Below are 71603 nucleotides of genomic sequence, written 5' to 3'. Positions count from 1 at the left end.
GAACTAAGACGCAGTATTTATGGATGTTTATCTCTCCGCTAGTCCTACGGGAAGCTCACATTTTCCACTTGGGAATAGCTGGTTTGCCGACAAGACGTTCCCCCCGTGGGATCTGGAGAGACTGGAGGACAGCTTAGTGACGGAGACACTCACATACATTGGACACAGTCACAAAGACTCACTTCACCGTCAGCATCTGTTTATATGTGATGTCCCTTAATCTAAACCAGAGCTTTTTCCAAGTCTGTGCACTGTATATCATTAATGACCGTTTACCAAGCATATCCAAGTGTCCAGAGAGAGCTTTAAAGGAGCTGACATCAGAGTCTGGTGAAGCTCCAGAGATCTTGTAAATGTCTGAGCAGAGACATATCACTGTGTTTACACATAGTGGCTGTAACTTAAAGCCCAGATTCTTCTTTACTAGAATCCATTTGGCGTCTCCATGATTATGTTGGACCTGTTGTTCAAACACTGGTCACCGGCCACATCTTGTGCTATTGTTTTAAATGATAGTCTCTCTTCATGTCTTGAATTGTAGAGTGCAATACTAAAGGTTGCATAGCAGTAATTGCATATCATATAGGCCTATAAGTAATTGAGTGCAAGCTAATGTAGCAAAACATCTTTTACACTGTACATATTGATTGTTAGCAGTGATGGTGGTAATAACTTTTAAATCATGTCTTATAATTGATGTATTGAACACATTCAGGGATGGGAATAATAATTAGTGTGTGTGTGTTCACCATCAGTAGTAGAATTCACCAAATAATGAAATACAGAAGAGGCTGATGGGAGTGCCATTTACTCTCACAGGTCACTAAAGTACACACATGTAATTTCCGTTTTCTGATAATGACACCAGATGAAAATTTGAAGTCAGTCTGGTGTTTGTACCAGATTTAATGGCACTCCATTCAGAGCTAATAGGATGTTTTATCTGTGGACTGATTGTCCGTCAGGCTGACATTTCCATCTGCCACTCTGCTATAACATGGCTAAAATCACTTGGTGCACTTTGGTGTGTATATACTCAAGATGTTTATTTGAGAGGGTTACATTCACATCACGACCAGACAGCCTGTCAAACAAATGATGAAGTCAACCTCTGTGGTGTCAACATTTGTGCCGTAATGAGTGTCCACTGACTTAGATGATGGTGCTGAATCACAGGTTGGTGACGCATAAACTTTAAGCCGGGTTCATTCAGATCACGTGAACCTGGAACAGTAAGAAAGTGTTGAAACAGTTGATTGTCTTACACCAATTCACCATACAAATGGATAAGAAATACCTTTTGACTGTTTATGGTCTATGATCGACACGACCAGGAAACTTCCCGGTGAGCCAGTAAGCTCATGTGAACCAGCAATGGTTGCTCTGTGACCTGCGCAGCTGTGTGACTTTTACGGCCATCCTCATTGAGTTGAGGCTAATGTAAATCGATTATGTTCTCATGAAAATCTCCAAGGTTTCCTTGGATTACTTAACATCAATGGTCCAACCATTATTTATACCACTTCTTGTCTCTCTACATCTCACTCATGGTTGCGATAGTGACGCAGACTCTCATCAATCCAGCCTACTAAATGATTTTTGTTTAGCCTCCTATCTTTATCTAATTCTTTTTGTTCAGATGTTACAGAACTTTCATGACCACAAATATAAAATAACCAGCAATTTAATTTGTTTGTTTGTTCTTAAATTAATGTAGAATGGCGCAAAGCCTCATGGGAAATGGGAAACGCGCTAGTCTATTACTGATAAAGTTATCATTAAACTAGCGGCTACGGCTAAAAATAGAACGACTCACGGAAGCCAACCAGCAAAGCTTATCTGTCCTGCCCGTGAGTCACGTTATTTACAAGTTATAATTTAAAGCAGAAGTAAGCGATCCGGTGGTTTTGGCTAACTTCCTGTCAGCCGATGGAGTTAGCAGTCCCCGCCCTCGTCCCTACGTCACCACATTCACGCGCATCCCTTGGCTGTACACACAGCCCTTCATGCCGTTCTCTCTCCTCATTGGATTAAGGTTGTAGGATACAAGGAAAGTTTTCTCCTCGGCTTACAGCAGAGCAGAGTGACTGACAGACCCGTGTTTGGGGGAGGGGGGTTGCATATGGTCATTGTCCCCACCACTTTTCAAAGTAATCTGATGCCCTTGCCTAGCCTCGGCTCAATCCAGGGGGCGGGATGAAGGCTGTCTTTCAAACTGCCTCTGCACCAATAGGGTAGCACTACGACCAATCAGAGCAAAGAGCAGGATGACGTTAGCCTGACAAGCCAATTAAAATGTATGTCGTCATCGCGTTAAGCCCGCCCAACGACTCTCTAAACAGATAGAGCGCTGTGATTGGTGAACAAACGGTCTTCGAGACTCAAAAAGTTCCTATGGCTCGTTTCTAGACCCACCTACGGAGCATTTGCTGCTGCTAGGGTGCAGCTAGATTTCTAGGCTAGCCCTTGCCCAGACTAGACAGATTAAAGGATAATTTCCGTTTTTTACAACCTGGACCTTATTTCTAGCATAAAATACGATCATTTACTCACCCAGACAACTTTGGTGTCATTTGGAGTTGTTTTGACTAAATTAGCCCCAGTGGAGTGGTGCATATATCTGTATAATGCGAGAACACGGGGCACGCAGCCTCTAAATATGAACGAGAACGAGTTATCTGCCACAAAACTCGTTCATTTCGCCAATATTTTGTTATGATACACTATCATGTGTTCCACTGGGGCTCGTTCATTTCGCCAATATTTTGTTATGATACACTATCATGTGCTCCACTGGGGCTAATTTCATCAAAACGACTCCAAATGACACCAAAGTTGTCTGGGTGAGTAAATGATCGTATTTTATGCTAGAAATAAGGTCCAGGTTGTAAAAAACGGAAATTATCCTTTAAGTTGTTTCACCCACATTTTTTTTTTGCTTCTGGCACCCATATGGAATGTGACATAAGGCCGTCTTATTGTCCCAGCTCTGTTTGAGCGGTACAGAAATATGTAAATGGTGTGTGTGTGTGCGTGTGCGTGTGCGTGTGCGTGTGTGTGCTTTGGGCTGATGGTGGGCCAGTGCAGTCAGATTTTTCCTGGTAGATTTTGGTGCCCCACTCCGCCACTGACTTTGGCTTTAATGTACCTACTTTTAGTAAGTTGTGTGCATTTGATGGGAATTCCTTCCAATTTTCCAAATCATCTCCAGATAAATTAAAAATCAATTTTAGCCCTCTTCAAAGACACATAGCAACATTTGATCTGTTGCTCTTCTCAGCAGGACACCATGTTTTTTTTTAGTATATTTTTGGGGGGTTTTTTGCCTTTAATGGACAGGAGAATTGAGAGAGACAGGAAATGGGAGGCAGTGGGGGACGGCTAGATGCGGGATTCGAACTGGGGCCGCCTGCAGTAAGGACTATAGCCAACATAACCAACACAAATCAAAATAAGTCAGCTTTACAATTACATACAATTAAGGTTTTGCTGGGTTTAGAAACAAAAGTTCACTTTTGTTGTCAATCATCATAATGAAATAACATGAGGTTTTGGGGCACTCACTGAAACAACCAGTGCTGTTGCTCCTCAGGAAGCCTGTCTCTTTAATCAGGTTTTAAGCAGTGGAGTTTAAAGACTTGAAATGATGCTTGAACATCTGTCAGCACACAGACTCTATAACCCCTTCATCTTTAAAAGGCAATAATGAACAAATACCAAATGCCACTGCCAGAGCTATTACCTTTTTTGGATGTGTTTAGTTATCTGTGCTTGTCAGTTTATTTAAGGGATCATTTCCTCTCTCCTTCTTTAACTTGACCTGCTGTCTCAGACGGCCATAAACCTTTTCTTGGAAAACTGAGGAAAATTTAAGAAAACCTCTTTCATAAAGTGGACAGGAGTCCACTAACAAGATATTTTTGTTACGTAATACTTACTTTCAAGTTGATGATGAATGTACTCGCTTACATTGCACACGTAATGAAATATGTCCTGTGTGGGGGACATAGCTGTTTGTTTATGATATTACGCAAAGGAAATGTTCAATATCACACACACACACACACACACACACATACACACACACACACACAAACAACCACATTTGTAGATTTTATTCCATGTTGTACTTAATAAATCCCACATCAGGAGCAAATAGCCTGTCAAACAAATGAAGTCAAGCTGTGTGATGTCAACTATAATGCTGTAATGAGCTCGTCCTGAAGCAGAGGATGAGGTCAAGATGGGGGCCAATGGCTTGTTTATGCCATGTAAGGTTTTAATTGGGGTTAACTTCAGTTGAAACCTTGATTAAGTTAATCAGGGATATCCTCACAAAACTTGATGCTGTCACTGTTAATTTGCATTTATTTGTATTTTTGGGTCAGATAACAGCCAGTTCTAAAACATGTCTCCTCTCTTTCAGCACGAGAGACTGTCCAGGTAGGCTTCATCTAATTTAATTCACAAGACTAATAAATGATCTGTAACAGAGCTAAACTTAGTTGCCTACCTCTCTCGTACTCTCAGGTTAAACTCCTCTGGCTCGCCTGATGTTTCCAATGACAAAGCAACAAACCACGCTGAGTCCTACTTCTTGCGGAGGGAGAACAGATTGTCTGCAAGGAAAAAAGCAGAAGAAGAGACAGCAAACAATGACTATAAAAAGGCAGGTGATGCAGCTCAAATGTTGATGTCCTTCATATCTACTGACTGTTGTTGATTTCAAGAAAAAAGAAACTTAACAACTTACTGTAAGAGCGTTGACTTTTCAGTGAGGGCCCCTCATCATGGGGCCTTACAGAGTTGATAAAAGGCATACATCACAGGATGGTTAAGTCCAGTGAAAATAAATGTGTGAAAAATATCTGCTAAAGCACTAAGTCCAATAATCAGTTGTTAGTTTCTGTTTTATTCAATAGTGAATTCTGTTTTTATGATTGAATATTTAGTATCTCACTAATGCAGTCATATGAAGCTGCCAGCATAACATTTCCCAGTTCTGTGTTCAGTTCTGAAATTACACAGTGGTAGGCGTAGGCTACTGCATGTTGCATATTTTTTTTAGAAAAATACTTTGATTGACCCTAGATTTACAACACAAGTTCGGAGTTCCACAGATCATCCCAACGGTCTGTACAAAATTTGGTACAAATCGGTCCGATAAACATGAAACAAAAAAGAAAAAAAAAACAGTGTTTTGCTAATCCTAACCAGTGTGTGCATATTTTGTAGATGTATGAGAAGGCACTGGCCACCAATCAAAGGCTCAAGTCCAGGCTGGAAACCAGTAAACAGGAACTGGTCATGATTCAGGACCAGCTGCAGAGAGCCCAGGTACGGTACCACAGTCCTGTGCCCAGTCCAGACTCATGGGTGTTTATGAAGTGAAGGAGAAGTTTTCTAAGCAGGGAAATGAAAAAGTTACTCAAAGTTTCGGCATATCATTCTGTTTTTTCTCATCATTACATGCACAAATGTCTTTCACATAATCGTGTGAAACACCTGGCAATAATGCTATCTGAGAGAAATGTGACATGAAAGATGGCGGTTATACAAGGAAGCTGCAGTGTTATTGCTGTCAGGCCCCAGGTTTTGAATTTGGGGAATCATTTCCCAACTAATAATAGATTCTGTGTGTGTGTGTGTGTGTGTGTGTGTGTGACTGTGGGTATATTGGATGTTTTGTATCAGACACTTGTGAGACCCATATTGACACAGCTTCAACAAATTGTGCTATAGTCTTTTTTATAACAACCTTTCATTGCTGCAGAAGGGGAGGCCAGGAGATTGTGGCTCCAACATGCTCGAGACAGAAAAAAAGGTATGAACCCAACGTTGTAGTGACGCTAAAGATGCACTGTTGCAGTCCTGGTGGCAAAATGATGTCAGTTAAATTGTCTAAATTATCTTTGTTGAATATGTTTCTTCACAGGAAAGCTTGAGTCTCAAAAAGAAGATAACAGATATGGAGGAACAGCTGAAGGTATAGTCAACACTTTTTATACTTTCACCTCAATTAAAAATCGTAATAATCGAATATGTAGCAGGAACAGAGAAAGTTCTGATCATTTGATTTGAAGGGAGAAAAAAACAATAAGATCTAATCAGTCCACAGTGTCTGTGGGACCTGGTGCCACGGTGTTAGCTGCTCTGGTTACAGTGGTTCTGGGTGACATCATTTGTCACCATTATGCTCTGCTGGCTGAGGAATGTGTGAGCACTCTGACGCTGTGGCGAGCGAGCGAGCCATCAGTATTCATCTGCAGTCCAACAACCACAAATGTCTGCTGTGTTATGCCCAAGAGGTCGCAAACAAAAAGCTCTTGTTATCTGTGAACGAGAGGTCTGAGCAAACATGGTCTGAAAATAGACCTTTGAAAACAGAGGAGCTCTGTTGTGCGTGTTTAAATGAGCAAGTCTGATCCAATTGTGTCTGTGTGTCAGTGAATCTGAGTGTAAATAATTGTATGTGTGTGTGTGTGTGTATACTGTAAGCCATTGTATTTATTTTATTATAACAAATTGCCCATCTGGATCAGATTAATCACCTCTCAGGGCCGCAGCAGGAACAGAGCTCAGTACAGTGATTTACTAAAAACAAAAACAAAAAGAAAAGAAAAGATATTAATTAAAAAATAAGAAGAAGATCTTATTACAATATCATGTGGATTTAAATTTGACACCACATTTTCATATGAAAATGTCTCAGGTGTGTCGTTATCTTAGCTGTTCTAAAACAGAGACCTGGCTCAATGATAAACTAAAAACAATATCCATTTATGATTTTCAGACTATCATAGTCATTGTTCTCCTGGAGTGACCACTGTGACTGAGTAGCTGATCATATTGTTTTGTTGTTTACGTGGTGATTTTATATGGCTTGGTCTTGGTCTTGGCCTCTCTTGCAAAAGAGATTTCTAATCTCAATGGGACTTCCTTATAAAGGTAAACAAATAATTACAAAGTAAATTTCCTCCCTGGACGAGTCAGCAGCAGAGACAGAAGTTGTAAAAGTGAAATAGCTCCATTCATTGCTGCCATGGTTCCCTTTGGAAAAGTCTTTGAGATTATCTGGAAGGGGAAGAAAATGTAGCTTTCATTTGTAGATGAGGAAACATGTTCATAACTGGTCTGCAATACTTACAGCAGTAACTGCAGTATGCCCAATTCAAAGTTTTCAAACTGCACTAATCAACTTCACATCTTGATAGATGAAGCAAGTACAGTACATGTAAACTGTCTCCTCTTACTATCTCTCAGTGTATACTACTGTAATATTACCGGTGTTGTTTGTGAAGCAGTAGTGTAACTAACTTATCCTGAGGCAGCAACTTAAAGTTGCTGCTATTGCCAGAAATCAAAATTTCATGCATGAGAAGAAGAAACATTACTCATGAACCCTCAGTACCTGAACCACATCTAAACTATGAATTCACCCAAAATATAAATAATGGAAACATGTTACATTATTTGTCTGGTTATCATATGATAAAAATGATATTATACATGTTCAATATATATACTTGTTCTTCTCAGGACAGCCAACAACTTGGACTGGAAGATAATTTTACTCTGTGTCCACCTCAGTTTTCTCGTGTTCTCTCTCTGCAGGTTAAAACAGATCTTAAGATGGAGAACCAGAGACTGAAGGATGAAAATGGAGCTTTAATCCGTGTCATCACCAAATTATCCAAGTGAGAGAGGACACAGGGCGGAGAAACGGATACCTGAAGCCATATTTTTTATCTCTGTACACTGTGTATGTGTCTTTTTTTATATATATTCATCCTGTCCTGAGGAAAAATGTATGTATATAGTAATCAGTCATTTTTGGAGTTCAACTTGAGTCCATTATTTTGTTTTTGTTTCGTTGTGTTAAGACAGGCTGCTTTTCCACTGTGTGTTGAGTGACTGACATGAGCAGAGCCAAGGACACACTTCACATCAGGTGTCAAATGTAATTTATCTAAAGAAGTGACACATTTCCAGACAGAAAATACAATATATTAAATTTTATACTGTATATTCCTTAAATATTTCAATATATATAGATCAATGCCGGCATGTCCAGTTCTTGTGTTTATTTCATTTATACCCACGGAAGCCATTTATAAAACTGCACAATCATATCAGGAATATCCCTGAATGCACAAATGGATAAAATATTGCAGGTTTGGCCACAGCGACATCGCCATGGAAACTGCAATATTTGGTCTGTTCCATATGCAGACCATGAAACCCGGCTCTGAGCTATGTATCAGAGGTGACGGCGGATGATGGATGAGCTACATTTTACAAAAATGTGGGAGTGTCATTTTTGATTTAAGAGCTTTACCTTGAAGTATGATGTCATAGACGACGAGCCTCTCCTCTTAACCTGCAATATGAAAACAATCAGCTGCATGGAATGTGATCGCAGACATAGAAAATGCCTCATAACTGTCAACACTAGAGCAAAATATAATCGTGTTGCATGTAAAATATCAATCAGTCAATCTGTTATCAGCTCATCATCACTGGCTTTAGTAATGATGAAGAACAATCCCACCTCAGGGGCATTTGTGTGGCTCTTCAGGAGCTTTCAGTCCTATGACGTGATCCTTATCACTGGAATTTGAGGCTCAGCTTTTAAGGTTTAACTGATGTGAATGAGAAGTGCTAGAAGATGAAAAAAGAATGTATTTCCATGACAACTAGGCAAACATCTGCAGATGAAGAGCCACAAATAGAGGCTGAACCTATATGTTCATTCAGCCCAGTGGTACAAGCTTCCCATTGAAATGAAAACATGTTAGTTTCACTATGACAAAGACTGAAGTGTGTTGAAGGTTTTCTGGGACGAATGCTTTAGAAACGCCACTCTGGCTATGATTCATCTTCACATTCAGAGGTAATGAGTCCCATTTATAATGTCCCATTCATGGGACCACAGCCAGACCCAGATATCATTTTCAATTCTGTTCATATTTAATTTAGATTATATTTATAACAAGAATAATGTGAAGCACTGAAATTACTCTCAACTGTGTGTTTGGACATTGCTTTTTTAAAGATGGACTAAATGGATTCATGATGATGAGTTTTGTCACAGGCTGCGTAATGATGCCACCCATTGACCGTAAGTGGAAAAGCATCCTCTGACTCTGTTTACACACCACACAGGACGAGGCTACTTAAAATGCCTTTATTTCCTATGATTACATTTTGACAACACACAAATATGTCCTGACCACATCCCATATTTTAGTTCCCTTGAGCACTTCACTTCTACACAGAGTGATATATGAGTACATGTTTTTTGGTCTTTTTCTTTCCTCTTTTGCTGGAAAACAGGGATTTTTGTGAGGAAATAAATCATGCAGTTCACAAAAGGCACAACTATCGACACACCTCTACAACAAGACAAAAAAACGAGAATCGAGTTCAAGCAGTTCCCTTGTCTATGTTGCTCGGTAAGTGGGTGGATGAACGAGCAGGATGACGATCATCTCTTTGGATGTTCTGTACCATGGCTATGTTCACATAGGAGGACTGTGACTAAAGGGGAGCCATTACTGAAGCAGCAGGTTGGCAGTATTGCATTGCGAATGTTGTTCTGCACTGAATGGGTCTGGTCTGTGCTGGAGACAGCTGGTGAGACCCAGGAAGACAGGGATTTTGTTGCCTGCATTGCAGAGAAAGTGACAAACTGATATAGTTCATGAACTGAACAACATCAAACAAACACAGGCTCAGTTGGTCCTATTGCAAATACACAAAATAGCAAACAGAGACTGTTGATTGTAAGTATATAGATAATACGTGGATGAGAGTGAGGATGTCAGATAACACCAAGTAAAGGATGACGTTGTAGAAAAAGGTGTAAATGAGGTGTGTGTCCTCACAACAACATGAGCTTAAAGTTGACGCCACACGGTGGGAAAAACAAATGGATCTGGTGTCTCCACCTATAAACCACATGAACATAGAGACATAGCTACCTCATACTGTAAAGGGAGGACTGTTGTGGTGAGAGGGATCATTCGTCTTACATACATGTTGTTGTAAATGTTGGTTTGTCTAATAATAAATGACACCGACTCAAAGAAACCAGATGGAGAAAACAAATCCCCACATTAGAGATGTCATGATAGATACAGCATCGATACCTCAAAGCATGCACAGGTGACACATCACCCGCTCATCCCATTGCAATCCATTAGGTAAACTGCATGTTCACTCATTAGGTGATAAGATTATTGATTGCCTCATTCACTAAGACTGGAGCGACATGAGGGAGCTGCATCAATACAGTGCAGTAATGATATTTAACACAAGTCAGTAAAGCAATAAAAAAGTCTACTGTGTAAATTAAATAAAACATTATGAGTTTGGTTCATTTCATATGCAAATTACTGACTTTGCTCACGTCTGATGAGACATGTGAGAGTGAGAGCAGGTTTATTTGAATAGCAATAAGATGAGGAGGTACAGTTTGATAGGAAAATAGGGGCTACAAGTCAATGAAGTCGTCCACTGTCATCCACTACATTTGTTTAGCTAAGACTGGACACCCATCTGGCAGGAGTAAATGAAGGAAACACTTACGGTACACTGAGATAGAAAATAAAGGAGCTGGCAAATATTCTCCTTTTCTATTTTTTTCTTTCTTTTTGAAATATATACAGTTTACTGGTCAGCGACTAAGACGTACTATAGGCCATAACAAGTGGGAGCAGAAATGAACACTAGTTACATGACTTGTAGCCCAAGCATTCTGTTACACTGGACTTTGCACAAAGGACACATAACGAAACATGACAGAAAACTGGAGTCATGCAGTATTATGGCAAACTGGGTGGATTTTTCACATGTGATACATAAAGCAACCCTGCTTTAAATCCAGGCATTAAAGGTGCCCGTGAGCACTGACATGAAATATTCAGACATACATCCAAGTCCCATTCAGCAAAAATACATACACTGTGCAGTCATTGCATACTGTTTTTTTTACTCTGTTTTATTATCAAAAATGACACAGAACACAAACACACATACACAATATAATTATGGTTCCTCTTTAAAACATGCTACTATTTACATCATCTTTGTAAATACATGCTGTAGCCTATTCACAAATCTGCGCGATGCATAATGTTGACAATAGGAAGAAGAAGTATTGTGGATGTACCGGTCAGTGTGCTGCTGTTTGTCGTCCTATGTAATCATTTTTATCCCCAGTGATAATATGGAGGCAAAGCAAGACTGTGAATTGTTAAGCTGAACACTTCATTCTGACATTTAACCAGCACTAAATGCTTCATGTTGAAATTCATACACCATGAAATCATAGAATTCTAATATAGCACAAACTCTCAGTTGCAGCCGACTTTTTCTTTTCTCTTTTTATGTCTCTCTGTAATTTCGATATATTTTCATCTTTTAATCCTCTAATTCTTTCACATACACACATTTTTCATCCAGAATTTTGGTGTTTAGAAAAACTTTTCTTGAATTTTCAGAGCCAATGATGACCACTGTTTTTTCTGTTCTACTGGATGACAGAATGTTGTGTTTGATTTGGTGAACACCAAGTCCACAACTTGATATAGAATAGAATAGAATAGAATAGAATAGAATAGAATAGAATAGAATAGAGAAGAGAATACTTTATTCATCCCTAGCAGCCTAGCATGACCTAGTGGAAATCAATTCACAGGGGTGTTTCTCCAAATAAATTGTGTTTGTGCTGTAAACGGTAACATGTACATTTTTAAAAATGTCACAATGATGTGTTCAGTTGCTCAGCAGACTTTTTTGCCTCAGCCCCTCTGCACATCACTATAAGTCTGCGATGAAGTTTTAACACCACCATGTTTAACTCCGGGTATACAAAGCTAATGAGTGAACGATCCAAACAACATGAAACACTGCGAGGTATAATACATGCTTGATTCTGCAGCTCTATTTGGTTCAAGCAAATGGTGCTGGACATGTGTATTACTAGTTTGATGTAGCACTTGCCGTGTTGAGATTTTACAAACCTGTTTTTTCGCGTTCTCTTAAAAAGTGCAGTTACAGCTTACATTTCAAATTCAGTTCTCTATAAAAACATCTTGTCTTTGACAGAAATCCTCATGTTCTTCAGAAACTATTGAAGTATTGACGTTGGCTATAGTGTGTTGGATAAACTATAACATTTGTCAAAAAGCAGGACTTAATCAGTTTTCACTGGATTTCAAAATAAAAAGTGATAGATGGTGAAGCAACAGCAGGATTCAAAAAGCATTTGTCATCATTGTTTTGAACATTATTGGTAACCCTTCCGTTGTCCTTACTCTCTCCAAGGGAAGTAAGGTTTTACATCCAAGTGGTCAACACAGCTCAAGACAGGTTTCAGATGGCACATTCACAGTGTCCCTGACTACTTTTGAAAGATATTCACTCTGTAAAAAGCCCCAAACCCCCCTCATCTAAAATAAACAATGAAGCCTACCGGATTTCTCAAAATGTCACATCAGGAAAGGCACCCTTTGTAATCCTGTCCTACATGAGATCTGTCTGTCTGAAGACACAGAAGAGTGTGTTGAACCTAAATGCATAGACGGTGCGTTCATGGCAACACAAAACAAGCGACATAGATCAGATAGCTGCATCATCCCTGCCATTCTGTACGCTACTGGACTGTGTGTATCTCCTTCTCCAATGTGGGCTGATAAGATGAAGACAGATTTCTCCTGAAAACATATTGCAACATGGATCGCTGCGTTCAGTGACCTCGGCCTCAATCATCCTCAATTAAATCTTTTTGCATGGATAGACTTAAACAGGCTCTGTGCAGGAAATAACCCAATACTACAGTACTTTCTATTGCAAGTTATAGCAACACTTATTAGCAAGATACAATGCTGGGCATGGTGTATGCAGAGCAGTGGGGAGGTAAGTAAAGCATGCTCTATTAACTAAACTAAAGCGTTATTTCCAATATTGTCTTCACCAAGACTTTCGCTCAGTATCAGCACCCTAAGAATCAGTTTCTAAGTTTCTTCAAATGAAAGAAAGACCAAAAGTCGATCATTCATGAGCCAGTCATCCAATAACTCAATGCCACTCTTCTCAGCATACACTAATGTGTGAAATGTGATGTGTTTAAAAAGAGTTTTTGTTTTTTTTCGACTTAACCATGAATGAGCAGATATTCTACGATGTCTCTTTTTTGCTGAGCAGGTTCCATGACGAGTTGTCATGTTGTTAAGTCATGGGTTTCATGCAAAGTAGGGGGAGGGGGTTGGATTTTCTGAGTTAGTGCATTAGCTGGTTGGTGGAGCATGTTACTTCTTTGCAGCCAAAGATGCCAGCTGACCATCGATATCCTCCTCGGGTTGCAATGGATGCCACTGGGCAATGGGGCGGCGAGGATTGGCCAGCATGTCAGACCAGTGCTTCAGACCTAAGCCGGTGGCCTTGCTGCCCACGAAGATCTTTCCGATGGCGTCGTTCTTACCAATCTTGTCATAATCGAAGACTGTGACCGCCACCAAGATTTTCTAAGCAGGGAATGAGAGAGAATCTGTTGTTGGGGTGTTGTGTTGATGAACTATGAGTGAGGACTGATTTAAAATACATTTCTGATGGAGAGAGGCAGAGGTCGGTGTTCTGTACTGTATCATTATATCAATCAAGATGAGGTTTAACTTATACTGTACCTGCATCTGTTCTAGGGGGATTTCAAAGCTGAAGGACTCATTGTAATACGGGTTTAAGGTGTTCTTCTTCACAGTAGTCTTCTTTTTCTTTAGACGTTTACCCCCCTGCAGCAGCTGGATCTTTACATAGGGATCTGCAAAGGGCATCAACATGATCAGCAACAGAAAGCATCAGGATTTAAGTATGCATGTATAATGTTTGTGTAAAACCTACTTTCCTTTTATGTCTCCTGATAGGTATTTTCATCATTTTGATTTCCTTGTTTAAACTTATCCATACTTTCTGTTCATTTAGACCAGGGGAATTATTACTGTTAACGACATTTCCCAGGTGTACTTGTATAGAAAAACCATGTTTTGTTTAATTTCTCATAAAAAAATAGCCCTGGTTGATGCCCACAGAGCCCAAAAGCTGGTCTTGGTCATTAAATCCATGTATTGAGCCAAAGTGTGCAGAGCATTTTCTGTGGCATTATGCCTTTTGAAAAATTGTTCAAAACCCCAGCTTTGAACCGTGAGGGGTAAGCCACTCTCAGCAACATCAGAAACAAAAATGTAAATTCAGTTTACAGTGTTCTAGCTTTGAAGTGATTACAGCTTTTCTCTACCAGATAATCCGCAGGCGTCCATCTTCTTCAGGTTCTTTGCCTCCAGGATGCAGACGGTGAGTTTCCCAGCGGTGGGGACATAACGGAGGGAGATGCAGATGTCTCCCAGTTTCTCAGGCTGAGCAGTCAGCACAGAGAGAAGAGACAGAAATGACAAGCACACATGCTCATCAGACACCAACAAACTGCTTGTTTTACAGTGGGTTGATGCAAAACACTCTCAGCTCCTGGCTGCTTCCTATCTTCAACTGTTACTTTTATGCGCTGAAAAGTTGGTTCTTTTGTCCTTGTGGCTCAACATAGTTACATAGAATTGCTAAATTCCTGTACAGATTCAGGAAGTTAATTAAAAATGACATTAATACTTGCAGAAAATGTGACCAATCTGTTATATTCAGGAAAATAAACTTCTGTACATGTACTTCATAAACAGTGTCACTGACACAGAGTTCAACATTTATTGCACTACCGTAAGGTATATAGACCCTTACTGATTGTTTGAATGTTTGTGCAATTTTCATGAAATAACTTAACTGAACATTCCTGACAGGTCAGCAATTGAAAAGCTCAAATCCAAGAACATGGATGCTTTCTCAGTAAACACTGGTTTAACCCAGTGAGTCATACTAAAGATGACGCAAAAAGAAGACAAAAATGTATAACTTTACTTCTTTTCACTCTTTACTTTTTCTGAGCAGCTGGGCACTGCTGGTTTGGTCCATTACTATGTAAACAGACTTTTTCAGATGCTGATTGACACACTCTGGGGGCTATTTAAAGCAGCAGGACACTGTAAGTAGGAGTGACTCAGAATATGCTACAGTGCACAGTTTTCATCATAATGAGGGAACATGCCGGCCGATGCGATGCTGCGGCTCACTGCTGTGCTTTTCATAGTTTCTGGACAACAGACGAGGTCTGCGGCACAGAGGGAATAAGCTATAACAGTTTGTTAGTTATTATTGTTCATTCTGGTCTTTTTTGTGAGATTTGTTGATGCCTTATTTCTAATCAGTTAAATTGTTAACGGCACCTCCTCTTGGTCGGCGCTCTCCAGATCCCGCCACTCCTCAATCGGCCGCCCGAGGTCGATGGTGTTCATGGGAATCTTCACTTCGCCGATGACATCATGTTTGGAAAATCGGTCGTAATCATAAACAGACATCACCAGCGTCTTCCCACCGAGCTCCTCGTAGGGAACCTGATCAACAAACACAAGATGATGTTGTTTGATATTGTAACAGTTTTCAGTGATCTGGTGTGTCTCAAGATTGAATATCACCATTATTTAAACTAGAGCTGACCCTATTTTTATATGGCTGCTGGATTACAACAAGGGACACAACAAGCTCAAGTTTTAACTTAAACCTTAAACTGTCACTAACGTGTTGCTAGCTGAATAAAATGCATATTGTGCCACATATAGCAAGAGAGACATATTATTGAAGAACAAAAATGATGTAGATTGTATCAGTAATACCATACTCAATGACCATACAACAATGAGACCATACTGTAAAATGAATGTTTTTAGTGGGTTTTTAACTTGGGTAAAGTTATCCCATTGTTACACTGGTGGTAAATTGAGCTTGTGGTTTATATTGTGTTGTGTGTTTTGTGTGTTTAAATTATCATTAAATGAAATAGGTCTAATTAAAAAAAAAAAAAAAAACGAAGTAAAATACAAGTCATCTAACAAAACAACAACCAGTATCTAAATAACATGAATTAAATTTTCTACATGCTTGGATTTATTAAGAATTATTTAGGTATTTGAAAATATAGCACACTGACATTTTCTTACATGAGGATGAGGATAATTCTCTGAACCATCATCCTTTGCAGACTCCCCATCTGGACATTAATGAAAACCTTTCAACATCAAAACATATAAGGATCTCAAATAACCTAGACAGTGGAATAATAACCGGCTCTGTGGCTCTATGTGTGAGAGAGGAGACAGAGGCGTTCTGTAAAATAAGATTTGTTGTTGGTGTGTTTTATATGGCAGGCAGAGCTACCAGCCTGACCCACAGCCACTGTCTCTGCGGGCCTTATTAGCCAGGACAGGAAAGAGCAGCATGTAGGCTGTGCAGGCCAGTGAGTACACACACACCCAGATAAACCTGACTTCATACACTCAGTGCTATTACACTTACATGCACAGCATCGTTTATACATGTTAGTTCTATGTCTTCATTTGTGTTGCATGAGTTCAGGGTGTAAACATGTCTACCTCAAATTCTAACCACGGACCACTCTGTAATTCATCACTGCACAGAGATATGGCGATGTGACAAACATACCTTGAACACAAATGTTTCATTGAACACAGGGTTCAGTGTCTTCTTGTGGACTTTGGTGTCATACTTCTTCTTCTTGTCAGGGAAGAGCAGGACTTTAACATAGGGATCGGAGGTTCCACCCGAGTCCATGGACATGAGGTCGGCAGCTTGAAGGATGCCGACTGTGAGCTGTGTGTGGAGGAGAGGGTGGGAGAGCAGCCGCACACAAAGTTTACAAGATTTTTCATTTGTGTCAGGGTCACTGCCTCAGCCTGGTTATATAACATCATCTGACAACTTAAGCCTTGCAATTAATCAGAAAATGTCTAGCTCTACTGGCTGGAGTTTTCTTCAATGTCACCCAGTTGTCACTGTGTGCTAATTAAAATGTTTTTGGTTTCTACATTATATAAACAAACTTAAAATATGACTTTAAATTAACTATCTCCTTATGCTGTTTTGTGTCACTTACTGTATGTACAATACAATGTTCCCTTGTATATTCAGAACCTTAAGCTCAATTAACTCAGGTGATATACTTTCACTATGCCTATGTATGCCGCTGAGAGATTTACACTTCATATGAATAAGAAATTGCTGCAACACTTTTGTATCCACTTAATGGATTAGCCTCTTGAGTTTTTATGCAAAAAAGATCATTCTCTTACTTTGCATAGGGTTTTACAAAGCAAAGGCCTTTTCCCCAGTTTCTGCCACAGTTTAGAGCTTCAGCCATTGTAGTCTTTATAATACAAGAGCTTACAGTATGATACGCCCTCTGAGCAGTGCTACTCCTTCACAGCAGATAAAAGGCTACAGAGGCCAGAGAACCTCATGGAAAGGTATAACATAAGAAAAAATAAGCTGTTCTCATCTGGTTAGTTAAACTCAGAGGGGGGGGGGTTCTGTTTTTTTTTTTTTGTTGAAAACCCCAGTCTTAAAATGATCCGTAAACAGCTGTTAATGCAACCATTAGCTAAGGAGCCATAGCATTTTTGTTGTAATAATAGCTAATTTAAAGAAATAGGTGACATTTTGGCAGTTACACTTAATTGCGTTCTTGCGGAGAGTGCAGCAAAGGTTCAATATCACTCTTATGTCTGCACATAAAACATACAGCTACATTCAGTTAGCATAGCTTAGCACAATGGAGAATCAGATATCTGGACTCTGTCCAAAGGCAACACAATCTGCCAACCAGCCAACCCCCCTAACTGTATCATGTTTGCAGGTTGTCCTTCCATTGAATAGGGAGTTTAAGCTCAGTTAAAATAGCTGACTTTTGGTTAGCTTCATATTCATCAGAGAGCAGTCTTGTCATCTAAGTGATGGAGTGAAAGCAAATCAGTGACAGAATATCAAATTATTTCTCAAAACACTGGAGAATTTTGGGGAAGACAGGAAAAAATCAACAGTAGAAAATGTGCAACACTCCAAAATTCAGTCAAAACTGGATATGAAACACATGTTTTTTTGTCTCTCAAAGGAATTTTCAATCAAACGCAACTGGACTTGGTTATTTGTCTAGGAAGACGTTTCACCTCTCATCCAAGAGGCTTCATCAGTTCATGTAGCATCTGACCAGGCTGGGACTGGTCCAACTATCTGGTGTGGAGACTCACTATTTAACCTCTTGTGTGGGCGTTCACAAGGCTGATGATGTCACTGGTTCCCTTTTGTGCTCCAAGTGCCAACGACAGTCGTGTGGCATGTGACTCAAACGACTGTCGTTATAACACAATAGAGCACTAACGAAGTCGAAACCAACCTTCCACCAAAGACAGTCACTTAACGACTGTTGTTGCTTTCGATCGAAAATTCATTTGACCTGGACAAATGAGAATGTACACAGGAAAATGGTTTCCTGATTTTACACATTGAACACTGTTCACTATGCTTCTAAAATAAACTATTTGAAGCTTGCAAACAGTGAAAAAGTGTAAAAGCATTCATAGGAGAGAACCACAGACCTTTGCATTCTCAAAATCATAATCTATGGAGTACTGCAGCTTTCCCAGTTTCTCTTGCTCTTTCTCCTCTTCCTCTTTCTCCTCCTCTGTCAATCCAGTCTCTCCCTCGTCATCATCGTCGTCCTGGTGTTTCTGTGGTTTGAAGGTAACAAAACAAGACACTATGTTAAAGGTCAGGCAAACAGGAATCCAACTACAGGGCTCCCGTCAACAGACAGCATGCCACAGACACTGGAGCTCCAGGAGTTTTTACGTGGGAGATACATGTTTTGGTTACTGCTTACCTGCACAGCACCTGATGATAATGAACCAGGGATGTTTTATTATTTTACAAGGGGAGAAATCACTATTGGTAACACATAAATGCATGTCTGTAGTTCAAAAGTAATTCTGCACACTTTGTCCTGGGTATTTTCTCTTTTGCTCTGTACCACTGGGCAGTTCTTTCAACATGCTTGTGTAGTATGGTGACAGCCAGAGTCAGTGGAGGCATTGCATGCTAGTTCCACTAAGAGGGGCAGTAATTGCAACATTTACCAATTAAATCTAGATACTGGCACATCAGCATTTTGTTTATCAAAGGCTTTTTCAAGAGCTTTGATTCCACCAAATGAACAAAGGGATAAATGTTTATATGAAAACCCCTAAGGAACTAGCTCACAACAGCAAATGCCAGTGCATATTAAATAATAATAAAAGGCAAAAAAGACATAAAATTCAGGGCAAGGAGATGGTTCTCAAATACAGTTTTAAGACTTTAAACTGGATTGAAATTTGTCATTGTACTATTGAACCCGAACATCATATTCATATTTGTAAAATATATATTCATTAAATATAAACCTGCATGTCTGGTTTCACCGCTAAATTTATGTGGCACCAAGCTCTTTTCAGCTCGCCATTATTGCAATAAATGGTTCAGGATTAAAGGGCACAGACAGCTATTTGAATAATGTAGAGTCTTATTGTTTCAGTGTTATTACTGCAGTTAAATTAAAGCATCACCGTCAAGGTGACTTTGACTTTGAGAAGTTTCTACTCTTTCTTTCCCAGTCCATAGAGTGCCTCTAATTTATTCCTCCTCCTTGAGTATTACAATTAAAAAGACTGATTTGCAAATATTTGGTTCTTCATGCAGTTTTATCATCACCGTTTCCATGTCTCCCAAACAACCAACCATGCCTTTTATCACATGCATAGATTAATAGTGTTAAAAGTGTCTTGCATTATCATCTCTTTGTCCAATACTTTCCATATTGGTGTGAGTTTCAGTTACATTGTCTCGTGAACAATGCATTAGATGGTTAGACTCTCCTCTTTGGGGTTTATGGAGCACATCATAGCTTTCCATTTTTTTTACATTCTCAAGCTGTCATAACACAATTTGAAATAAAAAAAAATGTTTTGGAAGGACTAAAACAAAACAAAACAAACAAAAAAGCAAAGGAAGCTACGACTTTCATTCCATGAAACCCCCTCCGCCCCGGGGGCCAGAGAGCGTCAACAGGAGCTATCCACCTACCGTAGAATGGGAGTCCACCACAGTCAAGAAACACGAGGCACACACAAGACAGACACAAAGCGGAAAAAAGGAGGAGAGCAGAGAGAGGAAGAGATTCAACTCACAAGACACCAAACACACTACAAAAAGAGAGGCAGTCAACACCACCACCACCACCACCACAATTATGATTAGAAATGACACGCTTGTTTTCAGTTTGTTTTAAACACAAGTAATTGATTGCTTTAATTAACTGTCACTGGAGCATAGGGCAATTTATGGTGGTGTCGGCTCATGCTGGTTAACCCACAAATGAATCACTTGGCTTTTCTAACATTTATCCTCTGATTTACTCTTTGTTGCTTCTAAATATTTCCCAAATACTATTTCTACAGGCCTCATTTATTATGTTTTGTTATGAAAATGCAGCTTTTTGGTGGTTGCAACTTGTCAAAAGAAACTTTCAACCTCATGGTTCTCTCATTATTCTTTGCCACCTTGTAACAAAGAGTGTCATTTCTCACCACAGGTCACAATGGAATACGTCACACATTTATATGACCACAACGACATCAAATAAATGGAGGGGAAGAGAGCTCTCTCCTTGTGTCCTCTACAGCCTGGCCTAAAAGAGCTGCTGGTAAAAGATCAAATTTGGTTAGCCAGAAACATATTTAAATTAATAATAATAAAAAAAAACTCAGTAATAAATGTCAAACTTGTTTTAATAATTGAAGATAACAGTGGAAGAAAAGAGCCAAGACATCATTTTAAGATTCCTGTTACTCTGACTTTTAAGCATGTAGGAAGCACGAGGGGTCATACCTCGCCGCCCTGCATGTTCTTCATGTTGAAGCCGTCCTTGCCCTTCTTCCCCTTCTTGTTCTTCTTCTTCTTGCAGCAGCACTTTTTGATTATGCAGAAGCAGCAGGTGAGCATGAGCAGTGCAGCCACCACAGCAATGGCAATCAGAGCCCATGGAGGCACTGTCAGTGTCAAAGCAACAGAGAGAAAAATCAATAAATGGAGGCCTAGTTATAGTACTGTATACACATTATGTATCTCAGAAGAAAATGGGAATAAAGGTCTGCTTACGTGGGATTTTATCAATTTCATTCAAGAATTTACTCTTGATTTCCTCAAACATGTCATTCTTGTTGATCTCTGTGTTGTTGGATCCTGAAGTTTCCGGCGCCGAGGTGGAGGCCAGAGTCGGGGCGGGAGCCATGGGGAGGGTGGTGAGATCCGTGGGCTCAGCAGCCTTCATGGCTTCTGGTTTTTTGAACAAGTTAAACTTCATTGTCAAAGACTAGGTGCAGCGTCCCTAGACACACAGAGGAAGAAAGGCAGAATAAACATCAACACACAACGGTAATGTCATAACCTCAGTGATTCACTTCATAGGGGAACTAAAGTGTTATCTCAATTTATTTGCTTAGCTACGATCTGGACTAGGGAGTGGGGATTACTGCATGTTTTTGTATGATCATCATTTAAAAAATGATTTGAAAAATCAAAGAAAGAAAAAAAACAAATTCACAGCAGGAGAGTGTAAGAAAAAAAGAAATAACAAAATTAAGTAAAAGGTTAGGAGGACTTGCATACTTTCATCCATCCATTGTCTAAACTGTTAATTTGTGCAGGGTCATGGGGGGCTGGTGCCAATCCCAGCTGACATGGGACAAGGGGCAGGGGACACCCTGGACAGGTCATCAGTCTGTCTCAGGGTCACATGTAGAGACAATCAACCTTTTTACACACTCACTGTCACTCGTATGGACAATTTAGAGTCACCAATCAACCTACATGTCTTCGGACTGTGGGAAAAAGCTGGAGAACCCAGAGAGAAGCCACACAGACACAAAGAGAACATGTAAATTCCACAAAGAAAAACCCAAGGGCCAGGAATCAAACCCAGAACCATCTTGCTAAGAGGCCAGAGGGCTAACCACTGCATCACTGTGCCGCCCATATTTGCATATTTCCTATTTGGAATTTTTGTGACTTAGTGTTTTGGACTGAGGAAAGAGTTTGACGATTTTGCTACTTGAAGATCTGGGACATAACAGACTAAATGATTAATCAATAAACTGAAGGAACAAAAGAGATTGACGCACACTCCAACTGATAATGAAAATCATGTAAACGCTGTTGTCTAGGCTGAACTCCTTTGGTTAGTGACAAATGGATGAAGATGATTCCTTTGAATTTTTGAGCGATGATGAGATGAGGGGCCGCAATGAAGCTACTGAACCCTGTGAAATATGGAGGGATTGTTACAACAGATCACAATCAGCTCTGGGCATTGTTAGTCAAGGATTAGACCAATGTCAGTTACAAATCCTCAGCCGAGAAAACCTTACAGGATATAAAAGTCATGAAAGTTGAGACTATAAACATCCATCATGTCGATGATGGAAGAAGCTGTGGTGATAATCTCTCACTCCTCTGAACATAGTGATCTAACACAGCAGGTATTGTACCGACCCAGAGGAAGACGGGACAGCGAGCCTGGAGTTTCCCATGAAAGATGTAGGGCTAGATTATGGCAAAAGGAAGTTTGACAAGCTGGAAAACACACTCTTGTTTACAGAAGGCTGTGGTATACTGTATAAAAGTAATTAGCTTAGCTAAGCATAACAACTGAAAACAGGAGGAAACAGAGTTTTCCACACTCTCTCCCGTCTCAGCGTAGACACCCTCAGTTTGAACCTGCCTCCTGCCCCTTTCTGTCTGGAGTCAACATGTTCTCCCCTGAAGTTCAAGCTGGGATACACACAGACTACAAATAAGAACAAGCTGGTGTGAAACAGACCAAGGGGATCAAACACAGATGTCAGGTGTGTGTAATTCAAAAAAAGGGTTGCCAGCAGCAATGAATATATTTTTGAAAAAAACAAAAACTGGATAATTGATAAGCCAACTTGTATCAGTGATTGTTTTACTGTAATAACCATTTTTTTCTTCTTCTTTTTTTCTCAGCTTGTCAATCACGAGAATTCACTGTATTCTTTATCTTATGTGATAGCATAGTAAACATTTTTGGGTTTGGGACATGGAGGCAACCTCAGGCGTCAGGAAACTGTGAAGCTCATAATCATTTATAATTTTATCGACTGAATGATTAATTCATTAGCGGGGAAAACAAACGGCAGTTCAGCCAATAATAAAGATCCTCATTAGTCTAAGTGCTAAAGTAGAAGGAACTAAACTCTGCGCTATAATGAAATAATAAAGCTGTAGGAATCAGTCCCCCCCCCCCAAATCAGTGACTAATAAAACAAGCGTCTCCTCACAGTGGTCTCCATCTTTTTTTATCTTCTGGAAATTCAAGCCACTGCAAGCAGCTGACAAAATCAATTGATCTAGCTCCTCAAGTGAGCATTATATTATTTATTCTCTGTCTGCCCTTTGCATGACTATGAGTGACACCAGCACACTGTTAGCATTTGCTGCTGAGCATGAAGCCGTCGATGCAGTGGTATAAATGAGGCTTGCTCTTTTATTTATTTAATTTCTTTCTTTTTTTTTCACTAAACCGAAAAAAAGCATATGCCTCTGATAACTGGAATCATTTGACAACTGTAGCATCATTTCACCTTGGTCGTGAAGTGGGATCAGTGCGTTATATTATGGTACGGGGGAAAGATACTTGTTTCTTTAGGGCTCATTTATCCGAGTATTTGAAATAGACAGCCATAGTGATACTGGGAGCGCGCTTTAATGCTTTAAATCCTATCAGCAAGAATGGGTTTACTGCTGTACAATACATTTCTGGGATTATTCTCTGAACATAGTGATATGGACACTGCCTTATCCTTTATGCCCCCCACCACCTCCACATAATACTAAACTGGCACCTTGACAACCATTTGTTCTGCAGCTCATAATGTCTGCATGTTTGCTTATTTTTGCTTCAGGGTGAAAAAGTGTTGTGACATGAGAAATCTTGGTCGTGAAATTAAGACATTTTCGAAAAAACTGAGCGAGCATTACTGTATGTGTTTCACTCTTACCAACTTAATATCACTGCACAATGTGGAGGGAGACAGGCTTATGGAATCACAGGAGAGAATAAAATGTATAACAGAAAATGAAAAAAGAATAACTCGTCAGAAATAAATGATAAAACCCACGAATGTGTCTGAGAGTGTACGTGGGAGCGTGTGGATACAGCTCATGTTCAGGACTGTCTAGAGGATTCTTGGTTTCATCTGTCTCTCAAAGCACTAAAAGACAATGATCTGGCGCCGTTAAAACGACGACAAGACAATTTATACCCACTGTTTAAATGAGCCAACCAAGGCAGGAGCTGAGTGCAGTGCAATCACTAAAGTTTGTGTGTCACATTCAAGAGATATTTACTGAGGCATCCTTAATACTCAGTGCATGTGGGGGTTTCTGCATCATGACATGAACATGAACCTGCAGACCTCACACTCTGTCAGCATCATGTAACCCAATCCTTATTGACTCACCAGCCACAGATCAATGAGTATTAAATCCAAACATCTGTATTCCAGGTAGCGTTATGGACAAGCGCATGCTGTTCACATACAGTACAGTATGGAGGCCCATGTGCTGTGTGAGCCAGCACATTGTTGTTGCTAAGCAATCTAGATAGTGTCTATCAGCTATCAACAATTGGCCACTACCTGCCTCTATAGCCGAGGTGACCAGCCAATCAAATAACTAATTGGCTCGGGGCCAGTGTCAAGTCATTGCCTGAGTGTTGGGCATGGGCATGATAAAAAATGCCCATTGTTATCACGCTGCTGTGATGTCACGGCAAATTAAAGTTTCAGCTGCACCAGGGGTCCCTCCCAAAAATATATCTATATAACAATCACATTACTGTAGGTCTGTGGGGGAAAAAAATGTTGTCACCTCCACTCACCAGCAATAGACAGATCATACAAGACATTTCTGAATCTGCACAGATAACTCCACTCTCCAACTTCCAAAGCTTAGCATGTGAGGGGGACGGCAGCTGAATGGAAATACATCAAAGCACGTCAATGCCTCTGCCCCTTATTGTTTTAGCCTACTGTTTACCTCTGAGCCATTAGCACTCAGTCCTTATCTGCCTCTGATTTCTGCAGGGCATCACTGGCCAGCATCACTCAGCCACAAAAAAAAGAAAAAAAGAAAAAAGGCTCAGACACATCCTGATTCACAAGGATATTCAGGTTCAGTGAAAACAGTCAGTCACGCTGTCACAGTTTATCACACACTCACTCACTCACTTAGTTTGGAAATGCAGAAGCGATCGTGTCAGATAGACATGATCTGGTTGTATGTGTTTGATGACATTCATGCCACACAGCTGCACCTTGATATTAAAAAAGATCTGCAGAACAACACTCACCAGTCAGATGTGGTATTCCCCTTCACGAGGTGGCCCATCCAATATCGGGGTCTGTTTGAGGCTATAGTTTCCTCAGAGCTGTGGTAACATAGTCTGATCTCTCCCATAAGCAGAGACTGCAGTCTCCTCTCACTTCTCTCCACTGCAGCACTACACCCCTCCTCCTCCTCCTCCTCCTCCTCCTACTCCTCCTCCTCTTCCAATGTTCACCATCTCCCCCATTTTCCACCCTCCCGTCACACACACCTCCCTACTCCCCCTCTGTCTCTCGCTCAATGTACTCATGCACGCAGCCTCTCTACCTCTTTCTCTCCACCCCCACCCCAAACTCATTTGAGATGCTGCTCACACAACTGATTGCAGCATGCCACTCTTTGGTCTAGCATTGGACGGCAGTTGTAAAAGATCAATATGCACAAGGTTTTGGGGAGTAGGGGGGCGGGTACTGTTTGCAGGGATCAGAGATGCATTACAACAAGGTAGGTAGCTGATGTAGTGTATGAGGATGGCCGACACACACTTATGTAAGGGTGTACTGACTTTACCACACCAGCCCCACAAATTGTATTTCTACGAGCTCATACAATTAATTGGATCCCAACAATTGATCTGGGAGGTGTGATATAACCCTCTGGAGGGATTCCCTTCCCTCCCTCATCGCAGCAGTTTGCAACGAACAACTGAAACCAAGAATGATTAGGTCAACTTGTCTGCTTTTCACCGGTCCCTCAGGAGACTCGTCAGCCTTGATTGGAAGTGAGCAGATTGCAAAGCATCTTCTCGAGTTACAACACAAACAAAAAAACATGCAGCTCACAACAACGAGCTAAAACCATTACATCGTAAAACAACTGACCGGTAACCACAAAACTGATGCGATCCAGCTATCTGTAATATATACAGTATATATATATTTATTCATTTATATATTCTGCATGACAAAACTGGTTCAAAATAAACACATGCCTGAAAATGCCCCTCATGTAGTTGCCTCTGTACATATTTGATTCTTTTTCAATTCAAGCATTCACTCTTTTCCCCTGGCTGTCTCCTGAAGCCCTTTTCTCCTCCTCGCTCTCCTTGGGGAAATACCTTTCTGTGTGCTCATGTTCAGCCAGCAGCTGTCAGGGGCTGCTCTCTCCTCATTTTACTGTGCAGTGGACTGCTTCTGCCAGAGGGGGGCATGAATCTCACACAAAACTGCTGCATCACAGAGCAACCCCCTTTTTTCTCCTGCACCAGTAAACTGTGAAGTTATGCCCATGAGATATTTATCCGCCTTATATTCCACAAAAACACAGATCAACCACATTATTCAGACCAGTTGCGAATACTAGTATACACAATATGTATGCACAGACACACACACACACATTGATTATCTTTGCTACTGTATAGTAGTTTTGGATTATTGGACTGTATTTTCAACCCTGTTTTTGCCCTGCCCTTGCTTGTAGCCTACTTTTGCCTCGTGGACTGCCTCTCTGTTTCAGTTTGATCTCAGCACTTGAGTCTTTTAGCCTGGTCATTACATTTAACCTGGTTTTAATGTTCTGTGAGCCTATACGCTATATACAGTATGTACAGTGGTTTTACATTAGTGGTCTCAGATTTCTGGACCCCACTGTTGTGGCTGATCAGTGCATGTTTAAATTTAATGCGAAACTTTTCACAAAAGTGAAAGTGACTCATGCTTCTTGTTTGAATAAAACATGTAACTTTTACTTTATAAAGAATACTGTTCAACATCATGAAGGTCTTCTGTTGGGTCTTTTCACTTAATGCTCTCAGTGTTGTTTTGAACAAATTCACTTTTCACTGTATTCTAGGACAGAAAGAAGTGACCTTGCAGTCAACCGTCGAAATCAAATAAGTCAAGACAAAGGTAAGTGGATTGGTGGGCTGAAGTGGGTGTGGGGGGACATCAGCAAGTAATAGCTAAGGATGTGGCCTGAAAGAACTGTCATGGCAAGGTTAAGCGATGCTGCTAATTCATGATTTTAGGAGAGAGATACTTGAAGTTGAAGAGTCTTGAGAGATGGAGTTAGGCCAGTAAATCTTAGAGTGCCATAAAAAAAAATTGGTTTAAATTTCTTTGTTGCATAGAGGTAGATGAAAACGATGTGTGTGTTAAAATGAAGCTACTATACAGTACATAAATGACATGCATAGCTCTATGTAAAGAAAACTAGCCTGACTAAAGTGTAGCCTAACTATCTGACAAAAATTGGTGACAGCAGAACGGTTAAAGAAAGATAGAGAAAGATCCCAGCCCTGCAAAAGTGTAACTTAGCATTTTTACACTTTGGTTTACAGCTGTTTAGTCTTTATGCTAAAGCTAAGTTAACCATATCCTAGCTGTAGCATCATATTATGAGAGTGGTGTCAGTTTTCTCATCTAACTCTCAACAATAAAGTGAATATATATTTTGTGAAAGCCATACTTTTACTATATATACTTGAATATACATTTGATATTTCCCAAAGCCTTTTGTTTGGTTGTGTGGGACAGAGCTTGACATGATTGTTTTCATGTCATTTGCATGTCATTTGCAGAGGGAAACCAGAATACGAGATGACAGCTAACCCTAACCTGTACCCAAACCCTGAAACTCATACAATTAGATACATCTTTACTGACCCCTTCAGCTGAATAGCATCTGCAGGGTGGACTATTCCCGGGTTTGAAACTGTGTCTGTAAGTTAAAGGACGCTCTCCCTGGTGCATTGTGACATCTCAGTGGAACATTTCTGCAGCGGGTAATTACATTGAGGCATTTAATGCAAACATACGGCAGCAGCACTCCCAGTAAATCTGCATTGTCAGAGGAGCCAGCTTGGCAACAACAACACACTCAAAGGTAAATTGTAAAATAAATTGCAAACAGTAATAATGGAGAAAATGTCAAAGCAAGTAGCCCAATTTGTCTAGGGCTGGTGAAATATGATACAAATCTACTATTAGACTAATACACACTTTACAATGAGTGAAATTTTACATTCGTCAAAAATCATAAAAAGTTGCTTAATATTTGATTTACAAAAAAATATAAACTTTTTGTTTTTATTTTTTAGAGAATTCATCCTCAGTATTGTTAAGGTAAAGTACTTAGTTTGAAGAAGCCACAGTGAAGCCACAATCAGTTGTTTTTTTTTCATCTAACCTTCATTCCCACACAGTATTACATTTTATACTTTGCTCATCTGGGCTGGATATTGTTACTATTCTCTGTTGCAATGACGATGTGAAGTCCACACAATCTTGTGTTGTGTCACATTGTGAACATTTAAAGACATACATTTTGACTTTGTGTCTGCATTTGAAAAACAAGTAGTTGTTTGATACTTTGTCATGAAAGCTGCCTTGTATCAAATGAAAATATGAAAGGTGGCACCTGGTAGTGATGGACCTATAGAGACTTACCACCTGACTCTATTGATTAGCTGTCTGGCCCATAACTCCACTGTTGTGGTTTACTCTCACTGATGTCATGTTCAGCCACAGGCAGCTCTTTAAAAGCCTACTGTACACTTCCTGCTCAGCATCAAGACAAACAGAGACTAGCTGGTGAACATAGTGGAGGATTTAACAGCTTAAAGAGACAGGAATTTCCATCAAAAGTAAATACTGAGCTTAGATTTAGCAGGGGACCTGAAACATGGCTCTAAATACTCAAAAACTGCTGGATGTACAAATAAACGAGTGATCTGTTATTGCAAGGTCAAGTTTTAAATTTGTGGTATGCCATACACACAAATGGTAAATTAAATTAATCAAATTCAAATATAATACTTGCCAGCAGCGTTTTTACATGTAAAAAAAAATGTTGGGGCAAGCTGACAAAACCAAGTTCAGAGCAAATGACAGAGAACTGGGAGGGAACAGCAAAGAGTTCAATACCACTGAAGGCCACACAGACGACTTTTAGGGATCAGATTCATTCTACTGTATGACAACAACCTTACAACAACAACAACAACAACAACAACCTTATGACACTCTCCAACGTCTATAGCGATCCAGCACAACAATAGTGGATTACAATTGGCTTTATGCACAGCTCCAAGTACTTCCTGAAATAAGCCAGCTCCTTTATTTCCTGTCTTACATTATTGGACCAACTGATTAATCCAGGTGTGTCTGACCATTATTGTGAGATCAGACACACCTGGATTAATTAGTTGGTCCAATAATGTAAGACAGGAAATAAAGGAGCTGGCTTATTTCAGGAAGTACTTGGAGCTGCGCATAAAGCCCATTACATTAATTACAAATAAAACATGGCCAAAGCACAGACCATCACCACAATGGCAGGATGATAAAAAATATGCTTTAACTCACCAAGGCTGGACCAGAGCTGTGGAAGACTGGAGAGGGACCGCACGCCAGAGCAATTCACTCCCGTTCAAGTAGTCAGAGTTATTTCCACAGCGTGCTGTGGGTCCGTCCCCAGTCCGTCACAACCCTGGTAGTCCAGCACTGCTCCGCTCATGGATGGACGTAACTGCCATCCTACCAGTATGAAGCTCAGTGTGGCAGAACAGAGTGGTCCGAACAACACAACACTGAAGAAAGCTGTGTTGCTGAAGAAAGCTGTGCTGCTGAAACGCCTACGTTTTTGGGCCACTGCTGCCTGGTTAAAAAGAAATGAAGAGGTTATACCTATACGAGTGCTGGCTATTTGTGTTTTTTCTGAGCTTGTCAGACTTCAACTCTGATTCCACCTGAGATCAGTTCAGTTTTTCCAAGTTAGTAAGCGTTTCCGTAGCTAGATCTAGGGTTAGCTAAGAACGTTTTCCCTCTTCTTGCTGACTGTCCAGAAGTCACAAACGGAGAGCCAGCCAATCAACGTCAATCAAATATGACGCTGTGGTGGGGCAGCAGGCTGACTGCCCCACTGGTCATCAAATGTGCGTGCTCTGTCTATATTAATACAAAACCACTCTGAGCATGTGCAGTCATATTTTCTTGTGTAGCCTACACACAGTACATTGCATTAACAGAGGAGCAGCCCCAGCTTTGCACTTCAGGCCTCTGGAGAGTTCTGAGGCAGCGAGGCAAGGACCAACATTAACTAAAATCTTAACACAAATTCTATGCAATTTGGAAAAATGCTACATTCGTATAATAAATTGTAGAAAACAGTCAGTGTCACCCTCATGCTGATGAATACTCTGGAGTAGTTTTTTATTCCTCAAAGTGCACCTGGAGACCCGGGAGGCCGGTTCGTAGTCCAACCAAAACTTTATTTGAGAGTAATAGGGCCCGGAATATTACATGGTTTTTGTGTAGTTTTATGGACGTTTTTGTGTCGGGTCCTATTACTTTCATACAACGTTTTGGTTGGACTACGAACCCCCCTCCTGGGTCTCCAGATGCACTTTGAGGAATAAAAAACTACTCCGGAGTATTCATCAACATGAGGGTGAGTCACTAATGACTGAATTTCATTTTTGGTGAACTATTCCTTTAAGGATTAAAAACAACATACCGGTACTTTGTTTGCACTTTTTTTCTGGTCCCAATGACCAGTCACCAGTGATAGTTGCATCCCTGAAAGAGCCATGAATGACAGGATTATCGCAAGGGGATGAAAAAGTAACAATAACACAGTCAACTGCAGTTTTTTAAAGAAATGTGACCCAGATTTTGTTTTCATTTTTGTGTGTTCACGACATGTAACCAGTTTATGTACCTGTCCTGGTTTGATAAATCACTGCTCTGCCTCTTGACTCAGCAGCTTCTGTTTCTACAAGTTTAGTGCAAGGTCACAATGCAGCTGCAGCACAAACCGAAGCAGTAACAGTACAGTCAGATTGATTTGCTCGGAATCCCAGTGCATTGTGGGATACTCCAGTTAATGCCTGGCTCTCTCATCCCCCCTCGGAGTATGTGTGAATGAATAGAACCTCCCCTCCCTCTCTACTAGTCATCCTCTCCACAAAGGCAGAGTCAAGCCGTAGGACTGTGCTGCTCTGGGACTTGGACGATAAGAGAAACACAAGCACTATCAGAGCTCCAGATCATGAATGTATGCTGAGGACAGCCCGTCCTCCCGATGCGTGTGTCGCAGCTGAGTTGTGCGGGGACATTTTGGTCAAGATGATTTGTCTCCTCTGAGGCAGCACAGAGGATGTGGAAGAGACTGCACTCTCTCAGCTCCTGCAGGGAGTGCTGCAATGCAGGGGTGTATCAGAGAAATAGGAAGCTAGAAGGCAGTTTGCCCAACAGTCAGCTGCTGCTCACACTCTTCCTCCCTTTCCTGCCATGCCTCACTTCTTCCTCTGCTCGTTGCTTTCATCTTTTCTTTTTCTTATCTCATCCTGCTCTCTCCAGACTCCTCTCCTCCTGTGTTCCTCCCTCTGTCACGCTCACACATGCACGCATATTTACACACACACACACACATGCACTACAAGCACTGCTCATACTCTGGCCAGTCAATACTGCAGCATGGACAGTAAACAGAGAGCACCATATGGTCATAATTGGCCCTGTACATGTGTTGCAGTGAATATGGTGTTTGGAAGTACCAGTTGGTCAGCAAGATGTGTGTGTGTGTGTGTGTGTGTGTGTGTGTGTGTGTGTGTGTGTGTGTGTGTGTGTGTGTGTGTGTGTGTGTGTGTGTGTGTGTGTGTGTGTGTGTGTGTGTGTGTGTGTGTGTGTCAGCTCCTGTGCCAGTATATACAGTATATTGTCTGTAAACACTGGGTGAATGTTTTTAGGTGTATTGTCTCTAAACACAAATAAAAATAAGATCTTAAAGCTGAATATGAGGAGGATTTGAAGGATGTCACTAGAGAGTAGAGTAGAGTAGAGTAGAGTAGAGTAGAGTAGAGTAGAGAATACTTTATTCATCCCTAGCAGGGAAATTCAAATTAGTCCAGTAGCTCACACAACAATGACACAAAAAAGAAAGAAAGATGAACACAAAAAACATTTTAAGAAGTGTTATATAACACGATTGCAGCAGGAACAAATGACCTATTAAATCTTTCCGTTCTGCAGGTCAGGGAGATGAGCCTTTTACTGCGGCTGCTCCTCTGACCTGTGAGGGTTTTGTGTAGAGGGTGTTGGGGGTCACCCAGGATGGTCTTCATCTTACTAGTACTCTTTTGTCTGACAGCTTAACAACTGTGACCCCTTTAAGGTCCATGTTGATCTTTTTTAACTTAAAAATGTGATTATTATTCTGATTTGTCATTGCAGGAAAAGCACAGGTGGAGCCATGTACACCTACACAGGTGTTTTTTTCAGGTTGTAACTGGGAAGCGCTGTAGTGGGGTCACAACAAACTCCATGTTCCATGATGAAGGTTTAATGCCCAACAAGCCTGATGATGGCAAAGTGAAATAAGCCCTCTTGTAGTCTTGAGGATGGAAACCAGGTGGTACATGTGTGAGTGTACCTTGGTTATTAAGGGTTTTTAAGTAGGCTGTTTGAGAAAACCATAAATGTGAGCCTTGAGCACCTAACAAGATCGTAGCCTAATGAAATGCAAGCATCATTAATGCTGCTGATTGCAGCGTTAAATCCAATGTGTGCATTTACTAAACTATTTTAAGGACGTTCTATCATTTTTAATGGCATAAAAACCACAATGAACTCTTCCCTCTTACAAGTATTATGTAGGTCGGTAAAGCTGCTACAGAGTTCTGCTGTCTTTTTAAAATCCCATAAATGATTCAAGTCTTTGCACTGACTGATACACTTCTTCACTAAAATGAACATGGACATAGGTAGATATAAATACATGAGCATCTATCCTATTATAGGTTGATAAACCACCTTTACCTTAGAATTAGTAAAATTTTCTTTTTTGTCAACAAACAGAATGTCCACATGTATGTTGTTTGAATAAACTTAGATATAAAATCAAATATACAGTATAGTTAATATGAATGGCTATGTTACACCATGAAATACAGGTATTTTCTTTTTTTTTTTTTGGCTTTCTTTTGCCTTTATTTGATAGCACATAGTAGATATAGACAGGAAAGGGGGAGGCAGAGAGAGGGGGAATGACACGCAGGAAAGGTCCGCCCAACGCGGGATTTGAACCGGGGCCGCCTGCGTTGAGGACTGTAGCCTCTACATGGGGCGGCCGCCTTAACCACTGCGCCTCGCACCGCCCCAAAATACAGGTATTTTCTAATCAATAACGAATAATATGAACATTGCAAATTTTACTATTTGTACTCCACTATGGGTATATCTTCATATATCCAGAGGATACATATTAAAGCTATTTTTTATTAAACTATTTGTGGCCGTTTTTTGTTTGTTTGTTTTTACACTTTTACATTGCATATGTATTTGATGGCACAGTCAGCACTGAGAAATGTGGGACTGTCTATGGAAATAATGATATGCGAAGAACATAAAGAAATGTCAGTAATTGCAGTAACGTAACAGTAAGTGGCGTGGGAGGAGATGCAGTGTGAGCTTAGAGTCAAAGGGTCAAGACCAGTCAGGTGAGCTACAGCAGCTGATCGATCTCAGGCAACTAAAACGTCTCTCCGGTAGATAGAAGTTTAAAAACTTTCAATAATGATTCAGAGGCCAAAACCATGTTCTCCAGTGTCAATCAGGCATCAGCAGTAAACACAATCATGCTGCAGTATTACCATCAACTTACATCATAAGAGACATGGAAAAATAATTCTAATCACAGGGGTAAAACTAACAACAGTAATTAACTGCGTAATGCCTCTCTTCCAAATTTCCCCCGTGAGTCCAACTGTATACCTTTGCTTCGCAGAAAAATATGACGCCCACAACTATTTCCCTTTGGTGATGAATTTAACTGAGACAGTAAAATTATGAAATAAAGTTTGATCCACCAGAGATCATAATTCATAATGTAAAAGACATTTTGACAAGCTGTCTTCGTTCAAAATGAACTTCTAACCAATTACAGCCACAGCAATTAAACAAAAATGCTAATTCAGCTCTGTGGTGGTGGTGAGTTTCTGAATGGAGTCATTTTTACTGATGATTAACTTAAGGTGTGATCAGAGGAATCTTTTTTCGTCTCATTGTTTCTGAGATTGGGGTCTGTCTAACTCCTGGTTCTGCCTTTCCTTAAACAGCTTTAATGCAAAAAACATGGATTCACAGCATACACCATCAGGACTGAGACTGTTTTGATGACTAACAAAGATACAGATCTGTACATCTACTTTCTCCTCCCTCCTGGTGCTGAAAATAGCCTGAGTGACTAGTGCTGGATAGTGGTGCATTTAGGGTGTGAGCAGAAGGGAGGGAGAGAGCCACTTTTAGACAGAGGGGAGGGAGGGAGGGAACGCATCTCCCCACTAGTGAAGGATGTGTTGCCCAACTGCACAGATCTGGGGCAACATGACAGAGTAGTACTGAGTAAAGAGAAGCCAGAAGGGACACAAGTTCAGTAAGTAATTATCTGATCCTTTGCACTAGCTTCCTACATTTCCTCTTCTTTTCCTCCGGCCTTGAAAGCATTTCAGATCAGATTTCATCTCAGACTTTTGCTAATTAAGCAGTGAGCAGTCATTTTCCTACAGCTTTCTGTGCTTCATTAAAACACACAAAAGGAGACTTGGTTCCACTCAGAAGCAAAGAACTTGGGGTGAGTTACCAAAGTCCAAAACAAGCAATGAACCCGATGCGTCACTACTGGCATCATCTATTCCTTCTGGCCCTGCAGATTTGTCAGAGGTTTCATCCTAGACTGGTTCCATTAAGGAAGTCCCTCCTCAGCAAATCCTCAGTTGTTGTTTTTTCTGCACCAGCCCACAAAGAAACCTAGAGAGATTGTTTCTGTTATAAGTATTGATAGAGAATTGTGTTGGTACTTTAAAAATAGATTGACATGACATGGTTTTAAAACTTGTGTCATCAAGCCTCAGATTCCAGTCAGCTGAGAGTGAAGGACTCACAAGTAACAGTAGATGGCAGTATATATACACTGTTCAAAGAGGTTAGTAGTAAAATGGCTCTATATGCCGATGAAAGCTTCAAGGAGTCTTAATGCACATTTCAGCATTCAGCATTCTGCTGTATATTCAGCGCCAGTACTTGTACTTAACTATTATCATTTTATAATACTTCCATTGCATTTCAGGAGGGCTGATCTCTAAGCTGAACTACCAATCAACTCACTGAAATCACTCCACCACTTCAACCATCAACTCATGTATCACATTTATTGTCACATAATAATAGATGACAACAGATACTTTGAATAGAAACTCTATTTGAAACCTACTGCTGGTGCTTAATTTCAACTTTTACAATATTACAGCATGTAGACAATCACTCAGCAGTAATGGTACAGTAGACACTGGCACATGCGCATCCTCACATACACGCACGTGCATGCACCCACGTACGCACACATACACACCACTAACTGAGCTACTGATTGGTGCTGCTCAGTCTAGTACTTAAAAATATTAATTCACCCCTGAAGCACTCAAAATTGATCTGCTGAAAGGTATTGATCTTTCTCCACATGGGATGCAGAGGTCGGCCTGAAACAGTCACTGGACTCATGTGCATGGTCTTCAGTGAGGCAAGTAAATAAAGCAAGAGACAAACCAACGTGCAAAGCTGATGCCAGTATCTTTTCAGGTAGTGAACAGCTGAATAAAAGGAGCACTTCAAGCAAAGCAACATTATTTTCTCTTTTAACATCCCCTTGGTTGTACCACTCTGTATCCTGGATTTAACTTTTCTACCCCTTCTTTGTTGTTTACCACCAATGATTTATCATCAACATCATTTTTTATTTGTCTAGTTTATCTTTTTTCTAGACATTAGCTCACTGACATTTGATGGCTTGTTTATTGTGTTCTTCAAGTCGATTTTTCATAGCATCAAAGCACAAGAGAAGTTATTTCAAAGTCGTATTGACAAGGTCGAGATGTTATAGTCTTTATGATACTGATTACTGACAACCAACAACTCCCACCAAGAATGACTAATAACCAAGGGGGCAGTTGTCGGTCTGAGAAGTGAAGCTCACTTCCGCGTTCAAAAAACTGCAATCCCCTCGGCTTCCTCTGGGGGCTGGCTCCAGAAGGGAACAACTCCAATTGAGCCCCATGTTAAAATAGCCGACTTTACAGCTTAAAAAAACATATTTACAGCCTGGTACATTTTATTTTTTTGGTCTCAACCGATAGTTTCTACCCCCGCACACACTCTGAGGGGGGTGAATTTTTTTTAAACTCTACCGTTTTACTATTATTAGATTTTAAATTCGGGCCAATTAGGGCGCGGAAACGTTGAATGACAGGTCCGGAGACCGCTGCTTCGAGGCCAGTGGGTGGGCTCTCGGCCGGCTAACGGCCGCACCACTCCAAATATGGCAAGTAGAATCCAACATGGCGCAGTTCAAACCCCCGTAGTAGCGGCACAAAACAGACTCCCCCAAACCAATGGGTGAAGTCACGGGTGCTACGTCCATTCTTTTTACAGTCTACAGTAGGCCTATGCTAATAACTGAATAACCTGGAGCAGAACTACCCTCACAAGTGGGTGGCTGTTTGCATCTGAATCCAAATTAGACAAAAAAAGGGGCAGAGCTTCAGTGCCAGGGTTACATATCGATACACTTCTTTTTTCTATGGAGGTCAAGCCTTAGATCAACACCATCCCACTGTATTCTCAGGCAGAGAAACAATGTGCTGTTTCTCACTTTCAACTGATAGAAAACGCACTGCAGCACCAGCAAAGGCATCGGTTCAGCAACTTTCACTTTCAGGGAAGCTCTCTGACGCTACAGAACATTTCACTTGACATGGCATGTCTGCGTTAGCTGTCAAACTGTCTCTCAGGACAAGAACATCATCAAATGGCATTTTGTGAAATGACATCACCACCATGCATACCTACTGGAGCACTACTAGTAATGATCCAGGCACACGCAGCACTGTATGAAGAGAATAAATGAAAAACATCATCAGTGTACACTGATGCACCCGACAGCCTGTGAAAGAGGATCTCAGTTTTGTGAGGTCAGGGTTATAGGCTGCAGAACAGAATCCCATTTCATGAACCATCAAGCATCACAAGTGCTCGGGGCTACACACCTCTCCTCAGGTGGAGCTGTGGCTGAAGCAAGGCCTTCTGACAACTACTGACACATTACTGATATTCATCTACTGCTTTTAGTAAAAGCTCAGAAGGCCAGGAGATATACTATAGGCTCAGATGTTACTGTGCTGACAACAGAAGAAAATTCATTTGACTGCAGGAGAAAGAATAGGATTAAAGATGATTCGCAGCAATGGTTGGGGCGACAAGACAACAAGAACATTGGCATTGCAGTGTAAATTTTGCATTAGTTAGACTGTTTTCAAAAAAACAGTTTTTTAAATTTTAAATCTACTATTTGCCAAACTACATCTACCATGAGTCCAAAACATTGATATGCTATTAAGCAAGAATTTGCTAAAGTATTGTACTCAAACATTTTCTTGCATTTCTCACTTTTTCAAAAATCAAAAACAGGACAGTCTGAAAATCAGAAACAAAATTGAGCAAAACAGACTACTGACATGTTTTTACAGCTGAGCAAACCTGGCATGGGACTTTGTGCAAAGTTTGGAGAGTTTTCAGGCATGGAAATTATGATTTCCTCAGCAGCAGAAGAAGAAGAAGAAGATGACAATGAAGAAGACAACGAAAAAGAAGAATGGCCACAGTAGCTTAGGCTGCCTGGCCCCTAATAACATACAGACATCTCTGTGAGCCTGTTTGGCCTCAGAAAGTAGTCATGGCCATTCATTTTGTCAGTTGAAAAATTGATTTGAAATGGATAAAACTGCCATTTTCAAAATAAAAAAGTGAAATCTAGCCGTTACAAAAGCATTCAGACGTCCAGTTCACTTCTTTTTAGAATCCCATTTGGCAGCAATGAGTCTTTGCACACCTGGATTTATGGAGCTTATCCTATTCTTCTGGGCAAATCCAGTCAGATTGGATGGGAAGCCTCTGTGACCATCTTCAACTCTCTCCACGGATGTTCTACAGGGGTTAAATCTTTAGCAGGGCCAGTGCCACTCAGGACAGACACATGTCCAAAGCCACAACAGCATTGTCCTGGCCGTTTGCTATCGTCATGGTAAAGGTGGACCGTCATGTTTGCATTCTCAGGTCTCGTGACCTCTATCATTTTGCCTACTGTACATTCATTTTCTTTGCCACTGAGAGGCACCCACACATCATGATGCTGCCTGATGTGTTGTGTGAATTGTGAGGAGTCGGACCATATAAACATAGCTGCATACCTTTATTGAATTATGTCCAGTCTAATCAATTTACCACATGTACTTCAGGCCCATCTCAAAGCAACATGGCAGATCTGACCACAACCTGCAGCACAGTAAAGGATCTGAATTCAGTTTGTCGTTTAATTTTATTTTATTTCCCAGGTAAAGTTCAGATTCATGGGGAAAAGTAACAATTTTATCAACTGACAATTCAAGTGTTCAGTAATTGAGGGGGTCTGAATAATTTCTGAAGCCACTGTAAATTTGGTGGTCCATTGGGAAAATGCCGTTGTTAACATGTTAACAGTTCCTCAGCAGGAAATACTCGCTTGGTTCAACAGTTTAAAAATGTAGAAAAAAAACAAGTGCACAATATTAGAAAAAACATGTCAGAAGGCATTGTTTGCAGAAACATTGATTTTAGCTAGTCAGTGTGTCATTGTTTGCTAATCAGCATAGCATTAGCACAAAGGCTGATGAGAAATTGTATTGTGAGACTTTGGGGGATCTGCAAGTTATTACACCTTGTCCTGAGGGGGGCATTAATGTCTGCACCAGAATCCACAGCAAACCATCAAATCGTTGCGCATAAATTTCACTAAAGACAATATGAACCTCGTGTGACACTACAGGAAAAGTCAGGTCCGTGATGATACAGTACATCATGTGAATGATGAATGAATTTTGATATTTTTACTGGATGAGTGCCAACTTTGAACAGCTGGTAACACTATAGGAGGAGGAATCAGGGATTCACAATGAACGCCTCCAAAATTCATGTAAATCCTTCTTGCAGGATAGTTTGGACCAAGGTTAACTGGTCAACTGACAACAAACCTACAGGCACACTAATGGCGTAGCAAAAAATTTTAAAAATAAAAAAAGCCATGTGCTTGCATATGTCTGTCAAGAAAGCCAGAAAACTGTTTCATAAGGGGACACCCAGTAATATAATCTTATCTGTGAGATGTAATTCTGTTTTAATCACCAGACTCCAAGCACAGGCTGCAAAACTGTATGACTAATCCTCTCAGTGTGCAGCTAAATGCATATTCAGCAGGAAAGCGGCTGCAAAATGTTTTTAGTCATTGTGTCTGACAGTTCACCTGACTTCTGCATCCTTTCTTGTCATTTTTACTGTCCTGTTATTCTGCCACACACTCTTCTTTTGTCTGACCTCTTTTAATGAGTCACATCAGCAACTACAGTAAATCATGCCTGTCTTAACAAACCATCAATTTAACTGTAGAGTGAGCCTGAGCCCCCTCTCTAATTGTATTGATATGGTCAGTGTGCTGTACTATTTGCTATGTGAGGTTATGCTACTTTTCCTAACTGTACATTTTCTAATGCAGCGCAGAATGCACCAAAGCAAGTACACACATTATAGGACAGAAGCTGTGTGTGTCAGCGGGAGTATGTGTGTGTGGCACATTGCAGCTAACACAGCCCTTGATTCACCTCTGCTGATGCCAAGAGGAAGTCCTCATTTGGCACACACACAGATACACACACGCACACACACACATAGAGTATCCCAGTCATGTACTCATAACACCCCCAGGGACTAAAGAAACCACTGCATCACCTGATCTGATCAAACCACTGCATCACAATCAGCCCAGGAACACAAAGCACCAACACATGTCAATCATCCAAATCTATCATTCAAAATAAAATACTTCTCTATCAATAGGAAACATCCATGGGCGATGCCTGTGGGGGCAAATAAGGATAATGTGCCACTTGAACAACAAGAGAAGGCAAAGAGGTTGAAGCTGTGGTCTGTTTTACAGTGTAATCATCAGCATCCATCAGAGGCCGTAATGCGCAAAATTTCAGTGCACATCAGTCACAGCTCTGGTCAACTATGTTACATCACAGTGACTGAGGGATGTATTTGTCTACTAAACACTGCAGAAACACACCAGTTAACTGCTGATGATTCAACACGGATTCATCTGAGCGCTGCAGACTCTTACTCTTCTACGTGGGCCCTACACTCCTGCTGGCTCAGCACATTTGACTTTGCGTGCACTCCCCCAGAGCTTTTACTGTGTGAGAGTGAGCCAACTCTCATTATCCATTTAGAGACTGACTCTCGGTGAAAAAAAAAAACTGTAAAGAAATGCAAGTGAGGTGTAAGAAAAAATGTAAATCTGGTATTTGCTGACGTAAAACAACTTTCATTTCTTCCTTTTTTTTGTTTAGTAAAATTGTCACTGCTGTGTAGCAGAAATCTAAAACCTCACTTTTAATTGTCTACATATCCAGATTCTAATCAACTATTGAAAGTGTTTTAGTTGTTTTTCTGCGGTGCTAGAAATGCCCAACTCAAGTTCTGCCTTCACTCACTCACAAACACACACACACACACACACACACACACACACACACACACACACGTTTGTTTTATTATGTAACATTATACTGCAGCACTACATGATGCTACGCATCAGGCATGAGGACTGTAAAAGTTCCACTCTGGCAGATTTGCTGTTATTGTAAGACTCTGCATTAAAATGAGAGGCGACTGGCAAAACGCTAACACTGTCTGCTCTAATTACCCCTGAGCCATTTATTCTCTCTTTCTCTCTCTGCAGAGCTTTTTTTCCACATCCAGGCAGGATGTGTGTAATGAGGCTAGGTGCCTCTGTGACAACCTTGCACGCAGTAAAGCCTCAGTAACTGATGATGCTGTTCTGGACAGAATAGAGAAGAAAAATGCAGCTTACCTTGAAGAGAGATGTGCTGCGTCCTAAACAAGGAGTGGAAGCAGAGAACAGGGTCAGATATATTCTTGACAGAGAGAAAAAAAAAAATCTTAACAATCTGCACTTTGGTGCATCCCACTCTCAGAAGACATTGCAAGAGAAAAAATCCCCAGTGCTGACAAGTCCCAGTTTCACCTGGGGGGTGGGGGGGGGGGCTGTGTGTTTCTGTCCAAGAAGTCCCCTGACACTAACAATTAAGACTGTTCTGGGCTCAAGGTGCAGCTGAGGTGCACTCAGATCAGACGGAGATGAGGAAATACACTCACAGAGATTAACATTGTTCTAACACACTGAAATCAGCACAAGCAGCAGAGCCGGTGCAGTTCCACTGCTGTATTTCCCGGCACTGTTCTCTCATTGGCTGAGGAGCAACTCAATAAAAACCCTCCTTGTCATCAATTGGGTAGGGGAGGGGGGAGAGATTTTCTGTGGCGCACTAACAACCATGCTCCTCCTCTTTTCTTTCTTGCTCTATCACCCCCCCCCGCCCCAGTACAGGCAGACAGGGAGTGCTGAGCTTTGAGAAATAGACGCAGGAGCAAGAGGGAGAGAGGGAAGAAGTGTAAAAGCATGAGGAATCGATGATTGGCTAAAAGAGAGGTGAAGATGGTAACCAGCAGTCTGCAGTGGCTCTAACAGCACTTGATTTGAGGTCCTGTGCCTCCCTGCTGCAGGAACTCTGCAGGAACCTGTGTGCAGTGAGGTGTGAGGACCAGGGAGGATAGAGGGAGGGGGAGGAGGAAGGGAAGGGAGGAGGAGGCAAGAAAGCGAGAAGGGTGGATGAGTGTGGGGGGGGGGGGGGGTGTTACCGGTCTGCTTGGGCTGGTTTTGCTGCAGTATGGAGGCAGGCAGAACACAGATGGGAAGTTGTGTTTTTTCCCCCCTCAGCCTCAGCAGCGGTGGATGTGAGTCTCCAGCAGACTCAGCAGCTGCAACATGAAAAGGCAACTAGCTCCTCTCGTCCTTGTTTATAGGCTGTTAACATGTAGCTGCTGAATAATTTAACAGAGCAGAGGGCGGGATGAGCTGCAGGAGAGACACAGATCACTGCTGCTGCCTCGTCAAGGAGACCTAGATCACAGAGTCGCCTAATTAAACAAAAAGTGTAAAAGTCAGGCAGGAGTCACGCTCAAATGTTGTGATTGGACGTCCAAACCATTTCATGTAAGCGTGAGACTACCCACAGACAAACTAGTCGCACAACAACTTGATGTTTGAGACGTTCCAAGGCGGTGTTGAGGATTGTTTACATCAGATGATGATGATAGAGAAGAATGTGTTCAGATTCAGAAGTTAAACATACACGTGAGAGTATTCGGTGGATTCTACTGTCGTTTTTAATAATCCTCAATCCACAAGACAATTCAGTGCCTCAGTTTTAATTGAATTGACTTAATGAAGTCTCATCTGCCATCTGAAATCAATGGACTACCTGACTGTGTGTGGTGGACAGCTGGAGAGAGCTGCATCACCCTGCCACTGCAGCGCTCTCCAGGGAAATCCATGCAACACACACTGGTTCTGAGAATCACAGTTTAATTCAGCTACTGTGAAGCTGCATGTAGTGTACAGTACTAAAGCAAAGCATGAATGATTTTTCTATATTTCCTCAGTCAAGATGTGTGGCTAAATACATCTCACAGTATATAATCTAAAACACTCTTTATAGCAGCACACAACTGGTAAACAAACATGAGAACCTACATGTACAATATAGATAAGTAAAACTGTGCAGTCTCACCACCTCATGCCACCTTAACTGCCTCAGTCTGGGGCTTATGAAAAAGTGTGTTCCGACAGTCTATCCAACTGATTTAGCAGTGCAACATTTGTTAATGAAAAGCAGTGACAGGACAGTGGTGCAAGTGCCAGTTTTACCATTACGTTTATTAAATCTTCTGGGAACAATGCCAAAACCTCTGCAGCAAAGAGCAGCCGGGCTCTCTTCAAGGAGGACGCACCATTTCATTGCCTTTGGCGTTACCCTTGACATAGCAGCAACCAGCCAGTGCTCAGTGCATTACCAACGATTAAAGCAACACCACCAGATGAGTCAGAGATGCTGCATCACTAAAGCGCCCTGCCTTTTTATGAACTTTCCATATTGCTCTGCTTATTTGCCTCCGTTCCCCCTCAGGGGAGGAGTCACAGAGAGAAAAGTTTTTGAAAGGATCCAATTATTCAGCCAGAGGATATTTTGTGATTGCCTTGTGCTGGACTTCAGAGCAATAAATCATAACAGATGAAACAGAGGCGCAGAGGTAATTCAGCATGGGGATTAGAAGTGGAAAATGTGCCTGAAGCGGGTGTGGAGGTCTGGTCTCATAAAGGTGAATTAGGGATCTAATGAGCCTCAAGCATAAAATGAAGAATGGAACCATGAAAAAAGACAAAACTACAACAATAGAGGCTGGGGGTGGTTGTAACATTTCTGTCTGTAGTCCCAGATTTATTTTATGTCAGTATGTTTAAAATTGAATGCAATCTATGTGGGCTAATAGCATTACACGATGTAGGTTTTTATCTCCGCAACACAAGCAAAAGCTGTACACAGTAACACACAGGAGTGAAATGTAACATTATGAGATAAGGATTATGACAAGAAAATGATACTGTAGCTTTTGACTCAAATTTTAATGGCCTTGATGTGCGTGTCAGCCAAGTAGCCCATGTTAGTTAGGCTACTATCAGCCATAGCAATAATTCATTTAAACATAATGATAAAGCTGAACAAATTTTCACCAGCGTCAACATTTACCATCTGGGTATCGATGTGTCTCAGTTTGTGTATTGGAAAACCTAAGAGTTGTAGTTGTGAGCTAGCGTAACTCACAGCTAAAGACCAAAACATTAAAGACTAACAAGAATGACATCAGATTGAAGTTTAACAATAAAAAGCAGGTTGTGGTATTTGAAACAAAAACTAAACAAAAAACTAAACAATGAACTAACGATAGCTTAAGTGACAGTTCACAGCTAAAGCGCTGGTAAGCAGCATGGAAAATATAGACTAACTATAAAGATGATATAAGATTAAAGAGTTAAGATACAAAGCAGGTAGTTCTACTACAATTAAATACATTTTGTGGGGGTGGAATGCAGCGTGAACTAGTTTAATTTACAGTAGACTAAAACATTAGCATGGCCTAGTGTCATGAAAACTATTTGAACAAACTATAAACACCAAAAGTTTAAAGAGTTTATGGTCACATTAGCACTAATAACAAGCATGAAAACTGTTAACATAGCCTACTGTAGTCAAAAAATAAACCTAACATACAAAGCATGCTGTAACAAATAAAGTTAACTTGGTCAAGTAGCAAATGTGTGCAAGTGTTGTTTACCTTAGGCTACCTTGTAGCATGTTCTCTACTAACACACACAGCTCAGCCAAATGGAATCATAATTAGTTTTCAGGTGTCTCCTCATAAGACAATAAAATTCAGGACCAGTCCATATAATGATTTCACTGACAGGAGAAATTGAGATCAGTTGGAAACGCCAGGTCTTCACTAATATAACGTGGCCCGCCCAAAAAAAATGTAATGGCAATGGATTTAGTAAATCAGGTAGCCTACAGTATAGGTGTTATTTTCATTGTGGCTCCAGGTTCATCACTTCTACACTCACTGTTACACTTAACTGGCAATTTATATATAGCCTTTTTATTATAGCTGCTGCTGCAGATTTGACATGTTGGTTCAGATGTAGTTCTGATATTGGACAGTCACAACCATCTACCCACCATGAATAATTAATCCAAATACACAGTCAGAGAACTCCTACCAAAACACTTTGTCACCAGACTGACTACAGCAGGGTATACTCAGTTACATGATTTCACAAATTACTGTAGGATATAATCGTATGGGGTACATTTCTTATTTCATATCTGCACTTACATTATTCAGCAGTGATTTTTAAATTGGTTTTCATCGGAGGTTTGACACCTCTTCAGTGCAAGACCTAAATTAGACAGGAAGTCTCTTGCTCCATGACCCTATTGCAGCATGTCAGCATCCAGGGACCAACCAGAAGTAGGCCTGAGACCCATTATGGCTCCTAGCCCACGGGTTAAAGCTGCACTATGCAAATTGTGCAAGTGGCTCAAAAAGGCATGGAGAGCTAAAGTGTGTCTAGCTAAAGGATTCAAATGTGTATCAAATGGACATTATATGAGTATCTTTCCAAATCTCTCAAGCGTTAATCCTCTTTTTCAAAACTTCAAATTATGTAGTTAACATGTGACATGACTGTTTCCAACCTATTTTCAGAACCTGCAAATGTCATTGCTTCATTGTAACACAAGAGGTCGCCACACTCAAAGAGACAGATGTTTTATTTTCTTTTAACTGAACCCCCAATGCTTGATCACTTAATGGAGATTACACTTTTAACACTTTATGTTTCTGCATGGCAATACTAAATGTGTATTCTTTTCTTGTAAAATATTTGTCATGATAGTCTGGGTAATACTACTCCCTAAGGATGTTTTTAATTCTTTTAAATGGAAATAGTGACATTATTCCACTTACTGAATTCCTTTCAATTTGATTTCAGATTTAGGTTTCTAATGTAATTTAAAAGCACATTTTGCCAGTTGAACTACTTCCTAAAATAACCTCAGAGAGACGGAGCACCAAAGCTAAATTTGTCAGCCTCTGTGTGAACCCATGTGTCTCTGAAACCTGGATATCTCTGGCATCCTGCCCCATATCACTATGCCACTAACTCCAAGACAAAATAGCTACAAGATCAGTATTATAGACTGGTATTATTATTATGGAGGTATTGGCATACTGTGATGTACTCCTGGGTCCCTACGAGCCAAATGAATAGTGCTGCTGTCTCTGGACTCTCACTGGTCTGGTGCCAAAATGCCTTCATACATTCAGCAGCTGACTGAAAGTAATTAAATCACTCTGCAGACAGAAGCTTTGAAGTCTAATAGGCCTTTCGGAAAATGCTGTTCAAGCAGTGTTTTAGCAGTTACTTATTTAACATTATTATTAGTGGTAACCTTATATTCTCAAATAATCTTTATAATGTAGCTACAAATTACCAGGGAAATAGGAACATCCATTAAAGAAAGCCAAATATTCATGTATCTCTCACTTATTTAGAAAAGATATACAGTATGTGTGGTATTGCCTGTTTACCTTCAGATACATTTACACATCTTTGCATGTTCAACTGGCCTGCTCTGTTTGACCAAAACACCCTCTATAATTTTCATAACAGTTAATAATAAAAAAAGGAAATAATTAATTGGATATGTACAAACTGACACTTATATTTGACCTAAAGAGAGTCTTCTCAGAAATGAATGGGGGAAATAATCATAGGATATTAAACATTATAAACTTGTAAAATTCATCAGCTCAATAAAATGTACATTATCTGGGCATCGTTTTTAATCATATTTAATGTATACATGTACAATTGTAAAACAGACAAAACAATCTCATCCTTAATCTGACTTCCTATTGTCTCATCTACTGCAACTCCCTATGTACCTGTCTCAGTCAGAAATCAACACACCACCTAAAGTTACTTCAAACTGCTGCATCTCGGCTTCTAACACAGTCCATTGAAATCTTCTCTCATCACCTCTGCTTTAGCTTTCCTGCACTGCTTGCCCATTAAATTTACTTTACTAGGAAACATTTTAAATTTCATTGAATAACTTATAAACCCAGGCTTGTGCTTGCCCCTCCCTGTATTTCTGAGCTTCCCCCCCAATGAGCCAGGATCCAGTCTGGTGAGCTGCTGGCTGTTCCAAGTTTCCACAGTGAAAAACAATTCTTGCACTATGGAACAACCAGACAGAGGAGATCAGACTTGCGGAGTCAGCTCCTGATTTAATTCCATTTCTTAATTCATTTGTATATGTGATGTTAATTTAAATCTTACTTTGACCTGTTTGTTTCACATGGCTGTGTTGAAGACTGCTGTACAAAAGTATTGCTATGCTGAAGATTTAAATCTACAGAAGACACTGTATTGAAAAAAACAAAACCAGAAATTAAATTATTTATTGGTATAAACAGGTTGATGTTACATGTAGATCTCCTATGAGGAACAGTAAATTCATTGATCCAGTGATGTTCTTGGCATACACCTAGTTCAACTGACAAGATTATAAACTAGGGAGGTATAGTGTTTGTGTGTTTATGTGAGATAATTTAGTTTCCGTAAACCGTATCGTTGGGAAAAAGCTGATTGTGGACATGGATATGGACTTAATGTTATGTAATGTAGTGAAAAGGCATAAAGCAACAAATGTTCATTATAGCGTTACACTAGGCAAGAGGTCACAGGCAACTTGTGTAGTGTGGTCACCAGCCATATATACTGTACATGTTCTTCCAGGAATCGAGCACCTTCCTGTTGAGACAAGAAAATACTTTAAACTTTTAACTCTTTAATTATCATTGCAGAGGACTGTTTTAGATTGGCTAAAAATGTCACGCACCTTTCGCAGCAAAAGGCCTCATTCCCTCTGCTCCTAATTTGGGATTGCGACAGATGAAGAAATAACAACGACAGGTGTTGAGAGAAAGAGTCAGAGGTGAAGTTGCAGAAATGACAGAAATTCAAAATCACATGAGAGAACAAAAACAGTTAAAACAAAATAAATAAAAAAACAAGCAAGTAATTATTATTTCTGTGTTTCAAAATGAATTGTATTTACTTAATTTAATACAAAACTGCAACATTACATGGATTAAAACTGTTGTTGAACCATTTTGGAAACAAAATGCTGTATCTCAGCAGGCTAAAGGAGGCAGTGGCTGCTGCTGCTGCTGCTGCTGCTATTGCTCTGCTGAGTCATGGAAATGTGATTAAGTCTCCCAACCAAGTACATGAGGGGCCATAACAGATTTAATTTATGGGTGCTACCTCTTGGACTCTTTCAGTGGCAGAGGCCACCTTTTCCAAGTTTAGTGCCCTCCATGTATGGAAAGTAAGCCAGGGAGGAGCCAGATGTCACCTCAGGACTCATATAGACCTAACTATCCAGCACATCATGTTTAATTGTTCAACTTTTCTGAAATTCATTTCACAAATATTTGTGATGGCAAAGTACACTGACAGTTAACATATAAGAAGACGACTAGAATGCTACTCGACTATGTTTCATGAGGTTTGACTGAGGTTAACAAATTAGATTTTTATTGGTTTTAGACTTTCACCGTGTGTATAAAAATCAAGTATTGAGAGAGTGTAGTGACATGGGCAATATTCAAATATGATCCTCATTGTTACTGACCTGTAGTTGTGAGAATGTTGACCTATTTCTTCTCTGCATCTGCAACTGCTGGCTCTGTTTATCAGAGAGAGGTTGTTATTGTCAGAGGGTGAACACACAATTATTGGTGGAGCAAATGCCACAACTCTAACACAATGTTTACACCTATAAATAGACAAAAAGATCTTGATATAGATTCAAGATCTTGACTTACGTTTGACCTCCAGTTTGCAGCTGACGGTTACTTCTCCGTGATCGTTCTTGGCTCTGCAGGAGTACACACCTCCGTCAAAGTTACCCGGCTTACGGATCTCCAGAGAGCAAATACCCTGGACGCAGATCTGCCTGAACTTGGGGTCGTCTCCAATAATCATCTGGTTCTTCATCCAAATAACCTTTGGCTGTAGAACAAAAAAATTTTTTTTACATTACATTACATTATAATTAAGAGAACAGTAGGTACATTAAAACGTCACATAAACAAGCAAGCGCAAGTGTTTCTATTTATGTTTGTGCTACTTGACAAGAAAAGCTCTGCTGATTGAAGTGGACACACACCATGCACCCGTTTTGGGAGTTTTAATGGTGCTGACATGGTGAGGACCTTCAGGGGCCCCACAGCAGAATGTTACATATTTGACCCTGCTTCCCCGTTGACCTGTAACCCTCCTCCCCCTCCTCCTCCACTTCTTCTCATCAAGACCATTTTCACTACTGATCTGGTGGCTAACAGGCGGGATTATGATCTCACAGAGGAGGTGGGAGGCTCAGACAGCAGCCTTACAGGGGCAGGTGAAGATCCTCAGCATTGTCAGCTCAGAGCCAAAACACCACTAAATGTATGTTAAAAACTCTTAATACAACTTCTCACCACCTTATGATGACAACTAACCTGCTGACAAGTGGTCAAGGCAAAGGTTTGGCCTGTTGGCACCACTGGTGTTACACTGGTGTTAATCAAGCAAACACCAAGTGCTCACAAGTTTTAATTAAACTTTGGTAAATGTTCCAACATGTCAAAGGTCAGCAGCCTAATAAACTTCATCCGTAACAATCATTTCTCAAATCTGCACCTCTACCAGATGTTGGTTTCCATTCATTTCACAAAATGCAGGGACATACATTTGGGCAGATATGCCTTAAAATCAGCATGTAGAATATAAGACTCAAATATTTACAATTTAAAGGTGATATTTTTGTTTTATCAGCAAATTTTGTTTTCTCAGCCTTGGTGGTGCGTTGGAGGGGACAGCCAGCGACATCCTATGAGTAGCAAATGAAGTTTACCTGAGCTAGTACACAAGGTTTTCAGAAAGTTAGAACAATCTGAGGTGGCAGAGTTAGTGGTTACTGGGTTAAAACAACATGTCAACAGCAGCAGAAGAAGTTAACATTTTGCTGGAACTGTTGGATACAAAACACAAAAATGGCATGATCATCCACTGGACAGGTAGTGTATGACAGTAGCAGGTAAATGTAGTTAGCGTACCTTGGGGAATCCCCTGACGGAGCAGAGCAGCTTGGTGCTGTATCCAACAGTGGTGGACCTGTCAGTCAGGGAGGTGGTGAACTTAGGAGCCTCGGTGAAGTCGTGCTCTTTGTACTCAAGAGGCTTGTACTCAATACCTGCACAATGGAGGAGAATTAACTACACAATTGCTACTACACAGTCTAACTGATATATTTGTAAATCAATAGGTTACAACCAAATGCATGAGGGATGTTCTGAAAACGTTAACGATCAATCTTAAGGTCAGTTGTTTTGTTGTATTGAAGGTTGCATCTTCTTTGATAGACCTACTGTATATGGGTGGTCATAAAAACACACTGACAAAGTCAGCAAAGCTCAAAGGTCCACTTACAAGCCTTAACAGCTTCAACCATATCTCATGGTCCTCAGATAGATTCTACTTTATATCATTTAGTAAAACTGACTGTTCCTAAAGCTCAAGACTTAGACTCCCCATGCTCCGATTTCAATCTGTAGATTTTAGGGAAAAGGAAGTAGAAGTAAAAGAAGGACAGATGGGACAGTGCAGAGTCCTATAATGGGATTTTCATGAATGAGTTTACCTGTCTTCAGGATCTTGGCCTCCTCCTTGGAAACAGCGGCGCTCTCGCTAATTCCACACTTGTTCTCAGAAAACACTCTGAACTTGTAGGTGTTGCCCATGATAAGGTCAGAGATGGTGGCATTCAGTCTATGGTAATGCTCCACCACAGTGAACCAGTCCTGCAAATACACACACACACACAGCAAAGATATGACAAATACGTCAAGAAAGTCCTGAGGATTTGTATTTGTCGTACAGTCCAATACACCCCAGTTTGACTCACTCCAGTCTTTTTGTCGGCCTTCTGCACTGTGTAACCTGTGATTTCTGTGTTTCCGTTGTCCTTGGGTGCGGTCCACTCCAGAGCAACATTGAAGCCCCAGGTGTCGACGATCTTCACACTGGCAGGAGGTCCTGGCAGCTCTGTAAACCAACAGTCACAGAGGATGGCATCACACGCTCCAGGTTTTTCCAGTCATCTCATGCACAACATAAATAGTTTGCTCACCGACAATCTGAAGGGTGATCGGAGCCTTGTCCTCGAAGTCCTCCACTTTCACACACATCTCATACACTCCAGAGTCATCTCTCTCAGAGGTACGGATGAACAGGATGCTGTCCCTGTCAGTGCTGCGGATGTTCACCCTCTTTTTGTCCAGGGGCTCTCCGTTCTTTGTCCATGTGACCACAGGTTTGGGTTTACCCTTGAGAGAAGAGGGTGGAGGATTTGTCAGACTGCTTTGTGTAGATGTATTCACCATTCACACATGGGGAGTTGCAGTCGTGTTCAGCTTACTGTGAAGGGGATGGTCAGGTTGATCTTATCTCCAACGTAAGCGACGTATCTCTGCTTGAGAATACGAGGCAGGCGGACCTTGGGACGGTCTGGAGAGAAAGTCACAGACTGAATGAATCAGTGATAGTTATACTAACCAGCATTTTATCTGCTGCTTCCACAGTTTGCCAGTGACCAACAGGGTTGCCTAAACAGGATTTTTGAGATCTGTTCAAAGAGCTTTGGGAAGAAACTAAAGTAACCTTTGGTGACCAACAAATCTTGATACAAATTAATGAGCATGCCAGGCTGATTTAAGCCAGTCTAGGTCACTTCACTGGTGCTTTAACAGGTTAACCATCAAAACATTGAAGTACCACTGTCTACCATCTTCTACATCTCCATTGCAACAATAGGTCTTTCTATAGATTATAATCAAGATAAAAAATAAAATTAAAAAAAGAAAGAAGAGAAATATATGAAATACTGGAAGACAGGAATCTATGGAAATCAGGATAAATATATACAAACATAGCCTATGAACAGTATATGAAGGCAATATATGCTGAGAACTTCAGCCATTGTTGAATTTACAAGACGGTATACTGTACTACATTGGCTGTGTAACACAAATTCCTCCGGGTAGATTGGAGGGTACTGTGTGTTACTATTTGGAAGTGACAGGCCCAGGGCTAGCGGGCTAGCATGCTAACTTCAGTGGAAGAAAATAGTTGCTTTCTAACACTGTAGACAGCTGCTGAAGACTGAAATTGAAATTTGATGCTGAACTAACAACATTTCTTCTAGACTGGATAGTAAACAGCTGTCTATATATATTCAATGCCTTCATAACTGCTATTTTAACATTTAAGTAGTTTTTTTTATTCATGAAAACCTGTCACACAAATTTTAATTGTGTTTAATATGCGATTTTACTTTTTGTTTCTCTCTGAATAACACCAAGACTGGCCATAACCTGTGATAATCTAATAATTATGAAAATTCATAATGTATTTACTTTAATTTGTGAGTTAAAAGCTTGCAAATACTGTATGTTATTATCATGGATATTACAGTATTAGAATATGAAAAGCTCACAAGGTCTTGGTGGCTCAGTCAGCAACTGTATATTTTTATGTACTTTCTATCTTAAATCATATCACAGACCTTCTATTAGCTTGTAAGAGGCTAAAAATAGCTCTGTATATCATAAAAACTAAATCATAGGGACATTTAGCCACCGAGACGTTTGAAATGACATTTAAGCCTGATGAGTATCTCACCCAGGCTCATTTGTAAAAGTGATTTGGTGAGAAGCACCACCTGCTGAGCCCAGCACAGCAACATTTGTCAGGTCTCTAAATAAAGCACACATCCTGTAGTATATCGGCTCTCCTCGTGACGCACGGGTGGCAGTTTCAGTTACTCCCAGGCACATCAGAATGCATTAAAATCATGGACACGATCGGAAAGACGGACATGACTTCCCTGCTATTTAACAGCAGGGATCTGTAAACAAAAACCGGGACATAAATTAAGGCAAAGTAAATGTGATGAATTAAAAGTGCGTCTAAATATTGGAATAAACACAATGCAGGTTGAGTGTCTTATCACTTCATGCGGGCAGGATTAGGCTGAGTGAATGTTGTACCTGTAAAGTCTGTGGCATGTTTCAAAATAAACAGTGAATCTCTGGAAGTGTCATGAGATTTAGGCGTCACCTGAGACGCTGGATCCATCCCCAGCACCCCAACACCCTGCACCCGCCCCTCTCTACTCCCAGACTGGTTGCGCTTGGAATTTGCCCTCCACCCCCCTCCACTCCCCACGGCCCCCACCTGCTTGTCACCATCGATCTTGCGCAAAGGACCCCGACACCCAACCCCCCTCCACCCCGCCTAGCATGAATCCTGGCAGGGATCACAATGCAATGCCAAAGCCTCCACTGAAAAATCCCGTGTTAATAGCGGGGGACATCCCAGCTATTTTTCCAAAGCTTTGTGGTCATTTTGTGTCGGAAACATTTCACAACCTCCTTCTATATATGGACTGCCAGCTATGGTGAACAGAACACAGGAGCTGGAACATGAAATGATTATTGAAATATTGCTAGTCCAGTCCAGCAGGGATCAAGTTCCCTGTCCGACTCTCCATTACGCATAACGATGATTTGTGAGTGAGCCAAAGTAACACGGCTCCTCCTTTTAAAGTCCTCAGGGTCCGATCGTTATTTTACCACAAATCGCTCCAGATATAATGTGTGTGATTAACGCTGTAATCTGCACGGCATCAGTAAAACCATCTACTTAACAAGTGTGTAATTATCGCACTCTGCTCCGGTGCATCGGTGTTTCGTCTCAAAGTGGAAACAAGTGAGAAGAGTGTAGTTTTATACCATTAACACTGCAGGTATGTGCCAACAGGACATGGACAGCTGAGAAGAAAACATTGCTGAGCTGTTTCCCTTTGACTCCAGCACTTTACAACCCCCCCTTCTCTTATTAAATGGCTGTGTAAAGCTTAAGCCAGACCTGTGTCAAATGGTGTGTCTCATATTTGTTTTAGCATATTTTGCAGAATGGATTAATCATGAGAGATTTTTTTTTCCCTGCTTGAACTATAGCAACCTATTTTTACATTATAATGCAGCAATTTGTCCTGTTTGGATTTGATTTTAACTTTGGTCATGTGAGAGTTGTGGACAGACCCGTATTGTACATGATGCCCACATTTTAGTTGCTAAATTTCAAACAATTAACAAATACAATGGTCAAATTCACTTTACAACCTCACGTGTCCCTTATTATGTTTTAGTGAACATTTCTGTGCAGTATTAGTGGCTTTAAACTTTGTATTTTAGTGCCTCATATAGAAAAAAGGCTTTGGTATAAAGGTGTTTTCTGTACATGTCAAGTCAGGGAGTTCTGTATTTGTGCTTATATTGCATTTTCTGCATTCGATGGCTCTTCTTCTTTTTCAAATCACTGACTCATGCACGTATGTACACGTCACACATCTACATGATGCATCAGCTCTTGTCCGTCATTTGGCTGCTGTTTTATTGTGATTAAGTGGTAAATTAGCAGAGTAAATGGTTCCCATCTGTGCACACTGTTCTGTTGTGAAGTAATACTGTATGTATACAGGCTTACCTGCAACCTCCTTCACCAGAACGGCCTCGGGGAGGGCGATGGGGGGGCTGCGGCCACCGGCGTTCACGGCCACCACACGGATCTTCAGACGGTCGCCTGTGGTCTGGTTCTTGATGACGTAGCGGCAGGACTTCTGCAGATCCTCATTGACCGCTTTCCAGTCATCAGCTGAATGGGAGAATGAGACACAATGAAGACAGGCTGTTAGAATTCATCACAATGTCGTTTGTCGCTTTGTTAGAGGATAAATAACGTATTTAATTGTGCAGGATGTGCAAACTGCAGAGAGGAGTGTGATTTGTAGGAGCTTGCTTTGCAGCTTTTTAGTGAGTACGTAATTGGTATAAATTTCTGTTCAGTGTGTAAACAGCGTGCCCTGGCTGCTAAATCAAGCCAGCATTGAACTGCAGCTGATATTAGCCCTGGGGCTGTGGGTCTAAAAGCAGGACCTCCACAGTGAAACCACAGCAGCTCCTGAAATGCCTCTTTCCTTGTAGGGAGAAGTTAGGTAGCTCATGATATAACTCTGCCAGTGACACTTCAGGGACAGCTGCAACTGATATGGCTGACCCACATTAAAACATCAATTTAACATGTTATATGAGTATATTTAAAATTCAACCTGCAGCAACCTGTCATTTTGTTTGATGAGACTTAATTAAAAACACCTAAAATAGGCTTTTCAAATAAAAGCTTGAAAAGGAATTCCAAAGGTCAGCTGGCATTGAGTGTATTAATAATCTGACCCCATCCACGCAGCCAGCATGTGGTGCACCTGGTCCGGGGCAGAGCAGGACTTACTTCCATCCTTGCACACTTCAATGGTGTATCCATCCAGACCGGAATGTCCAATGGTCTCTGGCTGGCTCCAGATGATGGTAACTGAAGTGTCATTCTTGTCTTCCACGAACAGCTCTACAGGAGCACTGGTGGGCTCTGCAGATGGCGTGACAACATGAAATTACTCAGATGACATTGTGCAGGTGGTACAAATGCACCAAAATCATCAGAAGACAGTTAAAAAAAAAAGTTGGCATTGTGTGCAGCTCTTTAACCTTAACGCTGTAAAAAACAGAGGTGAAATGATGAAACGATGACCACATCACACCGAGATGATGAGTGGAGGGGAATAAAAGGTTACCTTTGGGTGGAGGTGGTGGAGGTGTGGGTGCTTTAGGCTCTTCTGGCTCAGGTGCCTCTGCAGCTTCAGCTTCAGCTGATGTTAAATAAGCATTTGTATGGTTATTGGCAGCAGGTAATGAGCAGAGCGATGCAGCAGCATTGAATATCATCTAAATGTGCAATTCACAGCTCTCTGTATCCCTGACTGGGAGGTCAGATCATTTACAATGATCACAAAGAGGCTTTTTATTCAATTTGTTTCCAATGACAGAACAAAAGGCTTCACAGTTATGAAAGAGAGGGAAGAGAACAGGAACTCGTTCTGTTTCTGCAGGCAGCAGCGGCGGCAGCAGCAGCAGCGGCTTCCTCTGTAGCTGCAGCTATTACTACATATTGAGCATTAATATTTAGTGCATTAAGCAGATGAGACGTGTCCTAACAGATAATAATGTGCGTGTTGTGACTGCAGATGGCGTTCAAAGGAGGCAGTTAGTGTTTTTTAAGAGTTTCAGGGTTAAATTTTTAATAAGACTTTACTATAAGATCCCACAGGTCCTTTTTACCATCAGCAGGAGCCCTGGTGGATTTCTATCAGTGTTAATCTATCAGAATTAAAAACATTAAAAGGAGCAGAAATAAGTGAATGAGGTGGAAAAAACAACAGCAGCTGATGCAGATGTTGTAAGTTAGATAGAAAGATGGCTGTATGTTGTTAAATATCAAACTGTCTGTGATGGAACAGATCAGACACAGGACATCAGTGTGTAACCAATTAAGTTTTCTCTATAAGTGGGGTTATTAATGTTTAGCATGGAGCTTTCACTACAAGGTGTAAGGATATTAGTATTATCAGCAGTTAACATCAAGCCAGAGCGTCTGTAAAGCGCGTCACTGTCTCAGGGACTTTTCTTTTTCTTTTTTAGAAATGTGGTGATGAACAGATGAAGAAGAGTCCGGGCGCAGGCAGTGAGCAGCGGGTAAAGCTGCAGCTGCAACTCTCCTGGACTTGTACCTTTTCTTACCCACACAACCTTCACAATAACGCACGCAGGTAACAGTTCCCGCGTCCTTACCACGACCTGAACCACCTAGGTCTACTCTGGGTTCTGGGGAAAGCTTGAACAACGTATCCAAGGAGGAAATAGAAGGCGGAGTGTGCGCATGTTATGACCGATGGCAAGTGAAGGCTGACGGGCCGCTGCGCCTACCATCTGGAGGTGGAGGGGTGGGGGCTTTGGGCTCCTCAGCTGGCGGGGCAGCAGCGGCATCCTCGGCAGGTGCAGCTTCGCCCTCAGCGGGGGCTGGGGCACCCTCGGCACCCTCGGCCGGAGCTCCCTCTGCGGGGGCGGCCTCTGCGGGGGCAGCCTCAGCTGGGGCGGCCTCAGCAGGAGCCGGCTCTGGGACCGGTTCGGGAGCGGGCTCCGGAGCCTTCTTCTCCTCCTTCTTGGCTGGTTCTTTGCCAGCCGCCTTCTTGATTGGGGCAGGCTTGGACGGCATGTTGGAGGTTGCAGCTAATTCCCAACGTGGTTAAGTCCTTAACACTGTATCCAATGCCATCATTCCTGCGGGGGAGGAAGGCTTTTATAGAGCAGGACAGGTTCGAGCACCGCCCCCAGTAAATTACATGTAACAGATACTGGGCACCATGTATGACGCAGAGCACCATATCCATGTGTCTCTCTCATAAACACGCATTGTACATCATTACCTCTTTTCTTGCATTAAGAGTGGTCTAATCAAATAGAAATATACTAGAATGAAAATATAAATATGATGCAGTAGTAAATTAATGGCTGTGTTTTTAATCAGGCTTTAATTCATGTTGATGATACTCAAACAAACACATTTAATGGTCATTTTATAGTTAAAACATTACCTTGGGCTAATACAATGATTATTTTATTTTCATTGAGGTGTTTGAGTGCTATTAGTTTAGGAAAACCAATACAAAATTGATGTGACTCATAATTATTTAAAGCATATGCACTACTAGAAGAGTATTGCAGTTCCTATTAATAGTGTGGGCACTGTCAAATTGACACACAAGAAGCAGTAGAATAAATATAACATGTATTTTATTGATTCCAACAAACAGTGATAGGTGGATGAAAGCTTTCAGAAGCATGCCTTATCCATGTACTGGACCCAGCCCTGTTGAAATATACCTTTCCCTCAATCATTTTTTCCCCTCTTCAATGATTGTTGCCGCATCCAGAATGCTGACCTTATTTACAATCTTTACAATGATGTCCTGTACAAAATAGAGAAATTAAGTTTTACAAAGGATTCTTTAGAAAAAAAAGAAATATCAAATATCTGAGTATTAAAAAGGAAAACATCATCTAGAATGATTTTCCTAAACAATACGTCAATGTTAACATTTTTTCCTCATCACACAGCAAGTTTACATGCATTTACAACACTTAGAAACCCTTAACATTTGCACATCAGTGACATTAGATATCGCATAACATTTTTATTTTTTATTTTTTTAAATCTTAGTTTAGTCCACAACAAGCTTTGCAAAAATATGACTATTCAGCAACCTGTATTGGCCTAAGATATCCCAATTTATCTGGTTTCATTCTACCTAAAATCAACTATGCAAACAGTGAAGAGCTTGAATCTTTCCAACTATTTCATAATTCATAATTTGATTCAGAATTATTTATTTGTTTATCGTCATTTGACCATTTACAAATCGCTTTTCTTGCCATTCATAAGGACAAAACACATGCAACAGTTTCCAAACAGCTGAATTTCATGAACTACATCTATGAACCCTGTCTCCAATGCAACGCCAACCAGATCCTCCTCTCTTTAAGGCTCAGTATCACCTGCTCAGGTAAGCTTCCACTTTTAATCCTGTGGTGCAGTTGGGTCCGAATTAAGAACTCAAAGACAGACCAGATGAAAACACACTGCGTTTGCTTGTGAAGTTCAGACATTCGCTGATCGCCAACACCAGTAGAAGTTGCTGCATAGTCCTGATACACTAGTAAGCAAACACAAATCACAGCTACAGTACTACAGAGCAACAGGCACAACAACCAGTGAATGAGATGAGAAGCTCGAGCTGATGGCTTTTAGTTAACCTGCAGAAACAGATCAGGGTGGGGTCTGTAATACTGATTCATACCTAAAATATTTACAATAACGGAAACAATTCACAAACAGCATATAGCCAGGGTGAGACTCACCAGCCATTTGTTATTTTTTTCCTCTGTTATGTATTTAATTCATTCTTTTTTCTTTTTTTTTTTAGTTTGCAGGCGGCCAATCACAGCTGCGGATTAGCTTTTTGTTTAGTTATCAGCCTTATGCAAACAGTGCAATAATGAAGCAATGAGCAGCTCAGACACCATTCAAAATGTTTAACTTTCGCTTTAAGCTGTCATAGAAGTGGTCTGACATTCATTTACAGGGTTTACGTACATGGACTGTTTAGTCTGAGCACCTAAAAAATGACACAGTGTGGGATGAACAGATGAAGTATTTTGACACCACTTGCACAACCATAGGCTTTATCCGTCTTGTGCTCCATTAGGGCTTCTTTACTAAAAATCTACACAAAGTACCTTACACTGTCTTCCAATCTCCCACTTTTCATAATTTGGTTTCTTTGTAGTGTACCCGAAATGTTCTCGAATATGAATACGGTACGACATCAACATGGGCGTATACACCACACAATGTCTCACAGGACTCCACTGCCTCGTACTACGTAATGTCTTCAACACTTGGTCAACAACACGTCGTTAAAAAAAATTCCAGAAATCAACCGCCACATCAGTTTCACATTTCTTTAGCGTCCGACTGATCTATGACACGTACATCTTTGCTAACCTACCCCGAACTTCTACATAGTCTTTATTCAACACTACAACAGTTGCCAAAAAGTACTATATGCGCCTAAATGATGATGTCAACTGATTTTTAATTCAGCTTGTGAAGTGCATGAACTGTTGCAAATGAAATGGGCATAGGTAGCTTCACAGTCACTCTGCTCAGCCATTGTTAAAAGTGTTTTGCGGTGGAGCTTTGTGATAAGGCTTCCTTTAAAAGCACCTACTAGATGACTGATACTGTTACATGGTTGTTCTATAAGTGTTTTCTATGTTCATCGTTAAAAACTTAAACCCTTTAACTTGACAGTCAATATGCATGATTAAAGTATAGTATTTGGTTCAGTATATTAGATATTTGCACCAACTAATGTAGATAAAATAACTGTGATGTAGCCTGATTCTATGTACATAATATATACAGTGACTACTCTAACATATGGGGAAAGATTTGAAACAAACTCTAGATAAACTGTATAGACAAAGAAGATCTGAATTGGATTCAAATAGCATCATCTCAATCTGTCTGTCAGAGGGTGTTTGTTTTGTTATATTATCCCTGTGTATTCAGTATCTAATACCTGATATATATGAATATATTTATATAGCAACATTGGTGACACCGCTTCTTTTTCATTAAGCAGTTAAACTAAATTAAAGGCTTGGAAATAAATGGTACCTCAGATGGATGACCTCACATCCGTAATAAATAAGTTTTGTTGTATGCAAAAAGAGTATGACAGCAAGTTTAATTTTCTAAATGATAAACCATAACAGTAAAATAAAATACAGTATTTGTTTGATCACTGTTCTGGGAAATGAAGATGATTTTTTTTTAACTAAATGGTTTATAAAACTGAAGAAATGGCTGATTTCTGGCTGTCGATGAAAGCACCAGTATTCTCCACTGAAGTTGAGGTGACTTTGACGTCTTTGTTCTTAAGGCATTTCCTCTGTTGCACCTTATCGTGGTTGTAAAGTTCAGGATTGCATATGTATAAGATTTGGCCTTTGAAGACTTATACAGTCGATATGTACCAGAACTTTGCAATAAACAGTAACAACTATCATGCTGTCATACTCTTTTCCAAAATGAGTCACTGGTAAATGAGAATAGCTCCTGCTGACAAGTACTCATATTCCATGAAGCACTTCAGCACAATACAGGATGTACATACTGCATGTGCTGTTGCAGGAATCACCTGAAGTCTAAGTGTTGAGAGGATGAGCTCCATAGATCTATTAGCACCGACCTAAGAGCACTGAGGGCTGACGGGGGGTTGGGTAAAAGGATCTGAACTCAAATGAATGTCATCCAGTCAAATGTATAGCAAAGTAACAGAGAGTAGCTCAGCATCCAATACTTGTGAACAGTTTTTGAAAATACTGTGTATATTCGAATGATCTGTAATGACCCAGTTACACTTTTAACCTACGGTGGGAATCACTCTACAACCTTTTCTAAGGGTTCATGTGTTCCTGAATGTGCACTGTCTCAGTGCACTGGACAAAACATAAACACTGAAGTGTGAAGTGTTTAAGTGTAAGTTGTGTGTTCATAGTTTAGGCAGGCTAGGGTCTTCTTTGTCTGGGGATTCAATGTAATTGGCAGCCTCTTGAAGTTTCAAAAGCATTGCCATCTACAACAAAGAAGAGAAGAATTGAGAAATTTAGCACTCTTGAAGGAGCCAGTTTGAAGTAAATAACAAAGCTTATATTTCTGACAACACTCACAAGAGTAATGATGAAATGTATACAATGTTTACCAGTGGGTCAGATTCCATGGAGCTGGGTGGAGTCTCCTTGTGAGGCCTCTCCTCACAGGGCTGACCAGGGCTGCTGGAGCTGATGCTGGGGGGTGGAAGGTGGAACAGCTTTGCCTGGTCCTGCTGGGCAGACGGCCAAGGCAGAGTGCCCCTCACCCACTCTACTGGGTCCTCCCATACCGCCTTCTGGCCGTGAACCTTAAGTGTCACAACATACCACCACAGTAAAATTAGAGCGTATCATCTCCTGTGAAAGGGAAACCAGCAGAACCTCCAGAGGAGGAATCTACTGCGAGGTGGAGATGGTTTTGCAGATTTTCTGTAATTTCTCACCTTGATGCCATCCTTGGCGCCCTCTTGCAGGTATGGAATGATGGAGTGGTTCCAAAGATCAATAAACCATGATCGAAACTCATCCACTGTGACTGGACATGACAGGAAGAAGCATGGGCCTAAGAAGACAAGGGAGGAGCACAAAAGTACCATGAGGGCACACAGAGAAAAACACCGTTCAAACAAATGAAGCCGTCAATGCTCCCAACAAGACAAACAAGCTTTCTTCAGCCCTAAGTCTTGTCCTGTCCTGAATGTTTCATACCAATGAGGAAGTCTGATGTGCTGTGCTTTTCCAGGAAGGTGTGGAGGTGATACCAGAGTTTGGGCACCCAGTCTAACACCTTGATCAGGTCTTCATTTGTCAGGTTTTTCTCGTCCTCGGACTCCATCAGCTTCCTGTGCAAATATCGTACTAGGAAGCCATTGGCTGGTTCCACGTTGTTGGAGAAGGTCACCATCCTAAAGCAACCACAGGTACATACAAATAGTCAGATTACAACACAGAGAAGTGGACTCCATGATACCTACAACTTTTTTTTTTTTTTAAATCTTAGTTATTGCTGTAAGGGGGGACTGGTTGGCAGCTGGATTAAAATCTATAACTGGTACCTCTCATATGATCAATTCAGAAACATTTATTCAAATATGTTTACAATAAGATTTAAATCATGTTGTAATTCAAATAGCTATGTCCTCTTCCCTCATTCATGTGACAGTATTATCCATCCAAATATTGCAAAATGCAAGTCATATTCTGTATAATTAAACAAATCATTACTTTAATAATTTCAAATAAAATCCTTTTGTAGCATGACATGAAAGAAGACCTCTCTTTTCTCTTAAGTTTACAGATAAAAGTTCAGTCTCAGAAAATCAGGTTTTTATATAGTTACATCATGAATATTATTGTTAGCTGATTCATAGACATAATGAAGTAAAGTCATTACTGGTTCTCACAGCACTGATCAAAATCAAAGTTTATTGAATCAGGCACTATCACATTAGCTTCCACTTTATCGTTGATCTGTTTACACACACACACACACACATATTGTATTGACTGGTTTATTCTACCCTGAGCCTCAAATCTAATGTCAATGTAACGGGGAAGAAGTGATCCAAAGACCACATCAAGTTAAAGAAAATATAAGATAGAAGAAAATACTCCAAGTTTCTTCAACAAACCTGAAGCTAAGATGCAGGCCGTTGTTTGCAATCATCTTCATGGGCTGATTGCTTGTTCCAATAATGTAAGGGCTAAACAGAAGGGATGTGACACACAAAATATACATTAAACACTGATATTGATATTTTATAAACAATCAAATACATGTAATAAAACATCAGTATTTATATAAACTTTGTTCCATATGTGAAGATTACCATTTGTGATATTTGCATGTGAGAGCACCATTGACAAGTTCACTAATGGAACCAGGTTCATGAACATCATCCAGAATGACCACCAGCGGTATTTCTGATGTGCTGGTTTCTCGATCGATCTGATTGGCCAGGTTGGAAAGATAAAGCTGCAGGTCCTGAGCAGAGAGAGAGAGAGAGAGGGGGGGAGAGGATGACGAAAGGAGAACTGACAACATGAACCAAATACACCACTATCGTTCAAACCCGTCAGTTTCTGTCACCTTGCAGGACTGGCGGTGCATGTTGAAAGTGACCACGATGCCGTCAGTGACCTCGCGGGCGCTGCGGTCCACCAGGTACTCAGCCAGCCGGGAAGCGAGGTAGCTCTTCCCCGTCCCGCTTGGTCCGGACAGGATGAGGCGGCGGTGTTTGAGGAGCAGACTGATGTAGTGTTGCATCATGGGTTTGGGAATGAGGGTTTCAAATACCAGGCTGTCCACACATTTCTCCTTCAAACCTAGACATAGTGAGGGGAAAAGTGAGAATCAATAAACAGTTAAGTTGATGATTAGCTGCAAATTACCCAGGACATATTTGAATTGGCGATGAAGTGCGAATTGATAACTTGATATGCAAGTGCTTATTAAGAATTATGTTAATATCTACACCAGGAAGAATATAAATTACAAACAGGACGATCCGGGACACAAAGATGTTGTGAGAATGGATTTATGGGAAGTGAATCCCATGTCCTTCATTAGCAACATGGAGCCCAAGCATTTTGGTCTGAAAATAACTTTGCTTCAAGTGTAGCCAGTCTGTGCGCTAGCTTGCAGAAGTGTTATGTTCCGCCTTAACATCTATGGGGCCCATGTGTCTGAGGCTGGACGACCAGCTGGGCCTGGCTGCTCTGAGATCAGGTTACCTAGAGCTGTGTCTGGGCTGCCGCTGCTTTCCCAGCTCCCCTAGCACGCCGCTCCGTACATTCCTGCATGCAAAGACGCAGCGGGGTCGACAACCAAACCTGAATCTCAACTCTCCTCACTGATCGCAGATCTGTTTGATCGCCATTGATCGGCTCAACATATGTGCTTCTTATAAACCAAAACACAGCTGTTTAACAAATATTGTACATTAAACAAACATTTATATATACCTCAGACGTACAGTGACAATGTTAAGAATGAATGCATAATACAACCAAATTAACCTATCTAAAGTAGTTAAGAGAAATCTATTTCTATAGCACAATTAATACTCTTGAATTAATGAGTTCATCAGCTGCCTCAGGGTCATTTGAGGACAGCTCACAGCTCAGTGTAACTGAACACACACTGGACGTGAAGAAGAGTTATAAAGGGGGAAAACGTCTCTCTGTATGTCTGGCATATGGACGGACAAGGACCAAGGACCTGATAAGCAGACAGACATGAGGATTTGCACTCAGTCAACACTCGGATCTTCAAAATAAGCACTGCACAACACCACTGATGCAAACGTTCTGACTGAACCACAATGATGATGAAGCTTTTTATCAGAGGATTTGTGACTTGATAATTAAAGAGCCGATACCGAAAATGTAAATTGAACTGACTTCACCCAGCTCTGTTGCAGACTATCAACAAACATTTGAGTACTTGCCTAAATAGGTTTTCTCAGATTCTTACTGAGTATCAAAAGTAGCCAATATAATCACATTAGGTTCAATACAACAAGCTCATAAAATGGATTTTCTCTTGAAGTAGAGCTTCACCAACCTTTCAGAGACACAGTGATGCTGCTGGGGCCTCGGGACATGCAGCGAGAGGGCTGGCTCTCAGGAGCCTCCCCCCCCAGCACTCTCTTTATGTGGCCCATACTGTAACTGTAAATGGAGTCTGCAGACAAACCCAGACTGGAGGTGGGATCCACTTTGGCTATGTACACCTGGAAGGAAATTGTGATTGAGGACAGGGATAATTTACAAGAATGAATGCTTACGCACTAATGACACAAATAGATGTTACATCTCAGCGGTGTTTTTATTTGGTGTGATAACACTATGAATCAACCAGTGATTCCTCTATAGAAAGACCTGAGCAGCCTTGTTAAATAAAACAGTTTCTGTATTTTTAAACGTTTATTTTACTGCATTTGTCTATTGTAATAAAACTGTCCATTATTCTTGTATCTCACCTCTCCCCACTGTGCAGTAGTCCAGACCCTCAGAAGTTAACAATGCGCTAAATTTAATGTGACAGCTGAATCACAAAACGTCAACATGCTTGATACCAACTGTACATTCAGTTCTTGGACAGGCCGCATTGAAGCGAGCTGTCAGACGAAGGCATCTCACCTTGAAAGCCTGGCTGACTGCTGAGTCCAGCATAGTCCAGTCCATCCGGCCATTCACCCTCACAGTGCCCACAAAAAAATCCTGCTGTTTCACCTCCTGTTGATACACACAGCAACAAAAGGGTGGTAGAGATTTATAATGATATTAGTAATTGGTCTGCAATAGGGATGTCACGATTACTTGTTTTCACAATTAATTGCGGTATTAAACACCACAATTAATTAATTGTAAAGATTTCTAAATACCGTCACTTCCCAAAAAAGATTATGTCAGAACGATATTGGCAGATGATGTGCACCAAAATAAAGGTGAATGCACAGATACTGGTCCACTTAACTAATGTAACATTGAATTGGTAGGAATTTAAATGCTAGCGTGTCATTTGTATTTAAAAAACACAAACAAAAAAAACAAAAAACGATGAAAATAAATGTAAGCATTTGGTATAGATGACAATTTATGACCTGAATATTTCACACTTCCCCTGGGAGATTAATAATTGGTCATATATTAATAGATACTTGAAAGATTTTGTGTAAACAATGAGTAATGTAATTATATTTTGACTATATTTGATTTTACACATTCATAGTGTTGTGAAATTAATTAATGCATAATAATTGTGATAATCGTAGTACAGTGATTATTTCTCTGACAATAATCGTAGCAAGAAAATTTGTAATCGTGACATCCCTAGTCTGCAATAATCTAAAGTAACTATTCTGAAGACAACACACTCACCTCTTTGAAGACGCGTAAGTCTGCGACACAAATCACCACCCTGACACGGTGATCGTCCCTCTGAGAGGAAAGACTTAGAGAATCTGCAGAGTGGACATCTATGTAAAAAAAAAAAAACAGAGAGCATTTAAGAAATAAGAAAGGAAGATAGAATCCCTATAGCATGTGTGACAAAGGGCGAGGAAGTGAGCAACAACAACAACAACAACTTGTCCTGTATTTTAAGTGCTGTGTCATCATGTTTATGACATTGGTAAAAAAAAACAAGAGAAAAGAAAACATTGCATCTGTGTATTTTCAGGGAACTGTACCTGAGCTGCTCCCCTCGCTCATCCCCCTGCTGTAGCTTTTGGGCATTGGCATTGCCACCGACTGTCGAGGTGATGAGCTTCCCAGCGCCGTGAGACCTGAGGACTGTGAGACAGAGCTTGAGGGTCCAGGAGATGGACATGGGGACAGACCGCCTGTCTTCAGCTGGTCGTTCTCAGCCTTCAGGTTCTCCACTGTCCTCTACACACAACATCGCAGAGAGTTACCGCACTGTTCGTAAATCACAGTGTAGGAGTAGTAATAGTGTTCTGTCAACTGAATGAAATTATAGCACTGAAGGTAATATTTGAGTTTCACACTCAAACTATCATAAAAATGACAGACCACGTAACTAACTTTTATGCTACTCATAAATTACTAGATGAACCTTGGCGTGTAACGTTATAAGAACAACGGCTGCTCATACATCAAAGTCAGAAAATATGAATTTAAAGTTGCATTTTTAGGAAAAAGGAAAAAACTAAACAAAAACATGAATCAAATTTTGGCATCTTTATCACCAGCACGAGAAAATTTGTAAACTTAAATGAAAAGCAAGATATCACATGTAGGGGAGAGTGGGGTGGGTTGAGCATAGGGGCAAATCCGGATGTAAATTAGCATTGCTGCTATAATCCGGCACATTTACATGTTTTTATATGTTCATTGATGTGCACTGCCCCACCCAAATAAACAAATAAAGTAAAGTAAAGTTGAGCCACCCCTTGTTGTTAGGAAATCATAAGAAAAATTGAGAATGTGACAAAATATTTAGGAGGAAGGACTCATTTCATGGAATCTGTGAAAGTAAGAACCCCATGAGTGAAGTAGTTAAACATTTATGTCCAAAAAAAAACATTTTTCACTCTTAAAAGTGAATTTAGTCAGTTATAAGTTTCATGGTAATTGTGTTTACACCAAAAGAGATCATTATAAATTTGTTTTATACATGAGTTGTAGTATCTACTGTATGAGCTACAACATGAGGTAGTAAACCTAGCATGGAAGTGCACCATTTTAGCTGTGGGGACTACTAGAGTCAATATCGTAGCTCTGGGGTAAGAGCCACCTGCCCAATACACTTAATGAGACCTTTCAAAGAGAAAGATGAGGGATTATTCCCAAGATGCCAAGTAATCACAAAACTCCCCAAACCACACTGAGTTGGCGGCTCAGCGATGAGGTCCCAGCAGTTTGTGTTGACCTGCAACCTGGACAGGTGGAATATGGAGTAAAGGGGGAGGTGGGAGATGGATGGAAGGGAAGGAGGGGGGTGGCTCAACTTACCCTGCTCCTATGCTCAGTTTACCCCATATGAACATGCTATATTGTCAAAACAGTTATGTTTACACTCTGTTTGTTTGTAGGCATGCACAACATAATGACATACAGTATATGCAGATATATTAGTTAGCAACAAAGTGGCTCATCTTACCCAACTCTCCCCTACCTGCATGTTGTTCATGGCCTCCTGCAGCTGCTCCAGCTGATGGGCGGAGCTCAGAGCTTCCAGGCGGATGTCCGTCAGCTTCCGCTCCTTCTCCCACAACTCTGAGCGCAGCTCCGTCACAACCTTCTCCTCCCCCCCGTCACCTGCTTCACCTCCTTCACACAGTCTGGAGACATTCAGATCACATAAGACTACATGTGAGAACTGAAAGCAGCAACACTCAGCAGACTGACCACCAAAAAGTCTTTTCTTCCTTGATGTCGGTCCACAAACTTAACAAAGAAGCAGCAACAACGTTTACAGAAAGTTTAGAATCCAGTGAAATTTCAAATACTTCCTGTGGGAATTCACTATCGTGTCAGTTCAAAAGATCAATGTAGGCAGACAGAGGTTTACCCGGATGATGATGCAGATGTGGAGGATTTCATCGTCGATGAAGGATTGTCACCGTCATGGCGGACCTTGGGGGATGAAGGTGCAGAGGATTCTGGGGTGGAAATCTCCTCGATGTCAGCATATGGTCCTGACTTGCCCTTCTTACTGAAAGCCTTGTTGAAGGAACTGCGTAACTGTTCAGGGAAGAAATGAAACACAGACACGAGGGACATATTTGTAAACTTAATCTACAACATAAGTTTTCATCAACATTTTTTTCCCATTAACTTTCTGAAACAAACTCTCTCTTGTCTTCTCTATATTCTTCATTCATGTCGCCACAAAGTCTTTTTTGGGACGAGCAGTAGAAGTGAATGTGCAGCCCTAACTACTCATGTCAGTGTCAGTCAACAATGTTCACAGAGTGCATACAAACAGTACATGAGGTGTGTGAATCAGATGACAACAGCTACCAAATACAGTCTGTAAAAAGTGTCTCAGTTTAGAGCCATTTCATTGAACTATTTGATGTCTGCAGTGAAATGGCTTGCAGATTATATCAATACATAAAACCATGATTCCATAATTCAATTTTGCATTTTAATATGAGCAGAGCATGGTATGAACCAATTTGGTGGATCAAGTTAAAAAAGACACGGATGACAGATAGTTTCCAAACGTTTCACAAGTATGACTCATAAAGTGCATGCAGGCTGGAGAAAGGGGAGGGGGTTTATTTACTGTAGCAACGTCACTCACCTCAAAGACCTAAAATAAAAAGCAGGGCAGCATGAGGGAGAGACCAGAGTCATACTTAACAACAGATGTGGAACAAGATTAGAAGAGAGAATCATGCATGTACACATGCAGGAGCACAAACTGGGACAGCAGTCGACTTTTTAACATAACAAAAAGTGATATTACAGTAGCTCACAGCACACCTACATGCTAAGCCAATACAAACATATATCCTTTTATTCATGTATTATTTTACATTTCTTTACTTATCAATTCATGTTTCAATGTCTCATACTTACTGAATGTCTGGTGTGTAATTTGTCTGATTATTTGGTGTTATGAAACATTTAACAATATCAAATCTAATGAGCAGAATGTATCATTCATCTGTAATTTTTTCTAATGATCTGAGCAAAGAAATCTGATTCACAAACCACTGCACAAAAAAGTCCTTTATCAGCTCTCTGATACAGAGAAACAGTAGTCAGTCTGCTTCTGCCTGTGAGTCCTCACCCAGCTCTTCTTCTTCTTCTTCTTGGCCTCCTGCTCTTTAAGACTGCCCATACTTGAGTGGCTTGTGGTGCTGGTGAGGCTGGAGATGCTTTCTGAGGAGTTCTGCCGGTTGATCAGCAGCTCTGACAGCCAGGAGAGGAAAGAACGGATCAGGAGGGGGAAGTTTTTTAAATTCCTGCCTTTAGTCACTGCATATGTTTGCTTTGTTCAACAATCCCCTCCGTACTCGTATTCCCTCGGGCTCCAAGTACCTTTAGGTGTGATGTCTGGATTGCTGAGAGCCCCCTGAATGATTTCCTGGGCCTCTGTATTTTTGGCCTGCAGAATCTCGATGGTGTCCTTCAGCTCAGTGAGCTCGGAGTCCTGAAGAGGTGAAACATAAACATGTATTCATGTTAGCTCTCGGGCTGGTAACTGAACCAAGATTCTTCAGATTCGAGGTTTGTGGAATGTCTATCTGCTTTCAACGAGGATGACAGGTTGCGTTGAGTGGCTGATGACAACATAGGAATCCCATCATGCAGACCTCTGACACACATCTCATTACCAGAGCAGCAATGTCACCTGGTAACTTGCCTTTCACTCACAAGATCTAATAGATACTAAAGCTGTTGAATAATTATCAGTCTAACAGTGAATTGTCATCATGTATTTTGTGAATATGTCTTCAAGTGTTACAACCTTTTTCTTTAGGTTTTCCCTCATATGTAAAAGGAAACTGTCACAGGTGGTATATCATTCATTAGCGTCGTATATCACCATGATACCTTTTGCTCCGAGGAGACAGACAGGGTCTGCAGGCGGGCCGTCATCAGCGCCAGGCTCTGCTCAAACGCTGCTACCAGATTTGCCTTTAAGAAAAAGACGTGGTGGTAGAAGGAGGCAGAGAGAGAAAGACAGAGACAGTGGGGGGGGGGACAGCATACAGGTATGAGTCACCAGCTGAATCAAATCGGTCTGCAGTCTCACACGCTCACAGCACATCAAGCAAATGGCTTTCTCCGTCTGCTGGGAAAAGAGGGAGGGGATGGGGTGGTGGACAGCTGTGGATGATGTCAGAGATGAAAGAGGACGTTAGGGTAATGGTGGTGAAGGAGCAGCGGTGTGGCACTGGCCCACAAACCTCCTCAACCTCTTGTACTGTAGCATGTTTGACCTTTAGTCTTACACTGTTCCTGCTGGTGACGGCGTGCTGGCTGACACTAGCACATGGATTTAGTCAAGAAATTATTTTGAGCCGTCTTTATGAGGCTTTATTTGCAGTTTTCTTTTGGGTCGATAATTCAGGAAAATGACTTGTGTCTTACAGTCCATTGTGTGATTGAGTTTTCTCCCCTCTTAATTAATTTTTCTTCATTCCTTTATGTTGAATTAGCTTTCTTAAAAATCATGTTTATTTAAATATAGAATAGAAATTGCTAATCACCACTCTGATTCTCTGTGCATGGTGTTGCTGAATAGCCAAAACAGCTTTTTTTTTTACTAATTTAAAGTGTGTTACATCACCAGTTAGTCCTTATCTTAGAGTTTGTTTGTATTATGATTGCATTTCTCTCATACACTCAAATCCTAAAAGTTACTATATATCTAAAACAGGGAACATCTGTAAATGGGACAACAGATGGAAATTCTGGCTCATTTACAATTCTGTATGTCTTGTTCATGAACTTGCACTGTCCCACCCAAATAAAATTGAATTGAATTTGAATTAAAACAAACAGGAATACCCATTGTTAGACTGAAACAATTAGTTGATTTGTAAAAGATACACAACAAATGTATGTAAGACCTGGTGAGTGGATTAAGTGAACTCTAGTCAACATGCTTCAGTGTAGGCAGTGAGGGTTGACTCTGCCACACCCTGAGCCCAACAGAGATGTGTGACAGCAAGTTGCCAGCTTGACGTTCCACTCAGAATCATGAGGAAGCGACAGAGAGCGCTCTGGTAGCAACAGTCCAACAAACCTGGCCTAGCTGCTACACCCAGCATCCAGAGGTGCGGGTCAGCGGGAGGCAAGCAGGGGGCA

The 71603-nt window shown here is 40.8% G+C and overlaps 4 protein-coding genes across 10 annotated transcripts in view; 1 reads left to right on the top strand and 3 right to left on the bottom strand.

Moving 5' to 3' along the window:
• LOC146987725 (protein phosphatase 1 regulatory subunit 12B-like) overlaps positions 1-7721 on the top strand; it is a 9078-nt gene extending 1357 nt beyond the window's left edge. Inside the window, exons 2-7 of the mRNA XM_085777047.1 lie at positions 4427-4443; positions 4531-4669; positions 5236-5337; positions 5774-5824; positions 5936-5986; positions 7615-7721. Coding sequence (XP_085633173.1) covers positions 4427-4443; positions 4531-4669; positions 5236-5337; positions 5774-5824; positions 5936-5986; positions 7615-7701 — 447 coding nt within the window. The 3' untranslated portion in view covers positions 7702-7721. The remainder of the gene's footprint in view (positions 1-4426; positions 4444-4530; positions 4670-5235; positions 5338-5773; positions 5825-5935; positions 5987-7614) is intronic.
• Positions 7722-12923: 5202 nt separating this feature from the next.
• syt2b (synaptotagmin IIb) lies at positions 12924-41962 on the bottom strand. 4 transcript variants are annotated; one of them, XM_085777045.1, is made up of 9 exons: positions 41413-41962; positions 21148-21376; positions 20878-21038; positions 18552-18674; positions 16603-16770; positions 15330-15497; positions 14297-14414; positions 13689-13822; positions 12924-13529 (listed from the first exon to the last, which is right to left on the bottom strand). In XM_085777045.1, the coding sequence occupies exons 2-9, from the start codon at positions 21350-21352 to the stop codon at positions 13314-13316; spliced, it is 1293 nt and encodes a 430-aa protein (XP_085633171.1). In that variant the 5' UTR covers positions 21353-21376; positions 41413-41962; the 3' UTR covers positions 12924-13313. The 4 variants fall into 4 exon arrangements, with proteins under 4 accessions (XP_085633171.1, XP_085633169.1, XP_085633170.1 ...); XM_085777043.1 differs by having other exon boundaries at positions 18552-18683; positions 41413-41663; XM_085777044.1 differs by lacking the exon at positions 41413-41962 and adding an exon at positions 25421-25579 and having other exon boundaries at positions 18552-18683.
• Positions 41963-47470: 5508 nt separating this feature from the next.
• Positions 47471-57361, bottom strand: mybphb (myosin binding protein Hb). 4 transcript variants are annotated; one of them, XR_015035856.1, is made up of 13 exons: positions 57015-57361; positions 55826-55894; positions 55486-55620; positions 54685-54852; positions 51554-51642; positions 51266-51461; positions 51041-51180; positions 50777-50936; positions 50193-50329; positions 48918-49104; positions 48725-48778; positions 47927-47959; positions 47471-47838 (listed from the first exon to the last, which is right to left on the bottom strand). XR_015035856.1 is itself a non-coding variant. In XM_085777040.1 (12 exons), the coding sequence occupies exons 1-11, from the start codon at positions 57301-57303 to the stop codon at positions 48747-48749; spliced, it is 1602 nt and encodes a 533-aa protein (XP_085633166.1). In that variant the 5' UTR covers positions 57304-57361; the 3' UTR covers positions 47471-47838; positions 48725-48746. The 4 variants fall into 4 exon arrangements, 2 of the variants coding, with proteins under 2 accessions (XP_085633166.1, XP_085633167.1); XR_015035857.1 differs by lacking the exon at positions 55826-55894; XM_085777040.1 differs by lacking the exon at positions 47927-47959.
• Positions 57362-57866: 505 nt separating this feature from the next.
• The window catches only part of nav1b (neuron navigator 1b), a 98813-nt gene continuing 85076 nt past the window's right edge, over positions 57867-71603 (bottom strand). The window contains exons 17-33 of the mRNA XM_085777039.1: positions 71542-71550; positions 70344-70427; positions 69828-69939; positions 69577-69698; positions 68347-68519; positions 67951-68116; positions 66503-66701; positions 66192-66289; positions 65451-65546; positions 64873-65041; positions 63397-63632; positions 63137-63291; positions 62939-63010; positions 62016-62212; positions 61751-61869; positions 61418-61615; positions 57867-61291 (exon numbers count right to left, since the gene is read on the bottom strand). Coding sequence (XP_085633165.1) covers positions 61208-61291; positions 61418-61615; positions 61751-61869; positions 62016-62212; positions 62939-63010; positions 63137-63291; positions 63397-63632; positions 64873-65041; positions 65451-65546; positions 66192-66289; positions 66503-66701; positions 67951-68116; positions 68347-68519; positions 69577-69698; positions 69828-69939; positions 70344-70427; positions 71542-71550 — 2289 coding nt within the window. The 3' untranslated portion in view covers positions 57867-61207. The remainder of the gene's footprint in view (positions 61292-61417; positions 61616-61750; positions 61870-62015; positions 62213-62938; positions 63011-63136; positions 63292-63396; positions 63633-64872; positions 65042-65450; positions 65547-66191; positions 66290-66502; positions 66702-67950; positions 68117-68346; positions 68520-69576; positions 69699-69827; positions 69940-70343; positions 70428-71541; positions 71551-71603) is intronic.

Source organism: Trachurus japonicus, chromosome 5 (genome assembly GCF_045865225.1).
Source record: "Trachurus japonicus isolate A0001 chromosome 5, Traja_1.0".
Classification (NCBI taxonomy): Eukaryota; Metazoa; Chordata; class Actinopteri; order Carangiformes; family Carangidae; genus Trachurus; species Trachurus japonicus.
Note: the sequence above shows the minus strand (reverse complement) of the source record. Positions and strands in the feature narration are given on the sequence as shown.

Bases quoted from the DNA above. Each gene is read 5' to 3' on its own strand.
- syt2b (XM_085777043.1), bottom strand. From the start codon at position 21,352: ATGAAGTTTAACTTGTTCAAAAAACCAGAAGCCATGAAGGCTGCTGAG. The intron at 15,498-16,602 runs GTATGTTTGTCA...TTTGTTGATCAG, and splicing joins ATGAAACATTTGTGTTCAAG to GTTCCCTACGAGGAGCTCGG. The intron at 13,530-13,688 runs GTACAGTATAAG...TTCCCTGCTTAG, and splicing joins TCCCCCTAGAACAGATGCAG to AAAATCTTGGTGGCGGTCAC.
- mybphb (XM_085777040.1), bottom strand. From the start codon at position 57,303: ATGCCGTCCAAGCCTGCCCCAATCAAGAAGGCGGCTGGCAAAGAACCA. The intron at 51,181-51,265 runs GTGAGCAAACTA...GTTGGTTTACAG, and splicing joins GATCACCCTTCAGATTGTCG to AGCTGCCAGGACCTCCTGCC. The intron at 48,779-48,917 runs GTAAGTCAAGAT...TCTGATAAACAG, and splicing joins CTGCAAACTGGAGGTCAAAC to AGCCAGCAGTTGCAGATGCA.